The sequence below is a fragment of the Arvicanthis niloticus genome, chromosome X (genome assembly GCF_011762505.2).
Source record: "Arvicanthis niloticus isolate mArvNil1 chromosome X, mArvNil1.pat.X, whole genome shotgun sequence".
In the NCBI taxonomy this organism is placed as follows: domain Eukaryota; kingdom Metazoa; phylum Chordata; class Mammalia; order Rodentia; family Muridae; genus Arvicanthis; species Arvicanthis niloticus.
Genome location: NC_047679.1, coordinates 24,231,495 through 24,302,355, shown reverse-complemented (window position 1 = coordinate 24,302,355; position 70,861 = coordinate 24,231,495). Strand labels below are relative to the sequence as shown.

Sequence of the window (70,861 nt, the reverse complement as noted above, 5' to 3'; positions counted from 1 at the left end):
CAAGAAACTCTGTCCTATTGACATGCTGTGGGATAACACCAAATGTAAATGTGTTTTACAAGATGAGAGTCCACTGCCTGAGACAGAAGGTAAGGATGGCAGTAGTGAAGTAGTCATGACCAGGTGTGTTAGTTACTTCTCTGTGGTTGTGATAAAATATCATGACCAAAAGCAACTTCTGGAAGAAGGAGCATATTTTGACTCATGCTTTGAGGGTAATAGAGTCCATCCTGGCAGGGAAGGTGTGGGAGCAAGCAGGCAGGGCATCAGGAGCAGGAAACTGACTGATTATGTTTCATCTGCACACACGAAGCAAAAAGAAAACAGGAGCTGGGTAAGGCTATAAAGCACCAAAGTCCGCCTCTAGTGATGAACTTCCTCCAGAAAGGCCCTGCCTCCTAAAGAGACCATAACCTCTCCCAGACAACTGAGGATAAGTGTCTGAGTCAAGCCACATCACACAATGTTCTCGACAACTCATGATCACCCCTCTTTACAAGCACACAGTGTCTACCCCGAGATAGCTAGTAAATTCCTCACTCTCCACAGATAACAGTGGCAGAAGTGGTTGGGTTTTAGAGCCTTTTCTATTTGCTCTGCTGTTCATTCTTGAAGAAAAGTACAAAGTGGGCAAAGCCCCCTAAAGCAGGTGTTAAACTCTAATGAAAACTACTTCGGGGTGAAGCACATAGGTCATTTGGCACTTAGTTTCTTTCAACTGCACCATTGGAAAGCAAGCCAATAATCTGGGGAAAAATAAAGGAACGAAGAAGGATACATGTAAACACTTGTCTATAACTGGAGCAAATCATGCTACAGGGCTAAGCCACACAGGGAATTGCTAGTCTCTCATTATGTCTCCCGATCTGTTAAAATTGTGAATCCTGGGATGAACATATGGCTGAACAAACATGAGGGGCTTACTTTTTTAAAAATGTATTTCCACACGTGTGACATGATTCCACTGAAAACTATCACAGGAGACCAATGCAATGTGAACCTGTTTTCTTTTAAACTATGATCTCCTAGCAAGAACTGCAAGGGTCCAGAGCCATGGAATCTGTCATGCAAATGAAATAACAAGCTGTTATTGCTCTTGTCGTGATGTTCTGGTCCTTAGCACCTTTGTATGAGCTCAAACTAGGATGTGAGGTAAAATATTTTTGATGTTACATAGTCAAAGGCTCACACATATACTTTGTACACAGACACAACAAGTAAAGGGTGACAATTGAGGCAGCGTGCCACAGTGCAGTTGCTAAAACATCATCAGCCGATCCTGCATGGAGTTGAAGCCAAGGAGTTCTCTTGGAGAATACTTCAAATAAATACGTTGGGCCCCACAGACTTGGAGAGGGGTCATAACCTGGGTGGGGTGTCTTCTTTCAGGGGGATGTTAATTCCTAGGGAAGACTCACTGGGTAGGTTCATATATTGAGGATGGAAGGAGAGATGTGCTCTGAGCAGGGCTTAGATGAGAAAGCAAAGCACAAACCCAGTGCTGGAAAAGGTTAGCAGGGGACGCATTGGTTACTTTTTAGGTGCTGTAACAAAATATCTGACAAAAGCAATGGAAAGCAAGGACTGAAGAAGAGAGGGAGACAGGGAGGGAGGAAGGGAGGGAAGGATGGAGGAAGGGAGGGAAGGATGGAGGAAGGGAGGGAAGGATGGAGGAAGGGAGGGAAGGATGGAGGAAGGGAGGGAGGGAGGGAGGGAGGGAGGGAGGGAGGAAGGAGGGAGACCTTATTTTGCCTTTCAATTTGACACAGAACAGTGGTCCATCATGCTGGGGATGATCTGGCAGCAAGAGCAGTGCTGATTGCATTGTGTCCACAGCCAGGAAGCAGACAAGCTCCTATCCATCGGCGTTTCCTGTTCCCCTCTCTCCTTTTATTCAGTCTGAGTCCCCAGCTCACATTTACAGTGGGTCTTCCTCAATTAAACTTCTCTGGTAGTATCCTCATAGGCACACCCAGAGGTGTAAGTACTAGAATCCAGTAAAGTCAACAATGAAAGGTTAACCATACTATGGGAGCACACACATACAGAGGGAAAGGGGTAGGGATGAAGGGATGCAGCCAGGGATACTTGTATGATTGGAGTGAGAAGACTTAGTAAGCTCATGCTGGAAGAGCCCGGGTGTAATCTTTTGGACAAATGAAAACCACCCACATGGTTCAAGAAAGACAGTGTCAATACTGGTTGGAATTGTAAAAAGCTCCAGCCAGCAACAGTGCACTAGAGAATTAGTTGCTTTGAGCAGAAAACGGGGCGGGAACCTTTGGCGGAAGCTGTAACAATGGTGAAGATGAGAAAGCAGGGTTGGTTGCAGCTCATTTACTTCTGGTTCTCACCACTCATAACGTCCTCGTGTGCCGCAGCTCCCATCTGTTTCTCCAGTGGTCCCATTCTGTGTAAAAAGATATTGAGCTAAGTTCCTTGTCTACAGTCGTCTATTCTCCAAATGAATGCAGATGATGCAAGTCCAACTCATTTCCATTGCCCTAATGAATAAAACGTAATAATAGTAGTGAATGGAACAAGGCTGAGGACAAGATACATTGGTAATCCATCCCTAGGGGCGGACACCAATATATAATACTTCGAGGTGTCAGCCCTAGCTAGTTGCTATTCAACCTAATTCTCCTGCATCCCGTCTCTGTCCCTTCAACTTGCTAAGGACTTATGTTCTGCTTCTGCCACATACTGTGCTGAACTCCTCGGGATTGTGTTCCACCTAAACCACTCTGCTGGGCCAGCATGGAGGTTGCTTATGAGTCTCTGCTGCCACCTAGTGCTCAAATATGAGTCCTTTAAGAGTCTTGACTCTTTTTCAAGTAATCAAGCCTTCCTTGTCTCTCCCTAAATTGACATTTGCCTCACGGATTTGTAGCACATGCAGCTCATTTATTTCCTGTTCATGAGATTCAAAATAGACTCTTTGTGAATATCCAGTCCAGCTACTTTCTAAATATGCATCAATTAAAGAACAGCCAAAAACCATGAGACTGGATTATGAGAGATTGCCATTTTGAGGTGAGGTGGGTGGAGAAGAGGGGGAGGAAGAGAGGGCTAAGAATGAGTATGGAAGGGTTTTAGGGTCAAGATCATGGAAGGTCTTTTATATCCTGATGTAAAATTTGATCTTTTGTTTGTGAAGGAAGACTTTAAGACACTTAAAGCGTGGCCAGCCATGGTGGCTCACATCTTTAATCACAGCATTGAGGAGCCAGAAATAGGTGGATCTCTATGAGTTCAAGGTCAGCCTGGTCTACATAGCAAGACACAGGAATATCCAGGGCTACATAGTAAGACCTTGTCTCAAAAATATAAATAGAAATACATTTAAAGCTTTGGTGGTGATTGGGATTAGGCTTGCATTTGATGGTCGCGTGAGGAAGAGAGACTGAAGGGATGCTCGTTGTGGTTGTGATACGAGTGGCAGCCACAGACACAAGAAATATATCAGGTACTGGGTGGATTGTGACAGAGGCAGTGTCATGGAGAAGAGAGGGCATGAACAAGGGACTGAGTAGAAACTGACCACATGACCTAGTGGATAATGGTGTCAGCCTCCAAATGAGGCAAACTGGACAAGAAGCAGGTTTGGGGAAGAGATATTCATTTTCCTTCAAAACCTTCATGAGTGCTGAGATGAAAAGTGCATGGTCTTCCAAAATCTTCACCTTCTCTACTGATTGTTTGCTTTTGCTTTTTATTTGAGACAGGCTCTTAGGAGCTCCAGTCTAGCCTTAAATTCACTATGTAGCAGAGAATGACCTTGGACTTTTGATCCTTCTGCCTCTACCTCTGGAATGAGTGCTAGAATTACAGTCATGTGTCACCACACCCAGTTTAGGAGCCACTGGAGACTGAGCCCAGAACTTTTCATGAACTCTAAGCAAGCATTCTACCCAGAAAGCCACACCTCCTAGCCTGCCTCTTACTCATTTTTTGCAATATATTTCAATTCACTGATCGAGATTGGACCATACTTCATTGTTACCTTTATATGTTTTATACAAGTGTGGTGATGTAAAATGAGGGAATACATCATTGGTTGTCTGGAAATCCTGAGGAAAACATTTCTACAGCATTAGTACTTCTGGTTGCCACTCTTTTAAAATACTGAAGAGGACTACATTCATACCCATAGACAGTCTATATCTAATATATATATATATATATATATATATATATATATATATATATATATGATGTGTGCATGGTTAAAGATTTATTTATTTTTAATCCATGTGTATGAGTGATGTTTTGTTTTGTTTCGCTTGCATTGCTTTTACATGGTGTGCGTGAAATACCCATGCAGACCAGAAGAGGGCAATAGCCGTCCTCTACTCCCACCCCCCACCCCGAGATTTCAGTTATGGGCAGTTTTAAATTGCCATGTGGATGGTAAGAACCAAACCTGGGTCCTCTGCCAGAGCAAGGAGTTCTCCTAACCCTTGAGCCATCTCTCCAGCACAAAAGTTTATATTTTAACAGATCAGTCACCAACATTAAAAGCTGTCAGAAACATTCAGCTTATGGGTTTTTTTTTTTTTTCATTTAAAACCTAAGAAAACACATGAGATCTATGCTTATCTTATGAAACCACAGTTGGATCTCTTACCCTGTAAAAATATTAAGGTTAAAAAAATTAGGAGAGTCCAAGCTTCATGGGGCAGACGTACAACTTGCAATTAATTTGGATCACCACATTCTCCAGGCTCCAGTTGCCAAAGCAACCCTTTCCTGTTTCTGTTTAGACCACTCTTACCTCCAGGAACCAGCTCTCTGTGGACCACACATGATGTTTGATGAAGATCGCTGTGAGTGCGTCTGTAAAGCACCTTGTCCTGGTGATCTCATTCAGCACCCAGAAAACTGCAGTTGCTTTGAATGCAAAGAAAGTCTGGAGAGCTGCTGCCAAAAGCACAAGATTTTTCACCCAGACACCTGCAGGTCAATGATCTTTTCGCTTTCCCCTTAACTTGGTTTACTGGTGACATTTCAAGGACATATTAATCTAATTTGTTGGGGCTCTTTTCTCTCAGGGCCCAAGCACACTCTTACAAAAAAAAGGAACACAAATGTTTGGCATCTAAGAAATATGTGGAAGTATATAGAGTGATGATTAAACTGTTTTGTTGTTTCAAAACAGGGTCTCAGGAATTACAGACCTGTACTGCCATGCCTGCCATTATGCTATCATGAGCAAAAAAAGAAGCCACTGACATTTAAACGGGGTTAAGGGAAGTTCCTCTCTCTCTCTCTCTCTCTCTCTCTCTCTCTCTCTCTCTCTCTCTCTCTTTTGGCAAGAAACTTAAGGATGACTACAACCCTTGGAGGCCATTGATTGGATTTTGATCAATTTCACAATCTACCCAAACTAACTACTGAGATTTTTAAAGATTGATTCAATTTGTTCTTTGACAATTTCATACACATATAAAAATGCATTCTAATTACCTTTACTCCTACACTCTCAACTCCAGCCTATTCCTGACAACTCATTTCCTCCTTACTCATCTTTCCCATTCTCAAGTCTCTTAGTTTTTTTGTTTTTTTTTTGTTTTTTTTGGTTTTTTGTTTTTTATGGTTTTGACCCAATAAATGAAGTCAGAGCCATCTGTTTGGAACTATATGTCAGAGCTTGTTTGGCTCACCCACCAATAGGACCACAACTGCAGACAATGACTCCCTCGTCTTCCAGATTCTGCCAGTAGCTTACAGTTCGTTGCCCTCACCCCCAATGAGTCCCTCCCAAATTCATAATTAATTGTTGAGAAGTTTGGCCTCCTGTAGGCCTAGGGCAGTTCATCCCAGCAGTGTGAGTCCCTGCTTGCAAAGTCTGCGAGAAGATGGTGTTTCCTAGCCCTTCTGTCTGTCTTCTGATTCTTACATTTTCCCCAGTCCCTCTTCTGTTGTGTCGGAGCCTCACAGGAGGTGGTATCAACATCTTTGTTAGGGCTGACTCCTCAGCCAGTAGAGTGCCCACGTAGAATATTACATTGATACCTTACATCCATGTCTGGAAATTTTTCTTTGCAAACAATTAAGTGAAATCAGAACTGAATGACGTATCTGAAGTTGATCCTTGCTTCTAAAGTCTCATCTTCACTTTTTTTTTTGCGACAGCTGTGAGGACAGATGTCCTTTTCACACCAGAACATGTGCAAGTAGAAAGCCAGCCTGTGGAAAGCACTGGTGCTTTCCAAAGGAGACAAGGGCCCAGGGGCTCCACAGCTAAGAGAATCCTTGATTCAAATTCCTTCCAAGTTCCCCCATTCCTGTCATTTTAAACAGCACTCTGCTTTGTCAAGTTGCTGTCACTGTTGCCCACCCCTGTTCCAGGAGTTAGAAAATATGATTTTACCTGGTACACTTCCATGCAATAGCAGCTGGGTGATTCCCCAGTTCGCTAACAAATGACTTGTAGCTTCAGATGCCTCTGTGCACCTGCGCTCAGAAAGGAAAGGGTCTGAGAAGCCCCTGGTTTGGATGAATGAGAAAAGGTTGTCTGAAACAGAGTAGTAGGTGCCATGTGATTGATTCTTCCACCTGGCAAAGCCTAAGTGCCATGCTTGTGAGTTATTCTGCTTCTTTCTTATGCGGAATTTCATTTGTATGATCAACACTGTTGCAATTCCCATTCAGCTTGTACTTTTCAAGTTTACGGAACCACTGCCTGATGTTTTATATTTAAATGTATTTAAAGGAAATAAACACTGTTACACAACCCACAGAAGTCAGTGTTATTTACTATGTTCTTCCTCCACATTTCATGCTAATGGAAAATATTTTTAAGACCAAAGGGAATCTAGAAGTGGGAGGTTCAGGGAACACATAAATAGACTGGAACTAAACCTTGGTTTTGGGACGCCAAGGCAGCTCTCCAATCGAGTTTATCATTCTAATCAAGGGTAACACAGGAGTTCTGGGATTCACTCTGTGGTGTGTGAATAAATTGAATAAATTGAACTTGACTATCTTCCTTTTATGGAGAGGAGCCTAACATCTCACCACCACCTGGGATTTAAAACAAAGCCGTTTGTGTGTGTGTGTGTGTACATATGTGTGTATGTTTGTGTGTGTGCATGTGTGTATATATATGTGTGTGTGTGTGTGTGCCTGTGTGTATATGTGTGTGTGCATGTGTATATAGTATATATGTGTGTGTGTGTGTGTTGCTTTCGTGTATGATTGTGCACCACGTGCATGTTGTGCCCTTGGAGGCCAAAAGAAGGTGCCAGAGCTCCTGACATTGGAGAAACATATGCTTCTGAGCCACCAGGTTGGTGCTGGGAATTGAACTGTTCAGTCTCATCCATGTCAACTCAGGTAGCAGCATGATTCTTCTGTTTCCATAGCTGCCCCTGAAGAGAGCACAGGCCTTCTTTTTTTTTTCTCTGTCCATACAGAGAAGTATCCGTACATACAATTTGTTTGTGGCATAGACATTGCTGAAATTTTGGCTGATTAGAGGGAATTAAATGGCAGTATTACTTATGAAACAACCTAACAAATTGATCTCAGCACTGAGCATAGATATAACAGGGAGACAACCCCACACAGATTCTATTACGGCAGTTACCAAAGAATTGTGTAAATAGTTGTGTTTATATCTGTCCTTCCACTCTTCTATGACCCTTTTAGGATTGGAGAATTTCCTGATCAGAGGATGTGACCCAAATTTCTAAGGTCAGGCCACCCTGGAGCAGGACAGTCACAAAGAAAAATATAATGATAAAGAAACATAACCCCATGGTGATACTGTTGGATCCTGGCCTAAATCCCTGCCCTTTCTCTTTAAATTTGCTAAGCAGTTCCTGGGTTCTCCCTTTGTTTGTTTAAGTTGTTTGAAGCCTGTAGATTGGGCCTTCCAATACTTTTTGGCTTAATTTCTGGCCCCCACTTTTTTTTCTTAACCTAGCTGTGGGACTGTTGCTGGAGCAGTTCCATGAAGCATCTGCTGATCCCCAAAACAATGAACTTTGCAGAAAGAGAGTGTATTCACAAAGTGGCAGAGAAACGTGGAAGTATGAGACCTAAATCTCAAAGCTGTCTTCCAGAGGAGAGAGCTCAAAGATAATTATGGGATTTAAAAAAAAAAAAAGGTAGGCTGAAAGATGATCAGAGGGGACACATTCAATGCTCTATGAATATGTAATTAATCTTCAGAGTTTCCATGGGACCCTTGCTCACAAAACGACAGTATTAGCAAATCTGTGATGTTAGCAGGATCTTTGGGTGGAGTTTTCCCACACATACACTACATCAAAAGGTCACACACATCTGACTTCTGCACAGGCCCAAGGAATTAGATGGAAGGTAGAACAGAAATCCCTGAGAAGTGCTCTAGGCAACTGTTACCATCACAACACACAGGTCAGTGCTTCATCTACAGCAGAGCTAATTGGGGAGTAACAAGATACTGGGCTTTAGGGCCTCCAAAACTAGTGATTTTTACAGTCAACTGAAACAGTAGCGTGAAGGCTAAAGTTATGTTTTAAATTTAAATTCCTGTGCTTAAGGCATCTACAAAACAAAAAATGCCTCTAATCTGCGGGCCCCACTTGCCCAAGGACAGACAACTTCCTGGAATGCTGGGAGCTGTTCATGAAAAATTAAAAGGCAAGTGTTTTCCCCTCAGTAAACAAGGTTGGTTGCCCCAACTGTACAGGGTGTGGTTGATTACACAAAGTTGGCAGACATGGAGATAGGAAATATGTCAGGATATATGCTTTCCCCTGACTGGACCAAGGTGAGAAATACATAGCCTTGTGGGGTTTACTTCTATAAGTACCTGATGAATGTGATTCGGCACCATTCTCTGGGAATCCCAGGTATGGACCTGGCCAGTGGTCATTGTCCTTGCTAATATTGAATAATGCTTTGCTTCAAATTTGGCTCAAAAACTGGGGTAGTGGGCTTATTCTTGCCCGTTGGGTTTAACAGTAGCTGAAAGCAAGGAACCCAGATGGTTTACCTAGGTTTGCCCCTGGATTTCAGAAGTAGTCCCACTCTGCTGTTACTGTCCTTGCTCTTGACACTTCCTGCTACAGGCCCAGTGGCTCCTCTCCTGCTGCATGCTTCTACTTGCCCACTGTGACTGCAGTGCTGATGTGGCTTCTTATAATGTTTTTTTTTAAATCAAATCTCTGAGATGGCTCTCAAGCAGCTAGGTTTTGTGAGCACACTTGGAGCTCAGTTCCCTACCTTGGCATTTCATTTCACTTCCTCCTGCTCCACACCCCTGCAGGGTATTTGGCGAAGCTCCCCTAATGAGTGAGTCAACTATTCTCTGCTCATACATTTTTTCTAAAATAAATTTTTAGATTTTATTTTATGAGTGTTTTACCTGCTTGTGTGTATATATGTATGTATATGCATGTACATATCATTCATGTATGCCTGGTGCCCAAAGAGGACAGACAAGGGTGTTGGGTCCCCTGGAATTGGAGTTAGAGACAGTTATTAACTGCCATGTGGGCACTAGAAACTGAACCTGGGTCCACTGCAACAACAAATCTCTTAACCATTGAGCCATCTTTCCAGCCTTCAGCTCATTCCTCACAGGATAAAAAGAGAGAGAGGTCAAGTCACTCATGAGGAACAAAGACACAAAGTTTAAGGATGAGCTCTTGCCTCCCCATGGCTGGTCAGGATGGGGCTGATCCTGGAGAGTTTGTCCTAGCCATTTGTGTCATTGCTGTGGCCAAAAAATGCCTTCACAAAGGCAAATATGGGAGAAAATGAGGGACCTGCCTGGCTCCAGTTAGAAGGCAGGGGTCATTATGCTGTATTGATAAAAATAAGTTTCTGTTTCTGTTTCCTGAAACCTAACATGCCCCAACCATGACCTTGTCATGTTTTTGGGGAACACCCAAACCCTCCCTAACCCTCCCAAATCACATGGTGATAGCTGTGGGTTTTTTTTTTTTTTTTTGTCTGTTTGTTCATTTTTGGGTTTTTTTTTTTTTTTTTGAGATTTTCCTGTACCTTCTTATAATTCCATTGTGTTCTGTAAACCTGCTTTGCAACTACTGACAATTTAAGTTCTTAAAAGGATCCTAAGAAATGGGCTCAGGGCTGTTCTCTTTAATCCAACATAGGATACAGTCACTGGCCAGCTCTCAGGTGCACCCCAATAAAAATCAAACTTGCTTTACATTCGGCTGAAAATGATGGTAGTGGTCTTCTTCTTGCCTGGTGGAATGAACAAAGGTATTTTGACTCACACTTTCAGGAAATAGTCCATCACGGTGAGGAAGTCACAGTGGCAGGAGTAGGAGGCTCCTCCTGGTCATGAGCATGAGGTCGCATCAAGCCTACAGCCGGGAAGCAAAGAGAGATGCACACTGCTGCTCATCTCCTTTCCTCATTAATTCAGCTCATGAGCTGAGCCCATGGGATAGTGCTGCCAGCATTTGGAGCTGGTCTCCCTGACTCTAGTAAACCTCTCTGAAAAGACCCTCACAGATGGTTCCAGATCTATCAGGTTCATAATTAAGGTTAATGGCCATAAGGTAGAATAGCTTGGTGTATTGTTTTATTTGAGTTCACTAGTCACAATACAGGAATACTTGTCATACCAATAGCCTTTAGAACATGATCTGAAAATACTCGTCAAAAATATTAAAATAGATGGTGGGGGATCTCCAAGAGCATAAAGCAAACTGCAAATGACAGCGATTCACGACATCCCTGATTATGTAAGCCACAGGGCCAGAGAGGTGTCACAGCACAGGTTGTAACTCTGTGGTGGGAAGCTCTTTAGAGACAGACACAAACTGGGCAGCATAATGATAAACACCGAGATACTGACTGAGACACTCAGTGCGAGGGCGTGGCAGAAAAGTCCACTTTAAGGCACTTGCAGCATTTCACACACAGTAAATAAAATGTGAATTTAACGAAATTGGCATTTTGTATGAAAACAAACCTTTGCATAAGTAAACTCTTAGTAAGGAATTATGGAATAAGCAGAAAAATCATTTCACCAATTTTATGATCAGTGAAGAAAACGTCTCTAAAAATAATGTCAAGAATAACTTTACACAACTCATATTGTTCAGACTGGGCTAGCCGACATGAAAACCTGGGTTATTTCAATGTCGCAACTTTTGTTAAGAACTTAGTGGAGGGCTACTTCTCAAAATATTTACCAAATGACAATTATTAAACAACTAGCCTGTGGCTACTTTTTCACTGATGCTATTTGTTCTAAAACAGAGGTTTGTAAGAAAAGACCCACTATCCAGCTTTGGAACCCACTTGTTTTGGTAGGTGATGTTCTATTTGAACACATTATATTATTATATACTTATTTGCTGCTGTGCAGCCTCTGGATGCTTTTGGTTTCATATCAACAGGATTGATTAATTATAACAGAAACTGATCATCCACAGTATTTTGAATGTAAACTTCATGGTCCTTTTCAGAACCACTTAGTCAATTCAAACTGTAAATTACTCTTTGTTCTGTCAAGTCTCAACTATCAATAAATAGAAGGAATAGGAGTGTTTTTTTGAATCACTACCAAAAAAAATCACCTACCCTAAATGGGCTGTTCCAATAAGCTGGGTTTACCTTCTTTTTGTCATTCTGTAAGTATAATAAGTATGCAGTGCAATAAAAATATGGAAAACCATGTTCATGATCCCTGTTTCTCTACTCTGTTACATCCTCTGCTTGCTCTATACATGGAAGGAGAACTCTATAGGCTCCTCCAAGTCTCACAGAGGGACTGACTACCATAGCCCTCTTAGGCGTAATCAGAATTAGTCTGCCAGTCTCGGTGGTTGCTACAGGTTTGGTTGCAGGAAGCCTGGGTCACAGTCTGTATCCATCTCAGCAGATCCTGGCTCTACAATTACGCCAAAACCAGCTCATTACTCTGGCCTCAGTGGTCCTACAAAATCAAAGGACCCTTAACATGCTAACCACTGAAAGGGGAGGCTCTTGCTTCTTCTTTAAAGAAGAATGCCACTACTATGCAAACCATACTAGTAAGGTGGAAGACAGGATTACAGACTTACATGAACTGGAAAGTACTTGATGGCCTCCAGGGACCAACTCTTGCAGAACTCTCATTTTGGTCTTCCTTGGGCTCCTGGCTCTTACACTTCTTTGGCCCACTGATTTCCGTATTTCTTGTAATAATGATCACCCTCTGTCTCTTCAGGTTCTTTTAGTTAATAATTAGCAAAATTAGCTGATGGTTGGTAAACCAGATGCTTCTGGCAGAATTTCCCCAGGCCTCTTACCACCGCTTACCAGTGTGAGCCTTTCTTGAAGCATCATTCCAGACTACTTCAATTCTAGCCCCAGAGAGCCCCACAGAACCTGGGCATTTAGAAAAAAAATCAAATGTTTCTGTTTCTTGCCCGACTCTCTCCTTTCTCAGCTTCTTGGTGGGCATTCCAGGCTTCCTGGGTCCTGACACTGAAGCCCCAATTTTCAGCAGAAAGTAGTTATAGGAGAGATTATATCACCCATTATCATCAACAAGCGGCAGGAATGTTAGGTCTCACATCAAGGACAAGTGTCACTCAGTACCCATGGCTCCTGCCTATATTCACCCTATCCCATCCCCCAAATCTCTTCTTTCCAGGAATTGGGCTTCTGCTTCCCTTCCCATAGTCTGATATAACTCAGCCATTCTGGCCACACAGGTCTCTTGACCTGGGCTGCTTTTCTTAGCTGGCAGCTCTTCTCTTCCTCTCTCCTTCCCTCTCTCCTCTCTCGGACTGGTTTAGTCTGGACTAAACCAGCCGTGTTCAGTCTAGACTCTTCCCTCTGCCTGCTTTCTCCCTTGAATCTACATTAAACTAAACTAAACTAAACTAAACTAAACCTCCATACTTGTGACTGCCCAAGAGGCATAGAATAAGAGATAAATCCTTAAGTCACTTATACCATGCCCTCTAAAGCCCAGAGAACATTGAAAATGTGGGGCAGGAAGCACATAAGAGCTAGAAGACAGGGTTAAGAGTTGCAAACTGGCATTCTCCACAATTGGGAGAACCATTTAAAACATTAACTCACAGAACTGTAGTAACCTGCACTGAGACTGCACGAAACCATATTGACAATCAGTCAAGGAAGGGGTGGGAACTCACAGGACCATACCTTTTATCTCTGAGTTATTGGCTATTAATAAATTTTGGGAGAGGGGTAATCACTGTCTCTAGTTGTGTATCCAATACTGAACACAACAGATGCCAATGGCTAGTTCCAAATCCATGGTCACACACATGGCCCTAGTTAGCTTCAGTAGATCGCAAAACAAAATCAATAAACCTAATTGTGTGTGTGTGTGTGTGTGTGTGTGTGTGTGTGTGTGTGTGTGAGAGAGAGAGAGAGAGAGAGAGAGAGAGAGAGAGAGAGAGAGAGAGAGAGAGGAAAGGAGAGAGTAAGAGAGAGAGAGTTGTGGCATGAGGAACAGGGCCAGTGGGAGAGTAAGAGTAGTAGTCAGTATGCAAGATGTAGATGTAGAAAATTATAAAAATAACAAAAAACAAAGATAGAAAGGTTCTGGGTCTGGGACAGGAGAGATGCTTCAGTGGTTAAAAGCACTTGCTGCATTAGGGGTAGACTCAAGTTCAGTTCCCAGCATCTATAGCTACAACGATCTGCGACTCCAGTTCCAAGGACGCTGACAACCTTTTCTGGCCTCTACAGGCACTGAATGTATGTTACTGAGATATCATGCATGTGGTGCACATAAATACACACATGAAATTTCAATAACATCGCTGCCTAACTAAAACCCGAATAAGAACAACTACAGATATGCTAAGGTGGTAGGGGCAAAGCTCACAAAGCCTCAGTCCTAGACAAAGAACTGAAGGTGACTAAGGGATGCTGAGAGCAGGAGAAGAGAGCCTTCCTCTGGGTAGAGCCCTTCAATTGGCTAATACTGAGTGGTCAGCCCTGAAACCGTATGTATACAGGTAACATTATATAAACTGAACAGGTTAGAGTTATATAGTTAGGGATATAGGTAGATAGATAGATAGATAGATAGATAGATAGATAGGCAGGTAGATAGATAGATAGATAGATAGATAGATAGATAGATAGATAGATAGATAGATAGACAGACAGACAGACATAGATATGGAAAAAGAATCCAGGCCAAACATTTGAGGGTGGTGCTGGGAGAGACTGGGGTGGGGGAGGAATATGATGTAATTATACTTTTTCAAAAAATTAAACAACAAACAAACAACAACCATAACGAAAACATTCACTTCCAGCACTATTCAAAAGTGTAAGCTACAGAGTTTCTTTTGAGATTGAAGCCATCTCTTAACTGCGAACCCCTACAACATCAAAAACAAATAACATACTTTCACTACACAGTGGCATGCAGTAAATGGTCCCATTCCAGAAAGGAGGAACTGGAGGCATAGGAAGGAAATAATGTAACAGATCAAAGAAAGACCAAAGCTCATCAGATCAAACGTTGTATCCCACAGTGCCATGAAAGATATCTGGGCTTATGATGGAATCATATGGGCATACGTTGGGCTTAGACAGTCCTGCCACCCCAGCTCTGCTGTCCACAACATACATAATCTTTGTCTTTCTTGCTTCTACTCTACGCATGCCTCTTTTTCCTGTGGCTGTCTCTGACACCCTGGGGTTTCCCTTGCAACTTAAGCTTTACTTTCTCAGCTTCACAAACTTGTTTGTCAGAGCCTCTTGGCAGGGAATATCTTGACATGTTTGTTGGCTTTCTGGAGTCTTGTCACTAAGCCTCCATGACACACCACCCCTCTCCCACTTTGCATCTTTCCTGTCCATAAAAGCAGCATCATAAGGATGATGCTACTAAGTCCTGCTGCCAGCTTGACTTATAGGCTGGCCCCCTGGATTCCAGTGTGCAGTTGCCTTTCTGTGCTGACCCTGGGAAATCTCTTCCCTAGATGCTTGTTTTGGACAAGGGAACCTCTTCCATAGCATTCTTGCTGTAGACCAGTAGTTCTCAACCTTCCAAGTGCTGTGACCTTTAATACAGTCCCTCATGCTGTGGTGAACAGCAACTATAAAATTATTTTCATTGCTACTTGATATTTATAATTTTGCTACTGTTATGAGTGAAAACATGAGTATCTGACATGCAGGATATCTGCTATGTGACCCCCGTGAAAGTGTCCTTCAACTTCCCAAGGAGTCACAATCTACCAATTGAGAACCACTTCTTTAGAGTCTCCTTTTAAATGAATTTGGGTTTTCATAAGATGAAGTCTTCCATGGGTAGTGCTTTGCCCTCAGGTGTCTTTCCTGTTGTCCCAATGAAGAGCAGTTTCTTTTTAATACCATACATATCTTTAACAATTACAGTTGCTTTCTAGGTACCTCCTGGTCTATAAAGTATCAACTCTCCTTGTCAAATTGCACATTTTCATACATTTTTATGCACTTGTTGCTTTCTTTCACTGTGGACCTGGATAAGAGTAGGGAGCAGTAGCCACGCCACAGTCTTAGTCTTATCCCATCTTGAACTCCCCTCTACCAAAGAATTTAGTTGATTACTTTTGAATTCTACCTTACCAGAGTTCTCTGAGTATGAACAGAACACAGCCAAACTCTTTATCCAAAACGTAACGTGAGCTTTCAGCATTAGGTGACATGACAGAGACACAGCTCTGTGCTAACCAATAGCCTATGGAGTTTCCCCTCATTCTTGGCTCAGTTCAAACAGGTTCCTTATCTGTGAAAGAGAAAACAATTTCCGGGTGAAACAGCACAAGGTAGAGCTGGAGTTTCCATTTCAATATAGATTTTCTCAGCATTAGGGTTAAAAGAAGTAAAGTAAAGCGTGAGAAGAATGTAGGACACACCCAAGAGCATGGGTGTGGGCTTCTTTGAGAAGCTTCTCTGTTTTTAATAATAGTCACATAGAGGATTTGGGTGGTTTCGAAGCCAAGAATTTCAAAGGGTTGCTAAGGAACCCAAAAGAGATCACAGGGTGGCTCCCAAATGGCCTGGGTCAGGGTTACAATGACAAGGTGAACTGTAGATGACAGGAATGAAGAACTTCATCTTTACTCTAAACAAGAAAATGTCTAGGGAAAGGAATAGGGCTCCACTTAAGGTCATATGCATGCAGTTTTTAAGCCTGATTTTTTTCTTTTGCTATTTTAACACATAATATCCATATAGGAAAGGGATATTATCTGTGTTAGTAATCTTCACATCATATGTTAATTGTGCTACCAATTCTCTTTTATTTTTTGAGACAGGGTCTTATCAAACTTGAAGGTCATAACCCATACCTAAGTCAAGCCTGGCCATCTGTCCTTAATACGACAATTAAAAGGACCAAAGAAAAAAGTGAAAAATTAGCTGGGCAGGTAGGTGCATGTCTTTAATCTCAGCACTCAGGAGGCAGAGGCAGGCAGATCTCTGTGAGTTCAAGGGCAGCATGGTCTACAAAGTGAGTTCCAGGTCAGCCATGACTACACAGAAAGAAAGAAACCCTGTCTCAAAAAGCAGCAACAAAAAAGTGGAAAGTTAAAAAAGGAGATGTATTCAATGTGCCTACATTCAAGGAAGAGAGACAGACAAAGAGGTTAGCAAACTCCTTAAGTCTGTCTTTATCTTCTGGGTCGTGAGGTGAGCTCAAAGTTTAAATAGAGGGCCCGGGATCTGCACATCTAAGCAGTCCTGGTCAAAGTCTGTTCTTGTTCACTCACCATCATCTGGATTCCAGTCTTGTCTTGTAACGTGGTCTAATAAACTTTCTAGGACAACATAAAATCTCTTTCTGGGAAACAATTTACCCCTCTGGCTGACGCTCTTTGCTTCTCCTAGCTTGAGATTTCTGGAAAAATTTCCATTTCTTTGTTTTCTTTTGGTCCATTATTTTAACAGTCTGATAGTCCAACTGAGAGGCACACGTGTCTCTCTTCAGAGTATTTTCATCTGCCAGGCCAGTTCCGGTTTCAATGTGTCGTTCTGACTGGCCTGGAATTTGCTATGTAGGCTAGCCTCCAATGCACCCCTTTTGCCTTTGCCTCCTCAGTCCTGGGATCTAAAGGTGTGCCACCACACCCGGCTGCGCTGGGATTCTTGGTGCTCAGAAGTTGAAAGGCTTCAAGCAGACTCCTGCTCCTTTCCCTTCTCATTTCCCCCCAAGTCTCTCAGTTTTTCTGTCCTACCTTAGAATTCCCTCTAGGTTAGTCCTGATAAGATTTTTCCTTCTGAAACCTTTGGAGCCACTCCTCCAGGGTCTCGGGACTTCCAATCTTCCAAGCTACCATCAGAATGGTTCATGAGGCTCTGCTGACAGCAAGCATTCTAGGGCTTTCCAAAGGTGTGAAAACCGCCTTTGGTCAAATTTCCCACAGTAATGGTTCCATTTCCAAGCACTAATTTTCTGTATTTGTTATAGTTCTCACTGCTGTGAGAAAATGACAACAGCTACTTAAAGGAAGGGATTGCTTTGGCTCACTGTTTTTTAATGGCATGCAGCTTCAACTTTACCAGTGTGGTGCTTTGTTTTGCTGGTAGCGCTGGGGAACAATGCCAAATCCTTGGGCATGCTAGACACTGCTGAATTATATCCCTCTCCCACTCCATGTTGTAAAATGTTTCATTAATAACTTGTTCACATTTTCTAATTGGCTATTTACTACCAATTGATGTTTATTTTGACATATTTCTCTCAAAACCTTTATCTTGAGTTTTTCCATATTTATTTATTATTTTAATTGCACTTGGAGTGGGTTCATTTTCCCTTGATACATGTCTGTGTTGTCTTTCTTAGTATTACAACTATTCTAATATTTTGGAATTTCACTGAGAGCTATCACAGGCTTCTATTACCTCCATGAGAGTATGTCTGTGAGATATAGACCAAGGCAGCAGTGACAATAGCATACTGAAGATCACTTTGTACTTAGCTCAATTCTGTTAGTTAGGGTCTATCTCTAGATAGGCATCAACTGTTGCAACGAAGCCTTTCAATATCTATTATCAAGTGTGGGGAGGTGAGAGTCAGGCAAGTTATCTGTTGCTGTGTGCTGTGTAACAAACTTCACTAAAACTTTGTATCTTCAGTCAACAATGACTTTCTCAAGATGATGATGAGGAAGAAGAAGAAGGAGGAGGAGGGGAAGGGGAAGGGGAAGAGGAAGAAGAAGAAGAAGAGGAAGAAGAAGAGGAAAAGTCCTGATTCTTTTGGTTGATCAGGATTAACTAGGTGATTATATTGCGCCACACAGCACAGGAAACCATTACATCAAAGTAGAAATCAAAGTAAGCTGGAAAGACCAAAATGAGTCTCCTTCTTCAGTCTTTCTCCATGTGGCCATTGCCATTAAATGTCTTGCATAGGCGTCTTCACATACATAGCCATAGCATAAACATTCATGAAGCATTTGCTGCATCTTAGCAATTGTTGAAGGCCACCAATGTAAACATTTCTCACAAAGCTAGTTCCTGTGCCTAGCCACACATGGATTCTGCCAGTGTTTATTATTCTATAGGAGCTAATGCCAGGTCCACGTCTTACTTCCACTTTTAGTCTTGATCAACAGTTTGCAAGTTTGATTCTGTATCTCTTTGGTTCTTAAAAAATACATACACACAGGAAAATAGACCTTTCTCATTTATATTGTATCTGATTTTTCAATTCGAAGCAGAGCAAGGAAGAGTTTCGCAAAATAATGATTGAAAAAAGTATCATTTTTTGCTGGAAATCTGGGTCAGCATCAAGTACAACTTCAGCAATATTTCTTAAGCATTTGACCAGTTTGCTCTAATTCTTACTAACAATGCCAGTGTTCTGGCTATATCTTTTCCCTATCTCTTCCTTCCTTCCTTCCTTCCTTCCTTCCTTCCTTCCTTCCTTCCTTCCTTCCTTCCTTCCTTTCTTTTTTGGTTTTTTTCGAGACAGGGTTTCTTTGTGTAGCCCTGGCTATCCTGGAACTCACTCTGTAGACCAGGCTGGCCTCCAACTCAGAAATCCACCTGCCTCTGCCTCCCAAGTGCTGGGATTAAAGGCGTGCGCCACCACCGCCTGGCCTCCCTATCTCTTTCTTGTATAATTACACAAAAATATCTACTGAACAGGCAGAATCTGCCTCTGTATCTTTAGTCGTTTTTTTCTTGAAAGGATCTTCTTGCTCTCAACTTGTATGGATACAGCCTACTTCTTTTTTCATAAATGATGGTAGATAGAAATATTCTTTTCTCTTCAGCCTTTTTCCACACATTTTTCTTACGGCACTTAGCAATTCCTTTTCTCATAGACAGTTTCATATGTTTCAATTTCATCTTGCTTTACAAATAGTACTCTTACTAAATTTTCTCTTTGTATACTTTGCATATAGATAGCCAGCTTGCACTACATGTGTGATGCTTCCCACTCTAAAATTATCCAAGGAAGCTTATTTACATATTCATTTGCAAAGAACAAAATTTCAAGGGAAGATGCTGTCTCCATTTATTTGACATCTTTTTTTTTAGGCCATTTGCTAGTACAGCTGGCATTGGCTGCCTTCATACTTTATAATCAGAACATCCTGCACATCAATATTTTAGTCAAATTCTAGTGGCTTCCAAGAACGTTCTCTAAAGCAGCGGTTCTTAACCTTCCTAATGCTGTGACCCTTTAATTCAGCTCCTCATGGTGTGATGATCCACAATCATAAAGCTATTTTCATTGCTACTTCATAACTGTAATTTTGGTAAGGTTATGAACACTTCATATACAGGATACCTCAAAGGGGTGGGGACATACAGGTTCAGAGTCTTTGCTCTAACAGCATTTTTTGGGGTCGTTCAGGCAGAACATTAAAATTCAAATCGTCCTCAGATTTATCTCTTAACAACTCTTTCTTTCTTTCTTTTTATTTATTTATTTTTTTATGTTACAGAAAGAGCCAAGGGCCAGCCTCGGGCTCTTCCAGACCACAAATTTCTTTTAAGTTGTAGAAAATACCCTTAACTTTAGTACAAGATTCAAATGGATGCCAGTCATAGTGATGGTGCTGTTCTTTAGAAAAGAGTTTATTCTAGAAAGAGCATAATGGCCGTGCTGGGAAAACTGCAAGTACCAACTGTAAAGAGCAGGTGTCTATTAGAACAATCGCATAGTTTCTGTCTTCTTGGCCAAGCACAATCTGGCTCCAGACCTGAAGACAGTTTTGGCTGAGGACTGCAAAAGCTTGAGCGGGAGCATTTCAGGTTATATCTAAGATCCTCCTCCCCGCCGCCACACCCTCCCACTCCCACTGTAGAGTTGTAAAACAAAATACAAAATCTGAACTTTTAAAAGAAAAGTCCTCAGTCTTTGGGACATGCACAGACATGTAGATCTAAGATTCAAAGTTCATAGTTTAGTTTTGACTTGCTGTGATTTTTCTTTATTTGTGTACTTTTATTCATTGCATTTAGCAATCCTGCCAGAATAACAGGAAGCAACGTGGTTGGTTCCACTAGAAAGAAAACGCCCTGACCCTGGTTTCCCCGCCCTCTCCCTATCCCCGCCCTCTCCCTCTCTCCGCCCTTTTCCTCTCCCCGCCCTCTCTCTAATCCCCGCCCTCTCCCTATCCCCCGCCCCGGAAGGAGGCGGGGAGAGAGCGGGCTTCCTGAAAAGAGACGCTGTAACTAGGCAACGAGGGCACTTACGCCCGGGACCTTCCGCAGCTCTTAAGAGACGTGCTCCTGCGCTCGCTGACGCTACAAACCCGCGCTAGAGAGTTGGGGATGACTGGGCGTCTCTCTTCCACGTGAATTCAGAACCTCTGTGCGATTGGCTACCATGGGGGCGCGGCGCTCAGGTCGCGGACGCTTCTGACTGGTGCTTTGGAGCAGCGGGGCGGGACTCTACTAACAGCCGCGGGAGGTCCGGACAGTGGCGGCCATGGGACTTGAGGGTAAGTACGCGTCTCGGCTGTCCTTCCCAACGTTCTCAGTCCCTTCTGAACGGGGTAGTGCGGCTCTCATAGGAGCGTGGCAGGCTGTGGAGGAGGTAAAGCCTACTCTATCTGAGGCCCGGAAGTCGAGTGTGAGTGTCTCCGTAATCAAATGGGGCTGAGGGTGCCTTGAGGGTTGGAGCTGGTTCCTAGGCTGAGTTTGGTAGAGCGAGGGACTGGACTCTTAGGACGTTTTTCCGACTCCCTTTGGGTCTAGCCAGGTCTTACCTCATCCTGGGGTGGTGACTGATGGACCCGGGCTGACCCTCTTTGGCTCTAGTGTACCCGAGCTACCTCTCAGAAAGTCGTGCGGGTGAACTGCCTTGGGAGTGGATTAAAGTGTACTTCTCTTGATTTCTCAGCCCTGTCCGAGCCCCGTCTAAGGATCCCCGGGAGCTTCTACTAATAACGGAGTTAACTGGCCCATGATTGAGAATTTTGAGGACTTCTTGACTTTGTCATTTACGTGGCTTGGGTAGGAACGTTGTACCGATCACTTAGCATGTATCGCTCAAGAGAGAATTGACTAGATTTACAGCCTTTCTTCACTTATAGAAGCCAAGATTCAGTGAGTATGCAATATGTTGAGCTTTTACACACTAGAGATTTTAGATATAATAAATAACCTGATGGCAGGCAGACTCAGAACATTAGAGGTTGGTGATGGATTTTCAAATAACTTCATATGGTTCATTATTTCGGTTCTCCTTATCATTCACTCCTTAAAACTAAATAGGACTAAAGGTCCAGATTGAGATGACAAATCACAGTAGAACAGTTAGTCGCTGAAAAGTATTATCTTGAGGCTTTGCTTTCCCCTTTTGCAAACTTGACATTTTCTTGCTTTCATTATTTGTTTACTTACTGGTTGTAAATTTGATCTTCCCTCTTCTTTTTTTTTTCCAGTTTTTGAGTCAGTGTGCCCCCATGTAGCCTAGTTTCAGCTGTCCTGGAACCCTCAATTCTCTGTCTCCCAAGCACATGTTCCTTTCCTGCCTCCTCACTCTGTATTTCTGAGACTGTTTTAAATGTAGATGATTTTGTTGGAGGAAATTGACACATAGAGTTGCAGGAGAGACCGGAAACTCAAAGAGTTTAGGATAGTAATTCTTATTGAGTTCTTTGTAGCCTGTAGATCTCAACTAAGGTGGATTTTTTTCTTTTACCAGATCTCCAAAGCGGTGGCATTTCAGGTCTAAGCATCTATAGAACAGAAAATTGAATGAGAATTTCATATCAGCATAGCTTTAGGGAACTCCTAAAGGAAACATGTCCTAGCCTTAGATGTAGGAAAGAGCCCACACATAGAGCCCGTATCCGGTTCCGTTTCCTTTCAGAGTCTACACTGAAAGGGCACTCATAGGGGAAGGGCCTACATAATTAAAAGAAGGGTTCTAAAAAGAGAAGGGAGCAGTATAACTATCCTTGAATAAGGAAGGAGAAACCGGATTGTCTGCAGGGTGAGCTCTAGGTCACACTTGAAGAGGGTGTTCTTAAAAAGAAAGTTCTAGTTTCAGGTACATTTTAATGAAAACCACAAGGCTAATGCCAGCAGAACCTTATGGGATGTACTGGGTAACTAGCTAAGCTGTGCAGCCATAATCAACAGTTTCTGCGAAGAACCAGATGGTAAATATTTTAGGCTCCATGGGTCATCTGATCTCTTTCAAAGCCACTCTGCCATTGTAGCATAGAAGGAGCCATTCACGTAAGTGAATGGGTAAGCCAGGTTCTTGCAAAAAAAATTTGTTCATAAAAATAGACAATGTGCCAGTATAATTAGATTTCACATCCTCGCCTGTTTTAGTATCCTTTTCTGCCTCACAACCCAGAACAAAAGGCAGTGCTATAAAGCAACAGCCTTTTTGCTATTTTTCATGACTCTGGAATCTGCTAGACTTAGCTAGTGAGTACTTTTATGAGTCTTTTCAAGAGTTGCTGTAGAAGGCTGCATTTAGCTAGTCTGGCTAGAAATTGGGTGCAGGTAAGAATGTAGAGGTGGCTGGGTCCCCACCTCTCTCCATGTAGCTTGTAAGCCCTTTCTTCTCTCATCGTTTCCCCGTGTCCTTCTGACCCAGTAGCTGCAGGACCTATGTGATAATTCCAGAAGTAAAAGCCATCGAACCTTTCATAGGCCGAGGTCAAAGATTTGCATGTTCCTCTTACCATGTCCTGTGGCTGACATGGTCCAAATACAAGGACGATTCCTAGGTGCGGGTGTTGCACACCTGTAATCTCAGCCCTCAGGAGGCAGAGTTCTGTTGAGTTCAAGGTCAGCATGAGCTATAAGCTAAAACTTGGTTTAAAAATTATGTTGTAAGAGATAGTCACCAATAGCCTGGCACATTGTGTTCTCTCTAACTTCTTCAAGCTTTAGACTTTGCATTTATACTGTATAATTGATACCTTGTTTAGGCCTGTCAACTAGACTGTGGTCACACATAGTAAAGCTCTCAGTCTGTGTAGTGTTGAATATATAATGATTTAATAGGTGATAAAGCTTAATAAGTTGATAAAAGTGATAAGAGAAGAAGGGAAATATATGGGTAGATGTTTAATTGTTGGAAAGAGTTAGTTTTGCAGCAAACCATCATGTACTATGGCATAACGTTTAAAATGTACCAATTCCCCAGCTCAGTTAACACATTGCAGGACATCATTTTTTGTCCTATTGTCATCACCATGCTAAGCAAATAACTGTGGTCAAATGAATACATTTATAGTATGCTTTGCTTTTATTTCTAAGGGAAAAGATTTAAAAATATGCCTTAACATTAAAACTATTTCCAGCAGAATTTGAGATATGAAATGAGATTAGGTTTTGAGCTAATGTCCTGCTTTTCTCTTTCAGGTGACAGAAGACACATTTCTTAACTGGCTTGCTCTGAGAACTGATGCCTGAACCACCTCAGCATGGCCAGTAGAAGAGGAGGTGGGCAAAGCCAGCCTCCTTCAGTGTCGCCTTCCCCGGGTAGCTCTGAAAGTCTTTCTACAGATAGGACCTGCACCCATAATATATGCATGGTGTCTGACTTTTTCTACCCAAACATGGGAGGTGTGGAAAGCCACATTTACCAGCTCTCTCAGTGCCTCATTGAGAGGGGCCACAAGGTCATAACTGTCACCCATGCTTATGGAAATCGAAAGGGCATCCGTTACCTCACCAATGGCCTCAAAGTTTACTATTTGCCTCTGAGAGTCATGTACAACCAATCTACAGCCACGACTCTCTTTCACAGTCTGCCATTGCTCAGGTACATATTCGTTCGGGAGAGAATTACGATAATCCATTCCCACAGTTCTTTCTCTGCCATGGCCCATGATGCTCTCTTCCACGCCAAGACAATGGGGCTTCAGACAGTCTTCACAGACCATTCCCTTTTTGGATTTGCTGATGTCAGCTCGGTGCTTACAAACAAGCTTCTAACTGTGTCTCTTTGTGACACAAACCACATCATTTGTGTCTCTTACACTAGTAAGGAGAACACTGTACTCAGAGCAGCACTGAATCCTGAAATAGTGTCCGTCATTCCTAACGCTGTAGATCCTACTGACTTCACTCCAGAACCATTTAGGAGGCATGATAGTGTAATAACTGTTGTTGTTGTCAGCAGACTTGTTTACAGAAAAGGTAATGACATAGTAGCTCTATTTGCATTGACAGCTTTTTTAATTACTTGTCAGAAACTGTTTAATACTTGTATGTTATGATTGCTTGTCTTTTCATTCTGTATGGTGGCTTTATAATGACTGGTAACTCATGCAAGGGAAAGTCAGATAATCAGTTTATACATCTAAGAAGAGAAATGGATAGAGTGGCTATAAATGCTGCCCAGCCTTTGATGTTGTAATGGTTACCAAACAAGAGAAAGGCATTGACCAGATGTCCTCCAATCAGATCTTTGTAAGAATTAAGAGATCGCTGTGCAGGTAAGAATGTACGGTGTGGCTTTTTCTTTTTAGGTCGCAGAAGTAATGGCTTCTTATTGCAGGTGTTTGCAAAGCTCACCTAACACATCTGTGACGATTTCATTCAGAGATGGCCCTAATGATTATTTTCATGGGTGACTTCTTGTCTTTCGTGCACCTGTACACAGTGTTCGCAAGCAGTGGGCCTTTTGGGCCCATGGCTATCTTTTGGCTTGCTGGTTTTATCTACTCATATGTAAGGCATTAATATCAGCAGTCAAGTGACCAAAGAAAGGAATAGGTGGCCCAGAGTCAAAACCTGGCTTATCACTGATCTAGGACAGGTTACTCCATAGCTGTGTGTCAGTTTTTTATTTGTTTAGGTCAGAACTGGAACTTTGTGAAGGTTCAGAGACAGCTCTTACAAAGATCTTTGCCTAGATTATACTCCACCCCAGTCCGCCTTTATCCCTCAGGAGTATTTTGTTCTCATTGCTGGCTTTCACGTTTCTGTGGCCCTAATGCTCTCCACTGTAGCGTTTACGTTTATTATACATTTGAAACAATCTGCTTATTAACATCGAAATGGTTTCCCGGATGCTAGTTGAAAAGCTGCCCAATAATCTGAGCTATCATATGAAGTTGGGGGTCAGTAAGAAATATGACATACTCCCCTTAACTATTTGACTTTTAAACACTTGAGCACCTGCTGAGTTGTCGAGAGCTTGGTTTAGAGCTATGGGACTCAGGATTAGCTCACTGAGTCTGCCTGTGTCATCTTGCATGGTCACCTTCACAGAGCATACCATTGCCACTCTGGGTCTCCTTTAAAAGGGTAGGAGTGGGGCTAAAGTGGTGGAAACAACAGTGCTGGATTTTTAATTTGCTTTCAGTTTTACTCCAGTTTAGATCACCTGTCATCTGACAAGGACTTTTTCCCCCTGACATTCATTTATTGGCTTTCCAAGCTATTTAGTTTTCATAGAAACTTGTCAGCTTATGCACTGTTTAACTTAATTATTCAATATAGTCATAAGGAAAATGGGCATCCAATGAATTTGTGCAGAAATGCCAGCAGGCTGTGCTGTGCCACATGGCAGTATATTCAGGAGCCGACAGTGGCCAGTATAGGTGGAGGGTGTAAGTAAATAAGTAAGTGGAGGTTGGTTAGAAAACTTGACCTCAGTTACATTTTCTGGGGTGAAGGAAATCATGTCTTCGAATTTAATCAAGATGATAGGAATGGAATTCTGTATTTTAAGCCCCTACTGGGATATTGGTAGTGTATTTATTATAGCTTTATAATTTTGCCCAACTTATTTTTTAATTAGCTAGCTTACCCTGGTGAGATAAATGAGAAAGAATGATAGGCGTGTGTGACTGTAGATGAGTACATTGACTCATACAAAGGGTAAACTTGCTCCTTAACTCATCTCATGTGTTTTAACTGTCAGAGCTAGCATCAAAGTTAGGGCCTTTCCTCTTTTCTTCTTTTGCCTGTCTTTCTTCCCTCCCTCCCTCCCCCCCTCTCTTTCTCTCTCTTTCTTTCTTTCTTTCTTTCTTTCTTTCTTTCTTTCTTTCTTTCTTTCTTTTTCTTTCATTTTCTCAAGGCAGGGTTTCTCTGTGTAGTCCTGGCTGTCTTGGAACTCACTCTGTAGACCAGGCTGGCCTTGAACTTAAAAAGCTCCACCTGCCTCTGCCTCCCGAGTGCTGGGATTAAAGGTGTGCACCACCACTGCCTGGTCCTTTCTGTTTTCAGCTCAATAACTCACCAGGTAATCTACTGAGCCTTCTCCATAGGCCAGGTACCCTGCAAAATGTGACACGAGGAGGAATGGCCACATATATGGCCCAAATGTGACTAGTTATATTAATGGTCTATTCCTTCTTAATAGGGTAATTCCCTTGGGAGATGTTCAATTGGATCAGATTTGTGAGGCCCATTGAAGTAGATTAAGAGGATGAAGCTGTGTTCTCCTTGTCCAGCTTTCGTAGAGAAAAGGCTGGCTTCTGATCCTTCTTCCTTCCATGTAGTCGGGGCTTCCCACTGTTCTCTGTGGGTACAGGCACCCCCAGATACTTGCTGTAGTGGTAATGACAACTTAACATTTGTATTCTGCAGTTGCTAAAGCCTGTGCATGGTACAGTACCTCATTTGCCCCAACAACTGTAGGGTAGATGTTACCTGCATGTAACAGACAAAGAAACAGTCTCAGAGAGGGTAAGTAACTCGCCCAAGGTTACACAGTAAGTAACAGATCCCAGAGTTCATTCAGCTCTTGAGTTAAGGTCCCCCTGTGTCCCTACTCTCAGTCTGGCTATTGGTATCCTAGAACAGATCTGAACATTCTTTAGAATGTGGTGAAGGCTGTGCATTAAAGTCAGTTTGATTCACAGGTGGTTTTTGTCTGGTTTATGTAATGTGATTGGCAGTATTTGTGTGTGTCGTGTTTTGTGTTAGAGTCTTTTTTTAGTAAGCTTGTTGGCTTTGTATTTTATAGTAAGGAGAGAAAACCTGCTGTATTACTAGAATATATAATAACTCGTCGATGGTACTGAGTGGCTTTGTTTCGTATAAGGTTTTTGTCGGGATTAAATGACCTTTTAATCCTGACAAAAAAATGCATTTGAAGTAGATTATAAATGAACTAAGAGTTCAATAAATGTAGCTATGATAATTGCTTCATTTCTTTTTGTATGAAGAGTAGACACTAGATGTTTTCCTTTAAAGGAGGAAAAGGGGGAAATGTAGGAAGCTAAATATTAAGTGGCACTAAGCCAGCTCCTGGTTATCCAGTCAATGGCAAGCCTTCCTCATTCAGAAAACATAGGTCTGAATATATTTTTGGTGTATGTAATTGATAATCTGTTAGTGACTGTACAAAGTGGTAAAATTCTGAGCGGCTTCCAGAGACATGGGCCACTTTCGAAGCTCACAATAGCCAAAGCTAAGTTTCTTATTAAGGAAAGAATCATTGGAAGAAATGATTTTGTTATGGTTTATCTTGTCAGAAGCTTAAAGCAGAAAATGTTCCAAAAGAAGTCATATACACAGAACGGGTATTCTTGTCTGTATGTTCAGTATCTCAAAGTAAAGAATAAAGGAATTTCCTTTACTTGGAGCATAGGTAGAATTTATGAAATGTACTTCTTTGAATATCTAGTGGTCACTTCAAAGAATCAGGGGATGACCATCCTGTGAGTACATACTGAGGCCGGAAGGAGGTGAAGTGCCCAAGCGTTTGCTGGGTAGTGTGGTTGAGTAATGGCCTAACACCACATCTAGCATTCTTGTAGCTAGATAAAGAACACTGAATGGAAAGCTCTAGGGATTTGTTTTTATCTACACTTTGCACGCAAAATGAAAGAAGATGTGGGTGTGTGATCTATAAATCCAGATGAACTGGTATTCTCCCACCATGTCTTGTAATTGGTTTGCCTATGGTGAGGAAGATTGATGGGGATAAAATGTAGTTTGTGCCCATATGCAAATATACATGTGTGTGTTTTTTTTAATGGAATAAACCCAGCTCAGTAGATTATTTCATGTTTACTTTTGAGTATATGGGTTGTAATTGTTGATGAACTAAATTCCCCAATAGTGTCAGCACTGCTGTGGCTTTGAATAGCTACTCTTTAAACCAGCAGGGTTTGACTTCCTCTATTACTTTATGTCCCCTGAGACTGTACTTATGTGTTGTATGCAAACCATTTTCTTTAAAAAAAAAAAAAAAAGAACGAGATATAGCCTTAGGTCTATGGACTATAATGACCTTACAGTCTAGGCCCCGACACCTTCATTTACTGCTGTTCATTGTGAAATTCTCTATCAAGTGCCTTCGAAACAAAATGAGGGCAGTAGTTAAGACTGTTGCTTAGCCCTTTCCTGTTGCAGGAAGTGGAATCATAGACCTGTTGGTTTTTATAGATGGAGACCTTGGACCTTAGGTATACATGTCTCTGCATTTACAAGGCCATAATGAGAGGGTGGGGTGGTTTTAAAAACTACAAAAAGAGCTGTGGGGGAGACCTAGATTTCTAATCAGCTCTGTGTTTTGGAGAAGCCATGTTAATTAATATCATTTTCTCAAGTAGGCTGTATGAACAAGTGAATAACTTAAAGGCTGCAAAGTTGAAACAGGATTGTTCATGATTTGGGTATGTGGCAGTAGCCGTGCATGTCAGAACCTGTGTCTCCAAGTGTTATACTTGGGAACCGATGGCAGTTAGTAAGTGATTTTCCGCTTATGGCTAGTGATAGTTGATAGTGAAAACAAGTGGATTTTCAGGGTCTCTGATGAGTTTTGTTTTTTAATGTTAGATATTAATATTTCTAATATTCAATCTTATAATTTCAGGGACTGATTTGCTTAGTGGTATAATACCTGAACTCTGTCAGAAATACCAAGAATTACATTTCCTAATTGGAGGAGAGGGACCAAAGAGAATCATTTTGGAAGAAGTACGGGAAAGATACCAACTACATGACAGGTATTCATTGCTTCCAAGTCGTGGGTGTAAAAATGGCAGTTGTTTGTTTGCTTTTACTACATGCCTGACTTAGGTATGTGCCTGCTTCTGTTTATAATAAGAGGCATACAAAAATAAGGCATGTTTTTGAGAGTTTTTGTCAAATAAGGAAGCTCACAGAATACACAGCTGTTGTCCGTTAGCTGAATATTGACTTAGGGGCGATTGTTGGAGCCCTGATGAAAGGCACAGGGTGGAGGGAGGACTTTGGTTAGAAATGGTTGCAGGTTTCCAAGTCATCTTACATTGTGACATAAGTGTCATGATCCACTCATATAAATTGCTGTGCACATGCAGGTTTGGACATCTCTTTTCCTCCATAATTTCTCTAACACACAATGTGTGTATATGTGAAGTGCTAATTTTAAAAGGGTTCTTTTCCCATTTAGAAACAACTCTTTTAGCACTTAATTCGAAAGTGTTATTAATATGTCCATTAGCTGGTCATGTTGGTTTATACCTTTAATCCCTGCACTCAGGAGGCAGAGGCAGATGGATCTTTCTGAGTTCACGAACAGCCAGAGCTACATGGAGAAACCCTGTCACAAAACAAAACAGAAACTTAATGTACTATCCGTTAAACACAAACTGGTTTTGGAGAAGTTGAAATTGCATCATATGAGCTGTAACACAACATGGTTTCTAAAGTTGTTTCTATTACATTGGAGTCTGACCATATCTAAGCTTTTGAGGTGGACATTATTAGTTCCAGTAAGAGTGATACAAATAACAGACTTGACTTAGAAATTAAATTTCTTTTATGGAATGACTTTTTTTTTTTACTCCCTTCTTTCTCTCTCATTGCAAAAATTAGGGTGCAACTTTTGGGAGCTTTAGAACACAAGGATGTTAGAAATGTCTTAGTTCAAGGACATATTTTTCTTAACACCTCCCTCACTGAAGCATTCTGCATGGCAATCGTGGAAGCCGCCAGTTGTGGTTTGCAGGTAAAACACTTTAAGGGCTTCTCTTGTGGGGTTCTGTGTTTGTCTTCTATTGCAAACTAATGTACGTTTTAGCTTGGTCTTTCGCTTTTCCGGAGAAATGAGTCTGGTGGATCACATGTTCTCTCTGGTCTTTTTAAGGTCGTCAGCACAAAGGTTGGTGGGATTCCCGAAGTCCTTCCAGAAAGTCTTATTATTTTATGTGAGCCTTCAGTAAAATCTTTATGTGAAGGTCTGGAAAAAGCCATTTCCCAAGTGAAGTCGGGGACATTGCCAGCTCCAGAAAATATCCACAATGTAGTGAAGACTTTCTACACCTGGCGGAATGTGGCAGAGAGAACTGAAAAAGTACGTCACATGTCAGGAAACAAATTATCCAAATTCCTTGGTGCTTTGTGTGTGCATTTGCTTTCTCTTGTAGACAAGCTTGCCTTTTGCGTTTTGGTTTAAGTGTATGAGTCCTTCCAAATGAAAGTAATGATTTCTGCATCAGGTTTGATGCATATGCTTGGCTAATTTTTTACATATATTACTGCCCCTGGACTCTGAAGATAGTAACAACGCAGTCTAGTCTCATTAAACTCTTTGTAAAGAAGTTGCAAAGGTTTCTAGAAGTTGCAGCAGTTAGAAGCAGAAAAGAGCAGTAAAACATTGTGGTGGAGCTTTTATAATTAATTCTACAGCACGTGGGGTCTCTTAGCAAATGATGGGTGAACGCAGTGCCTTCTTAAGTTGTGAATGTTGAATTAAGAATGCTTCCTGAAACTCTAGTAGCCCTTTTCCTGATGATTGATGTTCTGCCAGAAAGGATTTTCATAACTTTAGGTTGATTGACACTATATTAGAATTTAAAATATATGTGAAAAAAAAAAAGAACAAATGGTCACCGGTAAGAAAGCAGCTACAGGGAGTTTCCAAGAACACATACAGGCTTGATAGACCTCTTAGAGAGGAAGCTTGTGGGAAATGTACTTGATTCTGGCCTCAGGTAACACTTATTCTACTCCATTTCATCTATTAGGTCCCGCTTGTTCTTCATGTTACCACATGCCACGCTGAAGGAACTAACTCACTTTCTTAGTATGTAGAAATTCTGTAGCAGAAAGATAGCTGAGCAGAGCATGGAGAGGTCATAGTTTAGACTTGGGTTTTATATTATTGGTGTTAAATATGGTGGAGCAGTGGGTTTCCAGCCTGGAGAATCTTTCTTGGTTTGAGATACAAATTATTATATGTGCAATCTCTTTCTAAAACTGGATATATTGTATATGTTTTGTTAACATAGGAGTTATTGAAAACAGACATAATTTTGACTGAAGGTGTATATCAACTTATGAAAATAGCTACCTTTTTTTCCTAGAAGTTGGGCTGAGTACCAGTTACCCGTGGGGGAGCAGGTCAGAATCACATGGCTAGCCTCTTCAGACTACATTCTCCATCTTTGGTCCCCTTAACCTCCCCAACCACTCCTTAAATTTTGACTTGTCCCTTGTGGAACAGAAATGCAGTTTGGATTATGGTTGGCAGGAATATTTGGCCAGACAGGTTTTTTTGGTGATCTTAGACTCCACCCTGATTTGGAGTCATAGCTCTGTAAGTGGTGTTTCGACTTTGTCATCTTAGAAACCTCCAAAGACTGAGCTGTCTGGAAGTAACTCAGGAAAGAGTTGTGGTGCCAATTTACCTATCAATGTTAAGGGAGTGAATAAGCAGTTTTGTAATATTTTTTCTTGTAGTTACCCTTTGACATAATAGTAAAGCATGTTATATGTTTTAGAATCTCTGCTAATTCAAAGTTCACATTTGAAAAAAAGAAAGGAGGGAAGGGAAAAATTTAACAAGACATGATGATTTGCACTGAGAAGACTAAGGCAGGAGGATGATCATGAGTTCCAGGCCAAACTAGTCTGTACAGTGAGTTCCAGGCTAGTTCTATGCTGCCTTATCTCAAAAGGCCACACAGACAGAAAAAAAGTAAATCCTCATTTATAATAGTCATGTTCCCTCTGTAGTGGTAAATGATTTTCTTACTTAAGATAATAAATTAATTGACCTCAAGTAAAGATGAACAAACAGGTTGTTTTGTCTTTTAACTCGAGGACATTTTGATCCTTTTCAGCTCCTTCTAGTTTGACTGGGTTACTTAGAAAAGTAAATAGGAAAATTGTAATCTCAGCACTCTGGAGGCAGGTGACAAAATGCAGCTGAAGGCCGTCCTCGGCTGTCTAGTGAATTTGAGGTCAAAAAAAGGCTAAGAGTTCTTGCTATAAGCGTACTTTTTTTTTTTCCAGTTACAACCTCAGCGTCAAAATCATTCTGATTAAAGTGTTTATACTTAAAGTGTCACTAGGGTTGAAGAACTAGATTAACATACACCACACCTTTTGAAGGCCACTGAGCCCCAGAAGAGTTTACACTGACCATTGTGACTTTGTCGAATTTACCAGGAGACAGTTCACATGTGTATTGTTTCCAGGATGTGGGATCCATGGGGTTGCTCAAAGCTAGGCACCGACTCCCTGTTCTTAGCACACTGTGCTTTATCTTTCCCTACTCTGCTGCTCAGCATCTGCTCTGTCTTCCTGCTTGGAGTGTAGAAGCTGCTTCTCTGTAGTGTCACCGTCCAGTGTGGCGATTGTCTGGGTGCCATTTGCTAGCCGTTTATGCGAGCTTTCTACAGCCAGTCAAGGCATTGGCCCAACTCAACAGTGTGCCTACTGAACAAGCCTTCAGGCCTTAGAGGACTTTGGTTTTCCAGTAGTCAGATGACTGTCACCTGTTCTATGGGTCACTCGTTTAGCCTTTAGCCCAGAATTAAGTGAGTAGTAAGCATTGTTCTCAATAACAATAACCATGGGTGATTTGTCTCTACCCATGTTTGCCAGTTGCTTCTGGTCAGTGTGGGTCACAGGTCACCCTTTGTTACAGGCCTGTGGTGGCTCGGCATGCTCATTGTTTCCTTGTCTCTTCCAGGTGTATGAGCGTGTGTCGAAGGAAACCGTGTTGCCAATGCACAAAAGATTGGACAGGCTCATCTCTCATTGTGGCCCAGTGACAGGCTACATTTTTGCTTTGCTGGCTGTGCTCAGCTATCTCTTCCTCATTTTCCTGCAATGGATGACTCCAGACTCTATCATTGATGTTGCAATAGATGCTACTGGGCCAAGGAGAGCCTGGACTCATCAATGGCCTCGTGATAAGAAAAGAGATGAGAATGATAAGGTATCCCAAAGCAGGTAGAAGCAAGCCCAAGTTAACAAGTCCTATCAGATACTTGCAATAGTCTTGTTAGCATTTGAAAATAATTTTGCTCGTTTGTTTTTTGGGTTTTAGAGTTGGTTTTGTAAATTATGCTACCTCCGTATCATTCATATTTGTTTTTGAAAAAAGATAAACACTTATGCAATTCCTGAGTGTGGGAACTCCTTGCACTTCTTTAAAATTGAAGGGATAATGGTTTAGCCACTCAGGTAGGACATTTTTCAGATTACTGAGATCCCTCTAGCAGAGATGTTTTAACACTACATTTTGGGAGCCTTGGGTGCTGAAAGGCCAAATGTTTCTGGATCTTTTTTGGCCAGTTTTTAACGTTATACCATTAATTCACATTTACCAGATGTTTACAAGCTTTCTTTAGGGAGGTACAACAGTTATGGGAACTGTTTGAAGCCAAGGTCATGTATCCTTTTCTGGACATGGAAGTCATGTTCCTAGACACTTACTGGGTCCAATAAAGTGATACATGTAGTCTGTTTTCTTGAGCAAGACCATCTATTGGTTGCCAGAATGTTTGAACACCTGCTATGTATGAAAGTTACCTAGATGGTTCCTGAGACTAAGGACTAGTTAACAAGAAGTGGTAAAACAGCCAACATGCCAAAATACTCAAGCTACTGAATGACAGGAAATCATCAATGGCATACACCAAGTACCTCTCTGAACCTGTTTTATGTATATGCATTATCTTAGGAAGAGCCCTTGTCTTTCTCCCTTTCCTCCTTCTTCCTCCCTCTCCCTCTTCCCCTCCCCCTCCCTCCCTCCCTCCCTCCCTGTCTCCTTCTCTCTTTTTCTCTCTGTGTCTCTCTGTCTCTGTGTGTGTGTGTGTGTGTGTGTGTGTGTGTCTGTCTGTCTGTCTGTCTGTCTGTCTGTCTGTCTGTCTGTGTAAAGGGCTCTTGTCCTTGTGAAGAGATGTTACTTTTTACGTTCTATGGATTGACCGATACCACTGTTGATGCTCCTGCTGGCCAACCTTCTGCTTTTGTAGTGCACTGTTTAGTCCCCCATAAATGCCTTTATGGTTTCTAAGCAGAGCAGAAGAGGTGTGCCATCTCAAAACCAGCTGCTATTCTTGTCCTCTATGGAAGTCCCTTCCTGTCACTTGGTCTAGCTGATCTCTGATAAGTATTGCCAGTGTATGGAAAGGCTTTTCTCCAGGATGGTTTATTTATAGCATATTAATTCTGAAAATTATCAGAGCTTGCAGGCTCTTTGTGGGTGGAATTTCTCAATCGTAATTACTGTTATCCAGAGCCATGGGTTTTTAAATCCCAAATTATATGTGATATGTATTATTAATCCTTTGAACTCTTTCGCATGGGTTTGTTTGGGAAAGGACTAAAGTAAAAGCACTGAGGCCCTTGTGGGTGTTCGATTCTCTCAGTATTGTGATTCTGTACAGGATTTTCTAACGACATTTGCAAAACTTTTTGAAGAGTATCTTAACATGCCTATTACTTGGTTGCCACTGGTAAAAAAGAGATATATTTGTGTTTGGTTTCTATGGAAACACAAATGGTAGAGAGTAATTTTTAAAATAGAGAAGTTAGGGCTTCTTTTATTGGAGAAAAATGACCTTGTCCAAACGGTTCAGTCTTATTTGAATCTTTATGCGCTGAGACAGGCGTACAGATAACAGTGCCAATATCCACGGTAGACTGAGGCATGTGTAACACTTGGTTGTATTATTCTACACTATTATTTCTTCTTTTATGTTTGCTTCTAGTGTTTATCAAAATCATAAATAAATATTTCAATTGTTGTTTATTTAAGATGAAAGAATTGAAAATTAATTTGCTCTTGTGGGTAAATATGTAATTTATGAATTAAAATTGTTTTCCATTTTTGAACAAGTAAAAATAAAGTTTGTCTGACAGAAACCATTTTCAGGCTTCGTGGATACCTTAATCGTCAACGTTGCACTGGTCAGTATATGGAAACACTGTTCCACCATGCTACTCATAATTATATGAAAATGAAGTGAACATGGCTGAGGAATTTATTGGAAAGACACTGTATTGCTTCTGATGTTACAGTCACATACATGAGACCAGTCTGCTAAGACATGCTCATGTCCAATAAGAAAGATGAGAAGGCTGTTTTAATAGTCTTAGTTCAGTCTTGGTTTGTCTTATTTTGTGGACAGGATATTACTTACTATTGGAACAACCCCTCCTCCACCTTTTCTGGGTGGATCTAATGTGTTGCTTGGTCTATTAGTAAAAGAGGAAGTGTCCTTTGTCTGATGTACCACTCTGTCATCTTTTATTTCTAGAATATATGCTCTTTTGTATTCTTGAAATAGCAAGTTCAATTGCACCTTTGTTTCCTGGTTCTAATAAGCCCTTGTTTCTCGCTGCCAGTCATCACAGAAGGCAAATGAATGCATCCACACACTATTGTGTGGGGGAACTACGTAATTACACTTTTTATGTTGCCAGCTGTCTTAAGAGATATTTGAGGGCTGGAGAGATGGCTCAGTGGTTAAGAATACCGACTGCTCTTCCAGAGGTCTTCAGTTCAATTCCCAGCAACCACATGGTGGCTCACAATCATCTAATGGGATCCGATGCCCTCTTCTGGTGTGTCCAAAGAGAGTGGCAGTGTATTCACATACACTCAATCAATCAATCAGTCAATAAATAAATAAATATTTTTTAAGATGCTTGAATTTTCACTTTACATAACAAAGCTTAGCGATCCCCACTTGTGGGAAGCAGTTATTTTCATTCATATTCAGATTTGTCTTACAAAAGAAGATAGTTTGATCTTTATTTAAAGTACTTTTATATTTTAAAAGTTTGTATGGATGAGTGGTTTGCCTTCATGTGTGTTTGTGCAACACTTGCATACATGGTGTCTGGGTAGTCCTTAAGAGAGGGTATTGGATGTGGAACTAGACTTACAGATGGTTGTGAACCACCATGTGGGTGCTCGGAACTGAAGCCAGGTCCTCTGCAGGGGTAGCCAGTGCTTTTAACTTTTGAGCCACCCCTTAGGCTTCCAGATGACTTGGTCTAAAATGAGAATATTCTGTGGCTGGATAATGGGAGTGGGTGGTATGAATGCATACTTGTCTGCATGTATGTATAGAGGCTGACAACGCCTGGTCTCATTCCACAAGTGTCCACTTAAGAGTAGAATTTTTTTTTATATCACGGAGTCTTTGACAGATAGAATTCAGAGGCATTTTCAATCTGTCTATATTTGACCATTTCATACATTTATATAATGAATTTTAGTTATTTTCCAGCCCCTTATTACCCTCTCGTTTCCCCTCCTTTCCCATTGAAAGCCTTCTTGCCAAGTCTTCCTCCTTTCCTGTGTGTGTGTGTGTGTGTGTGTGTGTGTGTGTGTGTGTGTGTGTGTGTGTGTGTGTAAAACCCTCGGAGTTTAACTACATTTGTTTGTTAAGTATATGGGTGGCTGGGTGGATATTTATTGGAATGCACACAGTTTATCATTGGTTACAGCACTGGACAAAGTGACGTCCTTCCCCCAGCAAGTGGGGGACTGCCAAATGTTCCTCAGGGAAGTGTTCATCCTCCTGAGCCCCTCCCACCTTGAGAATAGCATGTAGATGGGCTTTTCTCAGTTGTCACCTCAACTACATCTGAAATTAACTAAAATCCACATGGCCGGCCCCACCCGTGAGGGATTTTTTTCTTCATTAAATCATCTAAAGTGAGTAGTCCCACTTTTAATCCAGGTCTTTAAAATGGAAGGATCCACCTCTAATCTGGGCCACACCTTCTGCTAGCAGCCTATATAAAGGAAATGGAGGAAGGAAGCTTGCTATTTGCTTGCTTGTTCTTGCTCTTGCTAGCAAGTCCATTTCTTCACTGGCATTAAAGCCTATGTCTTAAGAATTCCAGCATATACTGAAGAATAACCGAGATATCCAATCTCAGGGACTGAATGACTACTTGGTTCTTGGACTTTCCATTGGTAGATCAGCACTGTTGGGCTAGCCTGTAAGACATTTCAATAAATCCTCTTTTTAATATATGGAGAGACTCATTCTACAAGTCTGTTCCTCTAAGGAACCTTGACTAATACACTCGTACTTCCAGTAGATTTTACAAATGTGGAGAAACCACATACAAATAAGAATAAAAGATAAAACTTATTAGTGAGGAAGATTAAAAACAAGTCAGCTTTACTTGTATTGGCCAACTAATAAGAGAACACTGCCCAGCTAAGGAAGATGCCCATTCATGGGCTTTGCTGCCTTCACCTGTGAACTAGGAATGGTAGTCATCCATGTTGTTATCACAAGTTCCTTGTCAAGCATAGGACACATCTTCCAGAAGGAGCTGCCATGTTCAATGAAGCTTCAAACAGGAAATGAATGACTAAGAAAGAACCTTGCTGAGGGACCTCCTCACAGGTGTCACCATAGTACCTGTCACCAGCATCATCTCAGCACTTCAGTCACATTCAAACTTTGATTGGGAGAGGCATGCAAGATAGGCCTTGTGCTCAATATTACCTTGAAGCCAAATGTCTGGGTTGTTTGTTTGTTTGTTTGTTTGTTTTTGGCCCGTTAAAAGTTAGATTTGGCCTTAGTCCTTTGTAAACTTCCATATGAAAAGCAAACAAAATACTACCCGGAACAGTATATTTTATGGCTGATACAGAATATTACCACTTTCTTGCATGAACACAAAGGAATTGCTTTGTACTACAGCAATGTAGAAGTTCCCTTTATGTTTTCAACCCTGTTTTCCAACATACTGTGCCCAAAATGAGGGCTTAGAAGGAAAAAGGAAATGAGATTAGGCTAAGAATTCCTTAATTTTTCTTATTTGAGTCTTCTATGCAATGCATCTAATATGTTTTGCTCAAATCCAATGTGGGTTATAAATAGCGAGTACTTAAGAAATTGCTACTTATCTTATGTGTATGGGTGTTTTGACTTCATTTATAGATATGTATCATGTGCATGCCTGGTGCTACAGAGGCCACAAGAGAGCATTGGATCCCCTGCAACTGGAGTACATACTGGTCTTAAGCTGCCATGTGCTGGAAGTCGCATCCAGTTCTCTCCAGGCCAGCACCGAGTGTTTCTCAATAGAAGGAAGTTGTTAAACATTGCCATAAATATCAGTACCCCCGGTCACCACATCAGAGTTAGATTAGAACCTACAGACAAAGTTCTTGGTAACAGGAGCACTGTGTGCTAGGAGGTTTAAAATAGATGTCATATGATGCCAATTATAACTCAGTAAAAATTTGCAGGCGTAGGAACCTATGCCGAGAAGAAGCCAAAATGGAAGATGGTCCTGCTTTCTTTGGCTTTAAAAACATTTTTCTTACAATGTTTGCAACTTTTTTTTTCTTCAAGCTTTTAATTAAAGTTTTCCTGGCTCTCCTAACCCATTTCTATATCGTCAAAGGGAACAGAAAAGAGGCAGCTAGAATAGCCGAGGAGATCTATGGTGGACTGTCAGGTAAAAAAAGACTTGAGTTTCTTCCCAGCGCCTCCAAAAACTCCTCCTTTAAAATTCATAGTGAATAGTGTTTCTAGAAGGTAAGATTTCCTTGTACTTTTGTGCTGAATGGGTAGTTTTAAAATGTACCTTCCACTTAACATAGCAAATATGTTGACTGCACCAAGTTGTGAATGATCTTCGGTTTTATTTCCTTGGAAGTGGATGGATCTAGTCACAATGATTATTTAAGAAGTAAACAGAATAGTGGTGTTTAAAGGCTATCTTGAGAGACTTGCTACTAACCCAAAGAGTTCTTATGGAGCATTACTTCTCTTTGATATTTTCAGCCCAACTAACAAGATGGAACATTGTAATAAGACTAAATTTCCTCGGGAAATTCAATAACCAAGTAATTTGATTGAGAAGCACTGTACCATGCTGTATGAATGCATATTGTGGTGTCCTTTGCAAATCGAATTGATTGATTGTTTATTACAGGAAAAAAGTCACTAGACCCATTTGTACATCAGCACCACAGAAAGCACTAAAATATGAAGGTTATCATCACACAAAATATGAAACTGCTAAGATTTTGGTAAAACATAAAACATCTGAAAGTCTCATACTTTGTAGATGCTAGTCTCCATCTCTTTAAAGAAACAGTTTTGACTTATTTATAGTGAGATACTGCAGAAGTAACTGAAGCCTTTGCTAGAATTGCCCCTTCATGGAGGAGACAGACAGCAAGGAAGAGGAGGAAGAGGAGGAGGAGGATTCTAAAATTGTTGAAAGTTGCCCTATGTATTTTTAGTGTTTGCAGGGGTTCCTGGATTGCATCATGCTTTAGTTGGTATCTATTTCAATTTGCATCCAGGATTCTCTTTCAAAATAGACATGCTTTGTGATTTCAATGTACTAGACAACTCGGAAAGCCACTAGACATCAGTGGTCTCACATAGAGAAACAAGAACCCTAAACACGAAGCAGCAGAATGCTTCAACTAGCTGCTGAAGAAGGTGTCAGAAGTCCTGGACCATGGAAAGAGATTTCTTTTGGGGATTATATATGTCATACATTTCAGGGAGGTATGTAATTTTGGTGGGAAGACATTAATACCTTTTTTTAAAGTTTCAAATTAAGCATGATCTAGCAAGGTAATTTTGACAGCAGTTTAGGCAGAGGCTTCCTAGCATTTAATGTTCTGTTAGATATAGCATCTTTGTGCTTTCAATTAGGTAAAATCTACTAGGGATAGTGCTGACAGATGTATAAAAGTTTTTCTCCAGTTGTTCCTGTGCATGACTCCTGTCTTCATGTCCTTAGTGAAGTATGGGTGTTGAGTACTCAGAACCTGTGGGATCAGGCTTTGGATTTGAATCTGGAGCCAAACTTCAAGTCTCTTTAAGAGATTCATTCACCCTCTAGGCCAGATATTTTGTTCAAGCTCCTGAACTGTACCCATTTTCAGTTACTGTTAAACACAGCTGGTGGTAAGATTAGTGCATGAAAACCTAGTTTATTTATTTATTTCATATATTTGTTTATACGTGTGTGTGTATATATGTTTGTCTATGTATATGTGTATGTCCTTATACCTCTCACATGTATGAGAATACACTCAGATTTGATATATCTTTCTATAATAAACTAGCAGTAACATACCCAAAACAGACTTTTTTTTGCATGATTCTAACAGTTATTTTTCTTTTGACATTGCTCATAGTTACATATTTAAACCAGCAGCAACATTTTGTGAGCCGAGGGTAGTGGTGTACACTTTTAATTGCAATACTTAGGAGGCAGAGGCAGGTGGATCTCTGTGAATTAGAGGTCACCCTGGTCTATATAAGTGAGTTCTGGGACAGCCATGGCTACCTAGTGAGACTCTGTCTCAAGCAAAACAAGACAACAAATGATTAAATAAAAAAGATTTTTTTGACAGTGCTATTCTCAAACCAGAAATCATCTTTGCAGTTTATCAGATAAAGATTTGTTCTGGACCTATGTGATGTTTACTCGGTAAGTTACTGAACTGCCTTAGAAAGTCTCTCAAGGCAAAGTTGCTCAGTTCTTCTAGTGTACAAACATAAGTTAGTGAATTGACTTAGAAAGTCTCTCATCTCAAGGTAAAGTGGCTTGGTTTTTCTAGTATACACACATATTTGGACCAAATGAAAACACAAATAAAAAGGAGAAACTGCTTAACCTGCATCCTGGCCAGGTTTGCTGCTGAAGGGGTAGCCATAAAATTGAGTGGGCAATTTAGAAGTTGGGATATTTTTACACTTGCAGATAGGAGCTTGTAGGATAATAGAATCTTCTTTTTACAGTCGATCTTAGCCAAAAGGCCAAGAAGCGATTCGAATCTTCTTTTTAAAAAGAAAACAAAAAGAAACCATTTTAAGGGAAGGCTAAAACATTAGTTCATTTTCCAAATTTCATTTTGTTTTCTTCCAAAGGAACTGGTCCTGAACAGCCACTCCTCTTCCTGACTCCTGTCCATTCTAGTTCAGTATTCTTGCCTTTGATTGTTTTTTCGTCCCAGCACCTATTTGCCTTATTTATTTCCCTCTTTATTTCATTAAACCTTGGCCTAACTGTCCTCTGAGTGGTTAATATCTCAGGTGCCTACTGACTATCTCCAAGTAGGGACAACAAGTCCCTGGCAGAGGTTCTGCCTCCACGAGTCACCTGTAACTCAGCCCTCCCACCCCTAATGGGTTCAAAGGAGCCTTCCTAACACAGGTCATTGACCACGCTTCATTGTCTGATCAGACCTGGGTGCCCTGGTGGATATTCATTTAGCTTCGTTATTATATAACATTTTAGGTATCTCAGAATTTTCATTGCCATATGTTTTCTTCCCAATGAACCCCATTTTATTAAAACCCCACTAATTCTAAGTTCTTACCATTATTGGGATTCAGAAGTGAGATTCATGACTTTTGCTCCCTTTAATAAATGCCATAGATGTTGCTTTCTATGATTTCCAAACTTGAACACAGATCGTAAACCCTGAAGACCAGAGGCTGTAAACAGGCAGTCTTCTAGAATCATCTCACATTCTTGTTGAAATCTGACAAGGTAACATCCTTGAAAAATAGAAAAGAATTATTGGCTCTTATTTTGAATTCCTGGAACTTAAACATATTCTGTCTGAATGGATTTCATTATTAAATAAATAATTTGGAGGTGGAGGGAGATTGTCATGAAATTTATTCAAAGAATCAGATGCCAGAGATACAAATCACAGTTTGAAAGAAGGAGGAATAGAAGAATGGGGAAAGGGAATAACATCTGAAATGTAAATAAATAAAATATCCAATAAAAAATTTAAAAAAAAGAAAGAAGAAGGATGAAAGAACTTGAACATTTTCCACACACCTCATCAGAAGTGAACATGTTTGTAAACTAGCTTCATAATATATTTGCAGCCCTGTGACCCAGGCGTGGTGCCAAGGAAGTAAAAATAGAGTGCCCAAGAAGGCATTGAGTCCTATTTAAGTATTCATGCACTTGGAAAGATTGGTTACATATTTACTGAAAGCAATGGAAAAGTCCTGAATCTGCCAAAACCTTTAATCCTTAATTTCTTACAATTTTCTCCAATTCACAAACGAGAAGGGCAGTAAAATACTGTGTTGGGAACAGGAATAAAAACCAGGGGTCCCTGTGGCAGATTCAGGGGCATGGTTGTGTGAAAACCCTCCCTGGTCCTTATAGGAGGCAGTCATCAGCAGTGGAACAGGAGAGGTTACTTCCAGGAGAGTGATTTCTTTTCCAGTTGGAAAAACAACAAATTTATCACACACTTTTTCTTTTTAAAGAAAGGTCTCACTATACAGCTTGGACTGGCCTGGAACTTACTATGTAGACCAGGCAGGTCTCAAACTCACAGAGATCCCTGACTTCTGAACACTGGGATAACAGGTGTACACCACAATGGTACCCATCTCAAACTTTTTTTTTTTTTGCCTGAGACAGTCTCAGTGTGAGGCTGTCTTCAGGTTCTATGTAGCCAAAGATGACCTTGAACTTCTGATCCTTAGATCTCCTCTGGAGTACAGCATGCTTCACCTCCCCTGGTTTATACAGTGCCAGCGAGCAAACCCAGGGCTTCCTGCTTGCTGGGCCAGCACTTTTCCAACTTAGCTTCCTATTTCCCCAGCACTTAGCAGAGATAACCTTATGCCAAAGTATCCCAATACAAGTGACTAGCACCAGGATAGGCAGAATTTAGAAGCTTCAAAAACAGAGCAAGGATATTTTCTCAAGTCCCTAAGCCTGGTTTTATGGTTTTATTTCTAGCACTTAACTGGCCGTGAGAACTTTTTAGTTGGAGCAAAGTGGTCATTCATTTCAGAGACTATGAGGCTTTAGGCAAGGGACAGAAAAGCGGTGCCTAAAATACAAGGTAAGAATGCTCAGGCAGTTGCCTGAGTGAATTTTCCTGTTGTGCTATACAACTTGGGAGTGAGGCTTGAAGAAGGAGCTGCAAAGCAGAGACAGAGTGAGGAAGGAACCCAAAGCTATCACCTTTCCCTCTTTCTTGGTGTAGTGGCAGATGGGCACCACAAGCTTAAACAGGTGACCTCGGAATTAGGGTGAAAGTTGGCAGGCATGCAAGGATGCTGCAATGATAAGGAGACTCTGGAAGAGGTAGGCCGCTGTCAGTGGGTAAGCAAGCGGCTGAGGAGCAGGCCTGATGGAGCAGGGTTCACATGTCCAAAGGAAAATCTGCAGCGTTTAACAGCCCAGCCCATGACTCTGAATGCCTTCCTCCTCAAGAAATTCTATGACCAGGGACTTCCAACAAGGATGGTGGTGTCAGAAAGGCAAGGGCTCATCTCCAGGGAGGACACTGTGCCCAGCTGTTACCCACAGCTCATGTTTCCCAGCTTTTGTCCATTAAAAAAACAAAACAAAACAAAAATCCTAGGAGGGTTTTTTGTTTGCTTGCTTGCTTGCTTGCTTGCTTGTTTCCCCTTGTTTAACCAAAGTGTGCTAAATCCAATTTTTTAAAAATCAATGTTTTTTGTGTCCTAATTTTCATTTCAACAAGTGTAGGTAGAGTACTCTGGATGCTTAGTTCATCCTGTGACATCTCGAGGCCCAGTGAGTGGGACTGGCTGCCTCTTTCAGGTAACTGGGAGTCACCTGCACTGTCCCCCTTTGCTTCTTTTCATCCTCAAAGCACCAGAGAAACTGGCACCTGGAAGGAGGAGGTGGGAAGCCTGTGAAGAACATACTGTCCTTGGGCATCTAGCTGCTTGGTGGACCAGAGAGAGCCATGCTTTCTGCTGGGAGTGGGGAGACGCTGTGAACTGTGGAGGGATGGGAGATGATGCATGTTCAGGAGTGGGTGGAGTCATTTTAAAGACCCGAGTACAGGGAAGTATATGAGGGCTTAGTGAACACAAGCAGGGTCAGCACCCAAGCTTGAGAGGCTACTGTCAGTATGGCTCCTTCCACAGCCAGTTTCTGTCGGCCCCCACCCCTCCTCAGGTGGCTTTTGACTCCTAACACCCAAAGTGAGTATACCTTCCTTCTTTCCTTGACAGAAACAGAAGCCCACAGTTCACACTTCTTTGTTTAGAGCTGCTTTCACTCAACCCTGGGCTTGTGTGGTTTATCCAAATACTGCCTAGGGGTCAAATCGGACTGGTAAATAATGGGAAGTTACTAGAAACTCTGGAATTGGCTAAAGGATGCACTTAAAGCTCTTTCTTCTTACATGGAAAGAGATCATCAGAGCCTAAACAGAGGCAAGTTTGAGGAATCACAAATCCGTTTCATGTTGCTATCCTATGCTAATTCTTTTAGGAGTATGTGGCTGCTTAAATCTTGTTTTTATGTTTGAATAGGTGTTACCTTTACAGGTCAAATCTCCCTTTTACAAAATGCTTGGAACCAGAAGTTTTAGATTTCAGATTTTTTTCTCTTCAGGAGTTTAGAAAACTTGATATCTTATGAGAGGAGACCTTAGCTTAAATACGAAATTCATTCATGAAATTTCTTGTAACATTTTAAATCATTTGGAGAATGAATCCGAGTTTCACAGGGTGGAATTTTCTATGCATGGTAGTGCTGTATCAGCACTCTGAAAGTTTTAGAATTTGGAGTGCTCTAGATTTTGATCTTTAGAGTAAAAATATTTCACCTGTAGTTATTCAGGCCCTGGGGGGTTGACTAACTTATTGTTAGAACAGAATGCCAAAGTCACACTGAAGATTTTGCCGCTTCCATTGCCCCGTTGCTGAGCTGCTAGTGTGGGTAAGGACTGTCCTCAACCCTCCAGTGTCCATGTTCACTCCAACATAGCTGAAGCACATCTGCCAGGGCCTTAGATGGAGATGTATGAGAGGGAGACTAAAGATGCTATGCAAAGAGATGTTAAAGACATTTAGAATTATTCTGCTCACCAGCTGGGTTCTGTCCTCCAAGTTAACCATTTCATGATTAGAACTGATTAGAACTGATTAGAATTTGATTAGAATTGATTTATACCTGCCATGGCATGAAATACTAGAGTATTCAGTAAAGGAAAACAAGGACACAGTATAGAGAATGCTAAATGAGTCAAGTCTCCAAATTTACTTTTTATTGTCAATGGTGGCTACCCAAGCAAGGTCCACAAGGTGTAAACTATATATAAAACAAATAACAATTCTTGGTTACTTTGACTTAAAAGTTCCTTCTCCCTTTTATGTCCATTATTATCATTGTCCTTGTGTTTTACTGGTATGGAGTACTTTGGGCTCCATGATATAATTTTTGCTCTTGGGGAAACTTGTTTGAATGTGTTCATTTGGGTGTTTCTTAAGAACCAACACAATGCAAATTCATTCTATATACTTCTCCCCAATTTGACTGGTCATCTCATACTGTCAGTCTTGCAAAGGTCCTGTCCTTCTCCAGAAACAGTTCACCTAAATTTTAGGTGTTCCTTGGAAACCCTAAGAGGGAAAAAGGGACAACTTCTCTTTTAAGTAAACTGTCACATTCATCAGCTTGAGGCTAACTCAGAAATCAGTGAACATATATAAACACACAGCATATGTTTGTCTATATTAAATGCATTTATGCTTTTTCTTTATATAAAAGTATTTCACATTCACAGCAGGAGCATGAGATGACAACTTTTATGTATTTATTGATCTCTTGGTTCAAAGTTGTTTTCTGGAGCTAGTTTTAACTGAAGAGCTATAAAATCAGTACAAGGAATTCCCACTTCTCTGCCAAAGCCCTCCACTTATGCTTAGCTAGCTGTTCCATTAATATCTTTTCAAGCAACGGGGCCCATGCAAAGTCAAAGAGCTTTCAGATATTGTGTCTTGCCTCCCACAGTCCTCTTGAGTCTCCATCTCTCCTGCAACTAGCTCCAGGCCAATTCATTTATAGAATGCCCCTCAATGTGAGCTGCTTCCATGTGTGTTCCTAAGAGTCAGACTATGTTTGGTGGCATGAATAGCACAGGGAGGATGATATGGTGCTCTTCACATTGTGTTCCTTCTGATGACATAGGTTGTGGCTCATCGCATTCAATCTTATGGCACGTGATACCAATTTGTTTTTAGCAATGCTTGTTTTTCTGTGTTGGTCAAGATTGTTTCAACATTTTTTTTAGTATAATATTATGCACATTCCCTTTATAATTAGTATAATGATAATTTGAGCCAGATCCTGTTATTTCTTCTACATTTTTCCAGCTAGTGTCTTTTAGGAAGAAGCATATTGTCCATATTGATATATTCTTTATATCAGCAAGGACTTACAGGTTCCTATTGTGATGGCATGTATCTTCTTAGTGTCGTTGCTTATTTTGATGCACAAATTGTCCAATATTTGACTAGAAGAAGTCTCTTTGAGTCATCTTCTAGCCTTCCTTACTTCCTTTCTAGAAGATTTTTGAGGCCATAATATAATATTTTAAATATATTTTGTCTCCTCTCTTCCGTTCTGGAGTTGGCTATTTCTTCAAGGAACCCTGGTTTAGATTTTCTCAGAATACAACTATACTGTCTGTCTAAATTTGTTTTTATGTCTACATACTTTGAAAATCACATTTTTATACCAGTTACTCCAGTATAACTCCAAACCTCTATCTCTCCAACCCTGTAGAGTACATTGTAACAGTTCTCATTTTTGTAACCAAAAGAGTAGAGAAGATGCCCTGGGTTCTTATGTTAATAGGGAATGTATTGAAATGCTTACAGTTTCCAGTCTCATTCATTGGGAGAAAAAAAAAACCCACTGTTTCCTTGAGGCTTGTAGTGTTTTGAATTTACATTCTTCCATTTCTGGTGAAGTTTTGTTTTTACCAAGTTTGTGGACATGGGAAACCTGAACTCTGGGATCACTTAGAAGACACTGATCATAAGGACCCTTTGCATTAATGAAAGTCAAAGTGTATACTGCAGTTTGTTCAGTATGGAAAAAGAATAGCCACACCTTGAAAAATTCACAGAATTTGGAAACTGGAACAGATCTGCTTCTCAAACAAATGATTTATCCTTTGGCATTTTTCATACATAGTTACTTCTCAAATGACATTGAAGCTGGTTAGCCTCAGTGGCAGAGAAACAATTACAGAAAAAGAAAAAAAAACAGCACTCCTAAACCAGTTTGGAGGCTGTCCCTTAGAGAACGGCCCTGCAATGTCTACTTATTAATTGATCAAAAATGGCCTTGAGCACCTACCTGACTATGTGGATGGATTTGGTTGGCCTTCTGAGAGTCCTGCCAAATAGTAGATTACGATATCTCCAGTTTACAGATAAGAAAATTGAGATCCAAATGCTTCTGCAACACACTGTTTTTAGCAGAGAGTAGTCCAAGTAGGACTTGAGTCCTGGCAGCCTGGCTCTATGGGCCCTATGTGCACAGCTTCCTAGCATAACTTTTGGGGATCACACCATTTGAAAAGGGGCATCTTACATTACACAGATAGCATTGTCAAAAGAATCAGAGAAAATTACCACAGCAAATCAGGAACCCCCCAACCTCCTCCGGGGCTTTGCACACACTGGCTTTTCTACTGAGCAATATCCCAGCCCTCTTTTCTAATATTTCTTCAGATTGATTTTGTAGTACACAGGCTTTGGATTTGGGGGTATGAATGGGGAAGAGGTGGAATTATGGGAAATAAAAAACAAATTGTCCCCTTTAGTCCTTCACTTGACCTTAGTGTTATCGGGGCCGAGCCCTCGGCTTTGTTTATTTGAAAAAAAAATGTATTTCTTGTTAAAACTGCCCATGGAAAGGCAGCAGGAGCCACTGTGCTCAGCTCCCTGTATTTGACAAGGCCTGATGTTTGGTACAGGTTAGATTTCTTCTCTTTCCTCAAACCCTGCAGTGAGTGGGCAGCATGAACAGCTTCAGGAAAGTCTCCTGACTTTGACCGGTAGCTTATTTGTCTTTCAGACTGCTGGGCTGATCGATCCCCACTCCATGAGGCTGCAGCCCAGGGGCGCTTACTGGCTCTTAAAACTTTAATTTCACAAGTAAGTAAACTAAAGACTCTGCCCTCCGTGCTGTTGCCATAACCTAGGATCATCCCTTATTAACTTTGGCCATAGCTGTGCTCAGGTCTCGCACCGCCATTTTGCCATCTGCATTCCCACCCTCCTCCCCAATGTGTTCCTCTTGCTTCTGCTTTCTCCAGGAACTGCTTAATTTTCTTCCTAGTTCTCCTTTCCATTCTGGGTCCTCCTTTTCCCAGCAGGAAGTTTCCCTCTAAGGAACAAAGAAGGGGATCCCTAAATTTATGTGAACTCATCTCATGCCCTTCCAGTGTGCATTGGTGGCATCCATCTTGAGATTGCATTTGTAGGCGACTGGTGTCCTATGAATCACCTCAAAGCATGGAAATTCTAGTCAACAACAAATAATTGGGTTCTTGAAGTTTCTAAAGGCTCAGGGTACAGTTTCCAGTCAGTGAAGTGGCAGCTAGGTCATGCCCCGGATGGGAGAGGGGAGGCGAGATCTGTTTTCACAGGAAATCACTTGGCCTTCACCACAGGGCGGAGTCATGAGACAGCAGACGACTTTCTCCAGAGAAGGTACCTAAGAAGGAAGTCACATGAAAAAAAAAAAAACAACTTTATTTTAACTTTATATGTATGGGCGTTTTGCCTGCATGTATGTATGTCAAAGGACCATGTTCATGCAGTGGACCATGTTCATTCAGTGCTCTCTCAGAAGCTAGAAGAGAGCATTGGAGCCTCTGGGACTAGAGTTATAGACAGCTGTGAGCTGTGATGTGGGTGCTGGTAACTGAACCCTGGATTCCTCAGGGAAGAGCAGAGAATGCTCTTCACTGCTGAGCCTGCTCTCCAGCGCCCTCATGGTTTGTTTTTGTTTTTAACACTTTGAGCCTGCTTTGACCTGACATCATCTCTCTTTCTAGAGACATACATCTTCGATGTGCTGCTCACATCGAAGGAGAAAGCGTTATCCAAGTGAGGCAGGATTAGGAACTGGGCACCACTGGGTACCATATGAGAGGCTGCCCCACGGCAACAATGCACAGCTCAAGACTAGGCTCTCAAATAGGTTAATGAACAGATAAATCGTAGGCCATGGGGAAGATTTAACGAAGTATGAGCTATTAAAAACTCTGTATTTATATTGGTGACTGTATCTCCTGCATGTTGAACAAATATCTGAGTAAAGATTTATGAAATAAATAAAAGTATACCCTGCGTTTGCTTTATTTGTTTTGGATTCTACATGTGAGCAGAGGAAGTGAGTCACTACTTTCTTTCCCATGTCCTCTCTATCACCTCACCATTTAAAACTTTCTTTCTCCTTTGGATTTAAACAGCTGGGATAGTGATAGTTTGTGCCCATCCTTCCCTTTGTTATTTCTGTTTGTTTTTGCTTTTAAATACCTTTCCCCCCCAAATATTTATTGATTTGTGTATGTATGTATGTATGTATGTATGTATGTATGTATGTATAGGAGTGGAAGGGACATGCTTTGGTGAGCAGTTAACAGATGATTCTGAGGGAATTGTTTTCTTCTATCATATGGGTACTGGGGATCAACTCAGGGCATCAGGCTTGGTGGTAATTGCCTTCTCGGATACTTGCTGAGCCATCCCCCTTATTTTTGAGACAGGGTCTCACATATCCCAGGGTAGTCTCCAGCTTGCTAGCTGGAACACAAAATGACCTTGAATTTCTAATCTTCCTGTTTGCACCTTGGAAGGTTCTGGAGTTAAAAGCATCTACCACACCCAACTTATGCTGGGCTAAGGATCAAACCTGGCTTTCATACAAGCTAGGCAATTACTTTACCCATTCACATCCATCTCCAGCTTCAGAGTTGTGTTATTTCTTAAAAAGTAAAAATCATCATCAAGGCTCTCCATTTGAGCCCCAGAACTTAAAAAAAAATATTATAAAAATGCAAATAGATACAAAAGGAAAACAGAACCATTACTAATGATAAAGGAAAAAAATAAAGGGAAAATAAGTAGAGGGAAAAATACATTAAATAGTGACAAGATGATATATGAAGACATTTCTCCTTGAGTTGTGTTTCTGACTGAACCCAGGACCTCACATGTGCTAGGCAATTCTTTACCACTGACTTACCTCCTCAGCACTGAACCTTTTTCTTAGGTGCTGATTATGGAACCCCAGGTCTTACACGTGCTAGTCAAGTGTTCTACCACTGAGAGCTCTTGTTTGGTTGGTTTGGTTTCTTGAGACATGGTTTCTTGGTGTAGCCCTGGCTGTACTAGAACTCACTCTGTAGACCAGGCTGGGCCTTGAACTCAGATCTGTTGGCCTCTGCCTCCTCAATGCTGGGTTTAAAGGCATACACCACCACTGACTGGTTTGTCTATTTCTTTTTAAACACTTTAAATTTCATCTGATTCTATTACTCTTTTTTGGTTGTTTCTTTGCCCTTTGAGACTGGACAGGCCTCCAAATTAGTAGTAGAGGTTATCCTTAAACTCTGTCTTACTGCCTCACCCCACCCCCAAGTGCTGTGCTTGCAGTCATGCACCAGCAAGCCCAGCTATGCCTTTTATGACATCACCTCGACACTAAAAAACATGTTATTTCAGTAGTGTGATTAAGTGTATAGAGACATATAGAGAAAAAATTAACTCTTTCTTGATACAATTCCATTTCTTTGCCCTTTACAACTACTCAAAGAGTCTAGTATTATTTAAGATTTATTTTTATTATTTGTGTGTGACTGTGTGTGTTTGCCATGTGTATCTTCGTGCAATTGGAATCCAAGATGCATTGGAAGCTGGAGTTGTGGACCACCTGATGTGGGTGCTGGGAACTGAACTCTGGTCCTCTAGAAGAGCAGCAAGTGTTTTAACCACTGAGCCACCTCTCCAGCCACCTATAATCTATTCTTTAAAAGAAAATTTTATTTATTCATATATGTATTTATTTACTGTGTGTGGCATGCCTTTTTACATTGGGCTATCTTGCTGGGCCATGTAATCTACACTTCAAAAACTTGTTTTACATGTAGGTCATATACGAAACATGAGTAAAACATTAAACCACCTTGAATAAATTCAAGTAAAGCATTAGTTCAGGATCTTCTTAGTTGTCATGCTGTCTCTGACAGCTGGGTAACTTCAAGTCTTACATATGATTTGTATTTTCTGCATGCCCATTTTCTCATGCACAACTTGGAGAGCCCTATCTTGATCAGTGGTTTTCAACAAGTGGGTCACAACCCCCTTTCTAGGGAATCCTACTACCCTTTTACAGGGTCACACATCAGATAGCCGGCATATCAGATATTTACATTACAGTTCATAACAGCAGCAAAACTACAGTTATGAAATAGCAACGAAGGCAATTTGATGTTTGGAGTCCGCACAGCATGAGGAACTGTATTATAGAGGGTCGCAGCGTTAGGAAGGATGAGAAGCACTGCTCTAGACAATCTTTCAGGCCTGTCCGGTGTCACTTTTCCACTGAGTTTTGAACTGTAGGTATGTTTCTAGTACAATGCTGCCACCTCGTGGCTGTTTCAAGTTGTTTTTTTCTTTTCCTGTCTTCATTTTCCCCTTTTACTTGCCTTTCCTTCCCTTTTTTTCTTTTCTGTTATCACTGAATAGCAAGTACTTATTTCTTAAACTGAAATCTTATATGGAGAAAATAAAGGAAAAAAATGGAGAAGATACTTCCTAACTGGGAGATATGTAGAGTTTTTGAAGCCTTGTTTATAAACTTTCTTTTCTTGTTATTTTGACTTTTTTTCAGAGCTGAGGACCAAACCCAGGGCCTTGCACTTGCTAGGCAAGCACTCTATCACTGAGCTAAATCCTCAAACACCCCCCCCCCCCCGCCTTTTTTTGTTTTTTGTTTTTCGAGACAGGGTTTCTCTGTGTAGCCCTGACTGTCCTAGAACTCACTCTGTAGACCAGGCTGACCTTGAACTCAGAAATCCGCCTGCCTCTGCCTCCCAAGTGCTGGGATTAAAGGCGTGCGCCACCACCGCCTGGCTTTTCTTCTTCTTCTTCTTCTTCTTCTTCTTCTTCTTCTTCTTCTTCTTCTTCTTCTTCTTCTTCTTCTTCTTCTGCTTCTGCTTCTGCTTCTGCTTCTGCTTCTGCTTCTGCTTCTGCTTCTGCTTCTGCTTCTCCTTCTCCTTCTCCTTCTCCTTCTCCTCCTCCTCCTCCTCCTCCTCCTCCTCCTCCTCCTCCTCCTCCTCCTCCTCCTCCTCTCTCTCTCTCTCTCTCTCCTCTCTCTCTCTCTCTCTCTCTCTCTCTGTGAATGGAGGCCAGAGTCATGAGATCCACTAGGAGTTACAGACAGTTGTGAGTGTTTGGAACCAAACATGGGTTCTCTGTAAGGACAGTGCTCATTCTTAAATGCTGGGCCATCTCTCCAGTCCCCAGTGCTGTGTTCAGAATCCCACAGTAATGGTTACTACTCTATTCCTTATGGTGGTAGTATCATTGTTCTCCCCCAGATGTCAGAAACTTGTTGAACAGCATGGCTTGATTTGCCATGGTGGATGCAGCATTTCACTGTCTTTTCTCCAAACTGCAGGGCATCAATGTGAATCTTTTGACAATCAACCGGGTCTCCTCTCTCCATGAGGCATGCCTTGGGGGCCATGTGGCCTGTGCTAAGGCCTTGCTGGAAAATGGTGCACATGTGAGTACTCCCCCTGCTGGCTCAGTTAGCTTTGTCTGCCCCATCCACTAAGGAGACATTACATTCCAGAGTGTTTACTCATTGAGCAATGGGAAGGTCTGGCACCATACTTGTCTGTATTCCATCATTTGGGTTTCTCTTCTCTTTTCAGTCTATATAACCTATTTGTGAATATTCAGATGTGTTCATTAAAAACATAATTTTGTTGTAAAACATAAAAAACTTCCACAGAACAATGAAGAACAATTCAATTCCCTAAGTCAACCATCATTTTAGTTGTACATTAGCAAAGTAAATGAGTTTGCAATATAAAACACATTATGAACTGTTTTAGTTTCTTACCTATTGCCTTGATAAAAGCACCTTAAAAGAGAAAGGGTTTATTTTGCTCACAGCTCCAGGTTATAGACCATTATGGCTAGAAGGGAAGTCACAGTGTTAGGAGTCTGAAGTAGCTGGCCACAGTGTGTCCAAAAGGCAGAAGAAGAGAATAATGAATACATTGCACACTAGTGCTCGGATTACTTTCTCCACTCTTATGCAGTCTCGGGTCTTCTATCAAGGGAATGGTTCCACCCACAGTAGGCAAGTCTTCCCACTGCAAGTAAGAAAACCAAGATATTCCTGTGACTGTAGAGATGGTTCAGTGATTAAGAGCTTTTGATGTTCTTCCAGAGGATCAGAGATTGATTCCCAGTACTCACATTGAGCAGCTCATGGCTGACTGTAACTTCCAGCTCCAAGGGGTTTGACACCCTGTACTGGCCACTGTGGACACCTGAACCCATAGGTGGTTCCCCATCATATACACATAATTAAAAATTGAATAAATATTTTAAAAAATCTTTCACAGCATGCCTGGAGGCCCGTCTCCTAGATGATACTAACTTCTGCAAAACTGACAAACATAGACAGCATAACTTAAACTTTATTTCTAGTGTATACCTTAACTTTTCAGAGAATATTCGAGTTGCTTATAACTATCACAGCTTCTGAAAAATCTCAGTGACACTGTATTTAGTTCCAAGATCATGTTTTGTTACCAATTCTATTCTATGTCCTAGTCCTTGAACCCTCTCTTTTATGAGCTAGATCTTTAAGTATTAGTAATGATTTTTCTTACATCTAAATGCATGTTGAGTTTCTATGCGTAGAACTGAATATGAAAGTCTTCTGAACATTTCTAGTGCCTTCATGGTTATTGTCACCTTTCTGCTAGGTGCTGCATCTTCAGAGTCCTGCTTTAGTAGCTCATGGGTAATGAATGATGCTTCCTTTTACACTGGCTTCTTATTATTTTAGGCTCTAGTTTCAGAGACTGGATAAAACTTCTTTCTGGTCTCCTAGGCCTGAGAATGATCCGTCATCTGCCGGTACCCTATCTAATTCATCATAAAATCTAACTTTCACTTCCTACTTCCCAGATTTATGTTTTACTTTGTTTCCCTGCCATAACAATCAGAAGGATTTATTATTTCATCAAAAGTAGCTTTATGTGTGTGTGTGTTTCTCTTTCTTGATACATTTAAATTTACTTAAGAAGAGGTAATTAATTGTCTTACCTTTGCTTTCAAACCATCGGCAGCTGGAGGCTAGAGATCAGTTAAAAGTACTGGCTACTCTACCAGAGGACCTGGGGTTTGATTCCTGGCACCCACATGGTGGTTGACAACCATCTGTAACTCAAGTTGCAGGGGATATGACTCCTTTTTCTAATCCTCACAGACACAAAGTGAACACATAGAGCAACAACCTCCAACCCAACATTGGCAGCTAGTAAGGTGTGCAGTAAATATTTGCTGACGTGAACTGAGAGGCAATGATAGAGAATCAAATAGGAAGGCACTATTTTAAGTATTTCACATAGAATAACTCACTTGATCTATCCATGATGTGATAGGTCTTTAAAATTCCATTAAGGTATGGAATGCCCTCAGACCTTTGTCAGCATGAGGGAGTTTCTCTGGTCACACACATAGGAATATGCACTTGGTGAGAACGAGTGAGTAAATCCTGTGAGTTTTGCTTTGCCCAACATTAGGTCAATGGACTGACTGTTCATGGAGCCACTCCCCTCTTCAATGCTTGCTGCAGTGGCAGTGCTGCATGTGTCAATGTGCTGTTGGAGTTTGGAGCCAAGGTCCAGCTTGAGGTCTACCTGGCTTCACCTATCCACGAGGCAGTGAAGAGAGGTAAGTAAGCCACTCCAGGACACACAGAATAGACTGTGTGTGGGCTGCTTGCAGTTTTCATGAAACTATGGTCTAGTGTTGGTCCAGATGTTTTCACCTCCAGGCACGTGTCACCACACACCTGGGCTTGTATACTTACAATTGAAACTTCTGGAGGGTCTTTAAGTGTAACTCAAACTAGGCTCAGTTTCTATTCTGCCAAAATATATTTAAAGAGATAAAAATTATTCAGAAGTAAAATTGGTTCTGATTTTCTCTTAAAGGGTGGTTGAATTAATTAATAATAACAGCTTGTGTGAGCATGCATGCACGTGTGAGTACATGTGTACACGTATGTGTGTGTGTGTGTGCATCATGTGCATGCAGTGGCCTAAGCATCAGATCCCCCTGGCAATGGAGTTATAGTCTATTGTGAGCTATCATATGGGTGCTGGGAATTGAACCTGGGACCTCTACAAGATCAGCAGGTGCTCTTAACCACCAAGCCACCCTTCCAACCTCACTGATAAAACTTTTGAGGAAACATTGAAAACTATTGTCAATTTTTTATCAGTACCTCAGAAGAATTCCTTCATGTAGAATTTATTGATATACTGAAAATTAACCATGTTGGCCTTGTCATTGGGCAAAGTCTCCACATAGAATGCCTGCTGATGGAATTCTCCCTAGCTTGTGAATTTGCAAGTTATTTTGGGTACATTCTATACTTGAAGCTTTGGATTCATTCTCATCTGTGTCTTTCAGTATAACGAAGTAAAGTTGCAGATTCTCCTTTACAGGTATGGGTGAAGAAGAGGTTAGTAATGGACAGGGAGTAGGACTGAGCTTCGGTATGAGCACTGGTAATATATGGGGTCATTTATCCCTCTGCTTCTAAAGTTTCCCAGGAACATATGTCCTCCTGTTTTTTCATGGTTTTATTTTTCAGATTTCTACTTATTATTCCCAAAACAAAACAAAGTGTTTTTTTTTCCTAAAACAGAAGGATAATCTGTTACTTCTTTTTGAAAATATTTAGTGACTTATCTTGTGCATATGGGTATTTTGCCTGGGTGTCTGTGTGCCACATGCATGCAGTGCTCTTAGAGACTAGAAGAGGGCATCAATTCCCTGAGATTGGAGTTGAGACAGTTGTGAGCCACCTTGTGGTGATGGGAATTGAACCTGGGTCCTCTGGAAGAGCAGGAGCAAGAGTTTTAACCATTGAGCCATCTCTACAGCCCCCCTCCCCATCTCTGTAATTTAAATTTTTTGAAGGCCCATTCTGGAAAGCAATCCTGTGATTCTGTGTGAGTGACACTATCTTATATTCCACAGGTCACAGAGAGTGCATGGAGATTCTGCTGGCAAATGATGTTAACATTGAGCAAGAGATTCCTCAGCTGGGAACTCCTCTGTATGTGGCGTGTACATACCAGAGAGTTGATTGTGTGAAGAAACTTCTAGAACTAGGTAATTATTAGGATATTTTTAATGAGATGAATCTACTAGGCTTCTTTTGGTTTGGTTTGGTTTGGTTTTTGGTTTATCCTAGACAAGGTTTCTCTATGTAGTCCTGGCTATATTGAAACTCTCTCTGTAGACCAGTCTGGCCTTGAACTCACAGAGATCTGCCTGCCTCTGCCTCGTGAGTAGTAGATTTAAAGAAGTGAGCCACCATTGTCTGGCTTTTAAAAAATTTAAATGGCTCTAAAGGTAGCATTCTTATCAGGTTAGAAAAAACAATCCCGATTGCATTGGATGCTTGAAAGCTAGATGCAGAACTCATCTAGAGAAGCAAGTATTTATATTTATCTCTCAGTTCTGCTCCCATTGATGCTGGCCTTATATAGGTAGTATGCTTCTCCTTCTTGGTGGCAATATGGCTGCCACAAACACTTGTGCTTGTAACCAGAAGGAATACTAGCTCTCTTTCAGACACATGCATGAACATCTCTGAAGCATTCATGGTGACAAAGGGAATACTAGCTACTGATGTACTGAGGGCTGCATCTCAGTTTTCTCTGCAGTCATTAGGTTTCTCTCAGGATTCATGAGCTGAGAATCACAAGAAGATGCCTCTTCAAAGGGAAAGCTATGTATGGGGTGTGGTGAACATTTGCAGTAGACCACCTTACCTGTCTCCTGTTAAGGCAGCCATTTTCCACTTCAGAGTGTCATATGCAGAAATCACCATTCCAAGGAAAAGTAAAATACTTCTAAACTCTCACTTGCTTTGTGACTTAAGACACTTAGCTACTGGAGTAAATGTGTAAACTATAGGAAGAAAGTTTAGTTGAGAAATTTAGCCTCCAAGATTTTTTTTATTATGTATTTTACTCCTATTATTTATGATTTTTATGTTGATTTTGGAAATCTTTCTTTTTTATGTATTTACATTTCAAATGTTATCCCCTTTCCAAGTTTCCCCTCCAGAACCCTCCTATCCTACCCTCTCCCCTGCTTCTCTGAGGGTGCTAGCCCACCCATTCACCCTCTTCCACCTCACTGTCCTGGCATTCTCGTACACTGGGGAATCAAGCCTTCAGGAGCAAGGGGCTCTCCTCCAATTGATGCCCAACAAGGCCATCCTCTGCTACATATGAGGCTGGAGCCATGAGTCCCTCCATGTGTACTCTTTAGTTGGTGGTTTAGTCCCTGGGAGCTCTGGGGGTTTGGTTGGTTGATATTATTGTTCCTCCTATGGGGTTGGAAACTCTTGGAAATCTCTTTTTGAGACTCCCATGAGATAAATATTAAATAAAGCTCTCCCCATCTTTTGCCAAAAAAGCCCCCAAATAACCACATAACAGGAACTTTGAATATTTTGTTTTGTATGTTAGAACTCTCTGTCTCTCTGTCTCTCTGTCTCTCTGTCTCTGTCTCTCTCTGTCTCTCTCTGTCTCTCTCTGTCTCTCTCTCTCTCTCTCTCTCTCTCTGTGTGTGTGTGTGTGTGTGTGTGAATGTGTGTACCCCCTAACTTCATTTTTCACACTGAACTATCTTGGAGTAGTCTTCACAGGCATTGCTGATGTTCTGGGCTTAAGTCACATAATTTCAAAGATTGCTTAACATACACCAGGGCTTTTAAGATGTCTTTATATGCAATGGCTCATTGTGTCTTACATTCACACTCAGTGTCGCCTGTGACCATGTGCTTTATTAAGGAGCCAGTGTTGACCATGGTTGGTGGCTGGATACCCCACTGCATGCTGCAGCAAGGCAGTCCAGTGTGGAGGTCATCAATCTGCTCACTGAGTACGGGGCTAACCTGAAACTGAGAAACGCGCAGGGCAAAAGTGCTCTTGAGCTTGCTGCTCCCAAAAGTAGTGTGGAGCAGGCACTTCTGCTCCATGAAGGTAAGAAGGGCTGGGTGTTTGCTTCTCCTCCCTAAGCACACTGCTATCTCATCCCTAGGCTGTTCCTCTTTTTTCCTTTCTCCTTTTAATTGGGCATGGTTTCATGAGGATCAAGTCCTGGATTCACTGCAGTGTCTCCTCAGATTTTTTTGTTCTTTTTTTTTTCCTGCACACTGTATTTGTTGTTGCGTTTTATTTTCCATGACAAGAAAATAACCAGATAGCTTTGTTTTTACCCAGAAAAGATTCAACAGTCGTGTTTATCATAGAAAAAGCACACAATTGAATAAACCAAAGCTCATCTTTGTAATGTTGTGAGACAGGCAGTAGACAAATGAGACACTGCATAAGGACCATCAATAACGGCCAAGTATACAGCTTGTGCTTCCATAAGATCAAAGCACCCCATAGCACAATAGCCATCTTGGTTTGTGTAAATGCTTTCTATGGTGTTTACACAATGTTGATGATACCTAAGGATGTGTTTCTCAGAACTTACCTGCTTTGGGTTCAGACTGTAGGGAGGATAGATGACAAGTTTCAGAAAGCTGACCAATGGCTTGCTTCTTCTCCAGATCAGGGAGTAGTGGCGGTCATCATTCCACATCCCCTTACTCTGAATTCCACCATAGGCAAGAACAGATGTTGAGGATGAAGTGTGAGCTGCAATGCTTCATATCTACACTCCCAAAGAGAACCCTTTGCATATCCATACATTGAGAGAACATTTTCTGAGCCTTTGCAGAGGAGTGTGCCTGGGAGAGTAGTAAGGATGATTGTAATGATTCAGTGTTACAAGTACTTCCATGGAGATTACTCTGAAACCAAGACTAACCTCATTGAATTCTTAAAGGCACTTAGAACTTTATAGAAACTCCAAGGATTTCAACTCTGAATGAGAAAAGGGAAGCATAGAGGAATTTGCTTCCAGAGGGCCACACACCTAGAAGGAAGCACTAGGATGCTAAGCAAGCCCTTTGACCCCACAATAAGCATTCTCCAGGCTCCAAGAACCTGGATCCAAATCTCCTGAAACAATGTGCACAGCAGGAGGTCTCTCTTGTGTTCAGTGAAACCCTCCCAAGTCCTATGTCTTGCCCACTGAAATACCTGATTTGTGGTTTTACAAACAGTTTCTATCAGTGCTTTCAAAAACTGACTGTGCCAACAAATCACCTGGAAACCTTATTAAAATACAGATTTTGACCAAGGTGGACCAAGTGGGTTCCTAAACTCTATCTACTTAGCTGGCTCCCACACTTTAATTAGCACTGATCTATATTAGTCCCAATGCTCTTGCATTTAAATTGCTACTGGCAATTTACCAGATGCCAGTTTGGAAAGTTCATTTTGAAACTGTTAGCTGAGAACAACATAGTTGGTAACAGTTTACACATTTTTCTTGACATTCCCTTCCCCAAATTAAGAGTGTTTTCAGGACTGGGGTTTACTTGCATTCCTTATTGTCTTCAAGCTTCTTAAACACAAGCATTCCTTTTGAGTGTCTCTGAGAAAACGGGTCAATCGGTCTGCATTGCTATGTTCTATGGAAGCTTAGCTACTTCATTTCTGGTTGTATGTCTTGCTCCAGATTTAAGGGGCACTGGGTGGGGATCTCTGCCATTTTCAATTCCCAGGGTTTTAACTAAAGATGGTTGTTTGGTTCTCTGAATTTCTCTCCAGCACATGTTCCTTGTCCACATCAATCCTGAATGTCATCTGGACATTTGCATGTGTAATCTGCCTTTTTAATATATTTTTATAATACCATTAAGTAAGTAGTTTCACTTGAGGAAGTCTTTGCTGATAGGGGAGGAAATAATGGCATAATGTAAATGTCCCTTTATAAGTACATTTCATGAGACTAAATTCAGGGAACAATGATTAGAGTCCTTTCTATACATGGCTATCGAGGTGGAACCCTTGCACGAACAGGGGGCTCTTTCAGGTATGAAGTGGAAGCCAAAACTGCCATATAGGCAGTTAGTCTTGGGGGCCCCGGGAGTACTTTGAGGACTATTTTGTCCCTGGTCCAGCTCCTAGCATTAACTGAGTGACTACAGAGGCAACACTTCCTGCTCACGCCTTCTCTGTAGTTGCCTCTCTGTCCTGAAGCTCTGTCTTAGAGCCCTGCACCCCAGTGGTTTTCACTTCCTCCAGCCTATCACTTCCATTAATACAGGCCATAGTAAGGGAGATGCACTCCTTACAGATCCACACTTCTTTCCTAGCCCGTGGATAAGTGCATTTTCCAGTAATAGTTACTATTGGAGGATCAACTTAAAGGACATCCTCTACAAAAGGGCAACGTGGAATCCCCTGCTTGTAAGACTTCCCATCATTTGGTAATTCCTCTCCCATTCAATTAAGCTTCTAGTATTCAGATCTCCTTTTCCACCCCATTGTGAAGTTCATGCCATTTTTATTCCCTCTCCCAGGTCCGCCTGCTCTTTCTCAGCTCTGCCGCCTGTGTGTCCGGAAGTGCTTGGGCCGCACGTGTCATCGAGCCATCTACAAGCTAGGTCTGCCAGAACCCCTGGAAAAATTCCTCTTATACCGATAGTTGGAAACATGTAGGTTGTTGCCTGCTGTAGGACACTTAGTATACACATTCAGTGGCTTTACACACTATCCTAAAAACCTGCTCACCCAATTAGAATAAATCTTCCATAAATCCAAACACTCACTTTGAACAAGCTTCTGGTTAGTTTAACAATTGCCAAGAGGTAACCAGAAACCTTTTGGTTTTTAACTCTTGTTAATCAATAAGTTTTGTTAGTTTGTTTTTTTCCTAAAATAAATTTCTGCAGCGATTTTGATTTCTTTTAATTTTTAAAACTATACAAATAACTAAGCAGGGCTGGAGAAATAGCTCAGGAGTTAAGAGTGCTTGCTGCTCTTGCTGAAGACTTGGTTTGGTTCCCAGAAGTCACATGCAGCTCACAACCATATGCGAACTCAATTCCAGATCTGTTTCCCTCTTCTGGCTGCTACAGGTACTACATGCACATGGTGCACAGACATTAAAAACACCTGCACACATAAAAATAAAAATAAATGAAGCTGCCAGGCGGTGGTGGTACATGCCTTTAATCCCAGCACTTGGGAGGCAGAGGCAGATGAATTTCTAAGTTCAAGGCCAGCCTGGTCTACAGAGTGAGTTCCAGGGCAGCCAGGGCTACACAGAGAAACCCTATCTGGAAACCCCCCCCCCCCAAATAAATGAAGCTTTAAAAAAATAACTAAGTAATTTAGAAACATCAAAATTAAATGGAGCTTCTGGTGGACTGCTGTCTTGGTGAATAAGAAAGATATTTGAAGATATTAGGTCACCCAAAGGTTGAAATCTATTGCTTGTTACTTGTGATATTAAATACTTTTGTAAAAATATTAGCAGCTCTAGGATTGAGCAACATTGGTCTCTCTGCACCCTGCGCTCAAGGGCATTGTCTGCTGTGTGTCATAATACAATGCTGGCATATTCTCAAAGTCAGGACCCTCAGGGTTCTTGAAACAATCCCCGTCTCCTCCTCTTTTGTCCTTCGTTCTGTTCTGCCCTCCCCCCTTACCCAGTCTATTTTGTGACATTTGGACCTTAGAACTCCACAGGTTGTTCATTATCGTAAAAACTATTGTCACAGGTAGGAATACTAGCTAAATGAAAATTCTCTTCCATAAGTTTCTAAGATTCATTCTAAAGAGATTATTTTCAGTTCTTCTGGGCCTTTAGTTCTCAAGTGAGGATAGACAGCTCACCCCCAGCCCTAGGTACATTCAGCAACACCTAGTGATATTTTAGCTGAGGGAAGGGTGCTACTGATAGCTAGTAAATAGAAGTCATAGCTGGTTATTGAGCGACAGAATTAAAATATGTTGTAAAAACTCTGCTGGAGATATTATTGATTCCATGATACACTATAGAAATATTAAAAAATCAGCATGGGTGTCAACACCAGGCACATTTATCAGTGGAATAAAATTGGGGAACCACATGTAAGTTCATGCTCCTAGAGCCACATGATTTTTGACAAAAAAGCTACATCTTCAACAAATGGTGCTGGCCAAACTGGATGGATGGCTGCATGTAGAGGAATGCAAAAAGATCCATACTCATCGCCCTGCAAAAACTCAACTCTAAATTGATCAAGGATCTCATCATAAAACCAGAGGCACTGAACTTGTAGAGGAGAAAGCAGGAAAACATTTGAACTCATTAGCACAGGAAATTACTTTCTGAACAGTATCCCGATAGCACCATCATTAAAACCAATAATTAAATAGGACTTCATAAAACTAAAAAGCTCCTGGAGAGCAAAGGACACCTTCATTCCAGCAAAATGGCAACCTACAGAATAGAAAAAAAAAGTTTGCCAATTATACATTGGATAGAGGGTTAGTATTGAGAATATAATAGAACTTAAAAATTGAACATAAAGGAAACAACCCAATTTAAAGGTGGGGTATAGCACTAAATAGATAATTCTTGTCTTAGGAAGTATTCTATTTCTGTGAAGAGATACTATGATCAAGGCAATTCTTATAAAAGGAGGTTTTTTAATTAGAACTTGCTTACAGTATCAGAAAATTAGTCTATTATTATCTTGGCAGAGAGCATTAGCAGTAGGTGAGAGCTACATGCTTGTTTACAGAGAGAGAGAGAGAGAGAGAGAGAGAGAGAGAGAGAGAGAGAGAGAGAGACTGAGACCCTGGGTCTGGCTTGGGCTTTTGAAACCTCAATGCCTACACCTAGTGACACACTTTCTCCAGCAAGGCCACACCTACTCCAACTCTTTATCCTTCTAATCTTTTGAAATAGTACCGCTCTATGGTAATTAAGCATTCAAATATATAAACCTATGGCAGCCATTCTTATTCAAGCCACCACATTCCACTCGCTGGTCCCCATAGTCCTATAGCCATATCATAGTGCAAAATAATGCATTCAGTCCAACTTCTAAAGTCCCCATAGTCTATCACATTGTTAACATTGTTTAAAGTCCAAAGTTCTCTTCTGAGACTCATAGCAATCTCTTAACTGCAGTCCCCCCATAAAATCAAAATTAAAAAAATCAGATAACATACTTCTAACATACAATGGTATAGAATATGCATTGCCATTCTAAAGGTGGGGAAAGAAGCACAGTGATGAAATACTGGACCAAAGCAAGACTAAAAGCAAGCAGGACAAACTCCGAATTCTGCATCTCCAAGTCTGAATTCAAAGCACTCTTTAGTCTCCAACTCCTTTCAGCTTTGTTGATTACAACATATTCACTTTCTTGCACTGGTTCCTGGTCTGCAGCTCTTCTTGGTAGGGTATCGCACATCTCTAGCATCACCAACATCTTGTGGTCTCCAAGGCAATCCAGGCTTCAGTTTTACAGCTTCACACAATGGTCTTTCTGGGCCTCCATGCAGGGACACCCCTGACACATACCTGGCCTCAGTGGCTTTTCCTTAGCCACAGAGGGAGATTCTATAACCTCTTTTTTGTATCTTTGACTCTAAAGCCAGAACCATGTGGGCAAAGCTGCTGATTTCTGCTGCTTCCTGGGGCTGGAGCTTGACCCTCTCCTTTAATTACACTTGCATCAACCTTCTGTTGTTGATGGTATCCATCTACTTTAAGTTTTTCTTTAATTTTTTTTCCCACAAGTTGGAAGCTTCACTGGGTGGTCTAATCCTTCTAATCCTTTCCATGTCATCCTTGGTGACTACACATTCAAATATATGACCCTATGGAGGCTAGTCTTATCCAAACCACCACAATGTCCAGCAACTGAAGAATGGATAATGAAAACATGGTACAGTTATAAGATGGAATATTTTTCTGCTGTTAAGAAAAAATGAAATTATGAAACTCACAGGTAAGTGGATGGAGCCAGAAATGATCATTCTGAGTGAGGTAACCTAGACTCAGAAAGACATGTTTGAATCTTTAATTTGTGTGTTTAAGTTGGGGTAGAGATAGACATCAAGAAACTAGTAGGGGATCATTGGGAGTGCTTTCAACAGAGGAGAGAGATAGACAGCAGATGGTACCAAGGAGGGCGTTAAAATATTGGAGCAAGAAGGGTTAATTGGGTGGGAGATAGGATGACAAGACTAAGTGGAATTGGTAGATGACAACAATAACAACAACAACAACAACAATAACAACAACAACAACAACATGGAGCCTGGAACAGTGGATTAGCAGTTAAGAGCACTTACGGATTCTGCAGAGGATCTGGGTTTGGGTCCCAGCACTCATTCCAGGCAGCTCTTAACTCTTTGTGGCTCTGATTGCAAGAGACCTGGTGCATTTTGAACTCTATAAGTGCGTGTGTACACACACACAATAACTCAAGAGCATACACATGTGCATTCATAGAAACAAAAATAAGGCTTTAAAAAAAAAAGAACACATGAAATTGGGATTGAAGAGTGTTGGTAATGGTGGAATTGGGTGGGAAGAAATTGGAGTGGACTTGATTATATTATTATGCAGAGATGCCACTTTGTTCAGCTGATGGGACGGCTGTGGACCATGCCTGCCATACTGTTTGTGCTAGGCTCTCAACCATGGCCTAGTTTTGGACTTCTCTGGGCTCTACTTTCTCAGAGCACCCAACTGAATGAGTAGCACAGACCCTATTCCTCTCAGACTCTCCAACGCTGCTACTAGCAGCATTGCCCTTTACATCAGAGAGCTGAGAGTTACTATGGGTAAGAAACAAAACAAAACAAAATGAGAAGAAAGTGGAGGAGGTACTAGAAGAGGAATATGTGGTGGGAAATTTCTAGATCAGCGAGATGTCAAGGGTAAAGTAGAATATCTTCTAAAATTTCTCAGAGGAAGACAACACATGGGAGCCAGAAGAGAACCTGGATTGCCCCTACCTAGTTTCTATAGTCACAGAAAACAGCTCACGAGACAGATACATCAGAGGGAGGCAAGTGCAAAGCTGATTCTGATGCTGAAGATAAGGGAGAAGAAAGCAAACCAAAGAAAAAGAAAGAAGAGTGAGAAAAACCATGAGGCTTTGCCTGGGGTTGGGAGCCAGAACAGATTATTGGAGCTACTGACTCCAGTGGAGAACTCATGTTTCTTTTTTTATTTTTAAATTATTATTATTATTTTTAATCTTTTTTTACAGTCAAGTTTACCCCCTCCTAGTCCTCACTCCCACGATTTCTCATTCCATTCTTCTTCCCCCATCTCCAAGAGGATGTTCCCACCCCAACTCCTACCCCACCAGACCTCCCTACTCTCTGGGGCCTCAAGTTAGGTGCAGCTTCTCTCACTGAGGCCAGACCAGGCAGTCCTCTGCTGTATACATGTTGGGGGCCTCATATCAGCTAGTGTATGCTGCCTGGTTGGTGGCTCAGTGTCTGAGAGATCTCAGGGATCCAGATTAGTTGACACTGCTAGTCTTCCTATGGGGTTGCCCTCCCCATCAGCTTCTTCCAGCCTTTCCCTAATTCAACCACAGAGGTCCCTGGCTTCTGTCCATTGGTTGGGTGTAAGTATCTGCATCTGACTCTTTCAGCTGCTTGTTGGGCCAGGGCAGCCATACTAAGCTCCTATCCTAAGAACATCATAGCATCAGTAACAGTGTCAGGACTTGGTGCCCCCCCCCCCCCATGACATAGATCCCAAGTTGGGCCTGTCATTGGATTACCTTTCCCTCAGGTTCTTCTCAGACAGAAACAATTCTGGATCAGAATTTTTGACCCCATCCCTTTTAGTCTTGAGCATCTTTCACATCCCATGTCTCTGGTACATTCTAGAGGGTCCTCCCCACCTCCTACCTCCTGAGGCTCTGTTTCCACTCTTTCTGCTGGCCCTCAGGGCTTCACTCCTGTTCCCCCAATACCTGATCCTGTTTCCCCTTTCCCTCCCTGTCCGGTCTCTCACCCAGGTCCCTTCTTCCTTCTGCTCCCCGTGATTGCTTTCTTTTCCCTCCCAAGTAGGATTGAGGGATCTTCACTTGGGCCCTTCTATGTGTTAACTTTCTTGAGTTCTGTGGATTGTGTCCTGGGTATTCTGTACCTTTTTTTTTTTTGGCTAATATTCACTTATTAGTGAGTACATATCATGCATGTACTTTTGGGTCTGAGTTACCTCACTCAGAATGATATTTTCTAGTTCGATCTATTTGCCTGCAAAAGGCATGATGTTTCCGATGGAATATAAATATTCTGATGAGGCTGACCCAGTCCCTGCCCACCCCCCCCAAAGCCTATATCAAGTGCCCACAGGTTGTTATAACTTTCTCTGAGGAGATGCTAATGTGGCACTCTTACCCCTCAGAGGGTGATGACAAAAAAGACCATAAGAATTAGCCCTGTTGAGTACCAGCCCTTGTCCCCTTTGACTGTGGGTTTCTGGTGGATGGGGAAGGAGTTCTATTTGTCTTCACACCATAGAGGTGACTTGAGAAGATGTCTAGCATAGTTGCTGTGCCCTGCAGCAGCCCACATGCTTTTTATTCATTTCAAGCAATATAGTTGTACACCTATCCTACGGGAGAAGGAAAAAGTAAATGTCTCAAGGCATGCATTCTGTGTTTTGATAAGAAAGTGTGGGCCTGCCATGAAGGACAAAACCTGCAGAACTGGAGAGTGAGAGAGCAAAGATACTGTTGATCTTTAAAAAGCAGCTCCATAAGCCACAGCTTTCTTGCCAACAGTGGTAACTGCATTTTTACAGCCTAGCCTGTGTGTGGGTTTTTGGCTGTTACTGGTATATTAATTGGGGGTGGGAGGGTTGGGGCAGGGAGGAAGGGAGATGGTAGAACCATTTTGGTTAAAATTTGGAAAGAACAGCTACCTAATGAATCGCTCCTATGTCCAAAATATTTTGCCCTTTCAAAAAATTTCACTGGCACCACAAATGAGGACTGTGAGAGACTGTTGAGAAAAATCTGTGAATACTAAAACCTACAACCAAGGTGCTCCCTATCTGAGCTCCCTGTGGCCCACCAAGGACAAAGCCAGTCCCCGAGTTTCTAAAGCTGCCATTTGAAGATGGAAGAGGAAAGGCTTTATTGGAGAGTGTATACAAGCAGCCCATTCTGCCTTAGAGGTGCTAATTCCTGAAACAGAGGAGAAGACCTTTTTTCCAAATATGAAATTATAAATCAGTCTGTCCATCCACATCACTGGCTCAAGTGTTGCAGGAGATGGGAGAGGAAGGCTTGTGCTCTTAGGCTGGAGACTCTTGTAGCCTGGAGCCTCTGGCTTGTTTGTTCATTTGTTTTGTTTTTGTTGTTATTATTTTGTTTTGTTTTTCAGCTTTGAAACCCAAAGCTGCTCCTGGTAGATTCAGTGACTGACAGCACAAATTCTAGAGTCAATTTAAAGGTTGAATGACTTCACAAGTCCTGGTCTCAGGAGCTTAACTTTCATATTGGGGTAGTGGTGCACTTAAGAATACTTGAGAATAAAATCTTCAGATTAACTGCTATCTAAAATACTATCTTGAATCATGAGATTTATCAGTTCTCAGCATTGTCTTGACCTGTATCTAGAACTGCATTGTAAAATCTTTTAAAGCATGTTTAGATGTCTGTGAAAATTGATACAAGTGACAAAATGATAATAAAAATGATAACATAACCAACTAGCTTTGTACTCCCCAAAATATGTATTAAACTTTGAAGATTTCATATAAAAACAGGATATGAAACTTACTACTAACATTTGATGTCAGTCACACATTTAAGTGACCATTTATTTCATTTGCATATTTTTCCTTTTTGGTAAGATTTACTTTATTATTTTTCATGTGCATGAGTGATTTGCATTCATATGTATGTATGTTTACCACATACGTGCCTGGTGTCCAGGGTGTCAGATGTGGGGTCTGGGAATTGAATCTAGGTTCTTTGGGAGAACAGCTGCTCTTGACCTCTGAGGTAACTCTCCTGACCATCTTCTCACTTTTCTAATTGTGACTATAACCAACTTTTACATTACACATGTGGCTCATATTATATTTCTGTTAGCATTATTCTTGGCTGCGTTCTGATTTTGCAATATCTAATAATCGTGAAGGGATCATATTCTGAAACAAAATATTGAACCTTTTGTAGTTATTTTTAAAGTTGAAATACTTCTATAAAAATTCCAGAAAGAAATGTACATGAACATATGTGATAACAGATGACATTTTTGTTAAGTATATTATCAAAGACAGAAAATACTGATTCAATAAAATACATGAAAATGTTACAGCAAAATGTGAAAAGGTGAGTTCAAAAGGAGGAAACCTGTATGTGACCTGTGTAGCAGTTCTCAAGTTAATATTTTGACCATGTAAGTAGGGTAAAAGACATGCTCTCCCCAAAGCAACAGTTTGGGTTTTGTTGTTCTGAATATGGGTGTGAATGCTCAATTCTCACTTGCTGAGTTATTGACTATAAAGTGTTGAAACCTTCAGTAAAGCCAGAAACACATAGGACAGCCTTGTCACTTTTTAGAAGCTATTAAGGAAACAACCTAGATTTTTTTCTTTCTTATTGAAAATAGATTCTTCTCTCATGCAATGCATCCCAGTTCCAGTTTCCCCTCCCTCCACTCCTCCTAGCTCCCCCTACCTCCCCCTCCCCAAGATCCACTCTCCTTCTATTTCCTTTACAGAAAAGGAAGGTCTTCAAGAGACAACAGCCAAACAGGACAAAACAAGATAAGACAAGGCAAAATCCTCATATCAGGCTGGACAAGGCAACCCAACAGGAGAAAAAGAGTCTCAAGAGCAGGCAAAGGACTCACAGATGCACCCATTTCTACTATTCAGAGTCCCACAGAAACACCAAACTAACAGCCATAACAGATATGCAGAGAACCTTGTGCAAACTCATGTAGGCTACATGTTTTCTGCTTTAGTCTTTGTGACCCCTTGTGAGCCTTGTTTAGTGGATTCAGTTGGTCATGTTCTACTGTGTACCCCATCCTCCTATCTGACTCCTATAATCTTCCTTCCCCAACTTTCCAGGGGCTTGCTGAGCTCTAAGGGGAGGGACCAGATAGAGACCTCCAATTTAGACTCTCCCTCTTCATAATGTCTGGCTATGGATCTCTGCACCTGCTCCTATCTGCTGCCAGAGGAAGCCTCTATGGTGATACAATTGGACAAAGCTCCTATCTATGGGTATAGCAGAATATCATTAACTATAATGTTATTGTATTTTTTTTTAAAAAGACAGTCATATTTGGTTCTATGTTAGGCCTCTCTGAGCTACCCAGTAGGTTATTTATCTGGCTTTACATGCTATACTATACATATTGCATTACATGGTGACAAAAATATGTTAGCTCATCTGTTGTAACTGGGATGGCCCATCTCTTGCTGTCATAAACAGATGTAACAACAAAATATAAATTATTGAAGAATTTTCATGAATCTTCCAGGTTAAATCCATGCCAGCACATAACATTAGATTTAAGAAGGGACAAGGGCAGAAATAAAAAGATTAGGGTAAAGAGTTATAATGACAGGTGACTGCTTTAGATAAGTTAGGTAAGGTCCTGATAGAGTAACTGGATTTAAAAATTATTATTCATTATTCATTATGTATAATATGTATTAGTTTTTACTGTTGGGGTTTTAGTGATTTGTTTCCATGTATTTTCAGTATAATAATTCACCACTCTCTCTCTTAGTAGGATATATGTTCCAAGTCCCCAGTGGATTCCATAAACCCTGGATAGTCTTGAATGGAGTCTGTAGAATGTTTTTCCTATACCTACATACTCATGATAGAGTTTATTTTAGAAACTAAGCACAAGAGATTATCAGTAATAACAGTAAAACAGAACAATTATAATAATATACAAGCAGCATAGGTGTTAGACAATAGAAAAAAGGGTTACAAATTTGTTATATGTGCAGAGTGCCCAGCCCCGATTTATATAGCACAATCCCTATGTCTAAGGTTCAGGGAAAATCACAGAGGCGGGGATGAAAAGATCGCAAGAACCAGGGAACCTGGATGCTGGTTGCTAGAATAGTGTCTTCCATGCATGATAGGGAAGCTGCACCTATGAAATCTCAACAATACAATTGCTGAAATAAGATCTGCATAATAACAAAACTAATTGTCATTCCAGCCTGTATAGGGCGAATTTTACAAGGTCCTGTCCCTAGATGAAGAACTATAGGCGGTTAGT

At 41.2% G+C, this 70,861-nt stretch overlaps 3 protein-coding genes and 1 pseudogene across 10 annotated transcripts in view; all 4 read left to right on the top strand.

The window, feature by feature from the left end:
• The window catches only part of Vegfd (vascular endothelial growth factor D), a 27,986-nt gene extending 21,247 nt beyond the window's left edge, over nucleotides 1-6,739 (top strand). For 2 of the 3 annotated variants that reach the window (XM_076918700.1, XM_076918699.1), the window contains exons 5-6: nucleotides 1-89; nucleotides 4,767-6,739. The exon at nucleotides 1-89 is cut by the window's left edge and continues 12 nt beyond it. In XM_076918700.1, the coding sequence (XP_076774815.1) occupies nucleotides 1-89; nucleotides 4,767-4,990 (313 nt within the window). In that variant the 3' untranslated portion in view covers nucleotides 4,991-6,739. Of the gene's footprint in view, nucleotides 90-1,769; nucleotides 4,181-4,766 lie in introns of those variants that run through there. The other variant, XM_076918701.1, reaches the window with a different exon arrangement.
• Nucleotides 6,740-20,666: 13,927 nt separating this feature from the next.
• Piga (phosphatidylinositol glycan anchor biosynthesis class A) lies at nucleotides 20,667-35,478 on the top strand. Of its 5 annotated transcripts, none has more exons than XM_034485763.2 (7): nucleotides 20,667-20,897; nucleotides 21,299-21,504; nucleotides 23,788-24,567; nucleotides 29,204-29,336; nucleotides 30,190-30,322; nucleotides 30,461-30,667; nucleotides 33,293-35,478. In XM_034485763.2, exons 3-7 carry the CDS (start codon nucleotides 23,850-23,852, stop codon nucleotides 33,557-33,559), a joined length of 1,458 nt encoding a protein of 485 aa, XP_034341654.1. In that variant the 5' UTR covers nucleotides 20,667-20,897; nucleotides 21,299-21,504; nucleotides 23,788-23,849; the 3' UTR covers nucleotides 33,560-35,478. The 5 variants fall into 5 exon arrangements, with proteins under 5 accessions (XP_034341654.1, XP_076775016.1, XP_076775017.1 ...); XM_034485764.2 differs by having other exon boundaries at nucleotides 20,685-20,897; nucleotides 23,788-23,868; XM_076918900.1 differs by having other exon boundaries at nucleotides 20,897-21,028.
• A 3,341-nt stretch (nucleotides 35,479-38,819) lies between these two features.
• Nucleotides 38,820-62,438, top strand: Asb11 (ankyrin repeat and SOCS box containing 11). 2 transcript variants are annotated; one of them, XM_034485553.2, is made up of 7 exons: nucleotides 38,820-39,048; nucleotides 48,454-48,533; nucleotides 53,068-53,175; nucleotides 55,217-55,367; nucleotides 56,685-56,819; nucleotides 58,514-58,705; nucleotides 61,144-62,437. In XM_034485553.2, exons 1-7 carry the CDS (start codon nucleotides 38,868-38,870, stop codon nucleotides 61,266-61,268), a joined length of 972 nt encoding a protein of 323 aa, XP_034341444.1. In that variant the 5' UTR covers nucleotides 38,820-38,867; the 3' UTR covers nucleotides 61,269-62,437. The 2 variants fall into 2 exon arrangements, with proteins under 2 accessions (XP_034341444.1, XP_034341445.1); XM_034485554.2 differs by lacking the exon at nucleotides 38,820-39,048 and adding an exon at nucleotides 39,940-40,115 and having other exon boundaries at nucleotides 61,144-62,438.
• A 2,796-nt stretch (nucleotides 62,439-65,234) lies between these two features.
• On the top strand, nucleotides 65,235-67,033 carry LOC117694299 (chromobox protein homolog 1 pseudogene; annotated as a pseudogene).
• The last annotated feature ends 3,828 nt before the right edge of the window (nucleotides 67,034-70,861 follow it).

Excerpts from the sequence above, each read along its gene's own strand:
- Piga (XM_076918901.1), top strand. The coding sequence starts at position 23,850 with ATGGCCAGTAGAAGAGGAGGTGGGCAAAGCCAGCCTCCTTCAGTGTCG. Across the intron at positions 29,337-30,189 it reads AGATACCAACTACATGACAG|GGTGCAACTTTTGGGAGCTT; the intron begins GTATTCATTGCT and ends TGCAAAAATTAG. Across the intron at positions 30,323-30,460 it reads CCGCCAGTTGTGGTTTGCAG|GTCGTCAGCACAAAGGTTGG; the intron begins GTAAAACACTTT and ends GGTCTTTTTAAG.
- Asb11 (XM_034485553.2), top strand. The coding sequence starts at position 38,868 with ATGGAAGATGGTCCTGCTTTCTTTGGCTTTAAAAACATTTTTCTTACA. Across the intron at positions 48,534-53,067 it reads TTAAAACTTTAATTTCACAA|GGCATCAATGTGAATCTTTT; the intron begins GTAAGTAAACTA and ends TCCAAACTGCAG. Across the intron at positions 55,368-56,684 it reads CCACGAGGCAGTGAAGAGAG|GTCACAGAGAGTGCATGGAG; the intron begins GTAAGTAAGCCA and ends TATATTCCACAG.